This window comes from Oncorhynchus masou, chromosome 18 (assembly GCF_036934945.1).
Source record: "Oncorhynchus masou masou isolate Uvic2021 chromosome 18, UVic_Omas_1.1, whole genome shotgun sequence".
NCBI lineage: Eukaryota > Metazoa > Chordata > Actinopteri > Salmoniformes > Salmonidae > Oncorhynchus > Oncorhynchus masou.
The window spans coordinates 52,038,402-52,110,490 of record NC_088229.1 but is presented as its reverse complement, the minus strand read 5'-3'; the positions used below and the strand labels follow the sequence as shown (position 1 = coordinate 52,110,490).

Genomic DNA, 72,089 nt, shown 5'->3' with positions numbered 1-72,089 from the left:
CTCTAGGAGACAGAACATGTCTCCTTCCTGAGCGGTATGACAGCTGCGTGGTCACATGGTGTTTATACTTGTTCACCTGTACAAACAATAGTAAGCGTGGTACCTTCAGGTATTTGGAAATTGTTCCCAAGGATGAACCAGACTTGTGGAAGTCTCCACTTTTTTCTGAAGTCTTGGCTGATTTCTTCTGATTTTCCCATGATGTCAAGCAAAGAGGCACCGAGTTTGAAGGTAGGCCTTGAAATACATCCAAAGGTACACCTCCAATTGACTCAAATTATGTCAATTAGCCTATCAGAAGCTTCTAAAGCCATGACATCATTTTCTGGAATTTTCCAAGCTGTTTAAAGGTACAGTCAACTTAGTGCATGTAAACTTCTGACCCACTGCAATTGTAATACAGTGAATTATAAGTGAAATAATCTGTCTAACAATTGTTAGAAAAATAACTTGTGTCATGCACAAAGTAGATGTCCTAACCGACTTGCCAAAACTATTGTTTGTTAACAAGAAATTTGTGGAGTGGTTGAAAAACGAGTTTTGATGACTCCAACCTAAGTGTATGTAGACTTCCGACTTCAACTGTACATGTATTGCCCAACTGCAATGTAGATGACATGGCATTCAATAATTGGTTAGGGTTAGAGTTAGGGGGGGGCTAACCTGCGGTTGGCGATGCGGCTGCTGTTGCGCCCCATGCCCAGGCATTTCTCCAAGTGCGGGGCAAAGCGTGACGCAGCGATGCTCCGGCTGCAGTTGGGACAGACACACTCCTTGTTCTTCCACTGGTTGTACACCTGCCCGAACACATCCACTCCTGGCTGGTCCACAATTTCTACTCATGCAAAAAAAAATAAAGAGAAAAAAAAATTGTAGTTCAAAGCACTTTACATAGTAAAAGGTGTATATTATATATTGCAATCGTTGTATGGTGGTGTAGTTAGCAAATTAAAACTTGTGGAATGATATCGTCTGTATCTTAACCATTGTTAAACAATAATTTAAAAACATAGGTGAGTAGAAAGTAGAAATACATACCAAAGTCCCGCATGGTTTCTTGGTCCGTGTCTTCCAGGAAAAAGTAGCCCTGCTTGACGGCCCGGTGGACCTCAAAGCACAGGCCCAGACAAGCATCCTCCACCAGGTCAGAAAGGATGTCCTGAGCTACACCCTGCCAACCACCCCAGCATTATTATATAGAACCAGGATATAGCCTTTCATTGGAATGATACTGTTAGAAGAGTTGGCTACAGAACTGATTCACACTAGGGCCAAACAGTCAAGCTGAATTGCGCCGGCCTGGTTACGCATCAGCCATAGCTGCAGTCCAAATGACACACAGTCCAAATGTTTAAGCCTTTGTCTAAGACTAAAATGAAAAAAAGTGTGGGTGAAAAACAATACCCTTATGTATAGTCCACACAGGACTAAACCAAACCTACTACTATATTTACCTCCAGCTTGCTGTTGTCCAGGCTGGACATCGAAATCTCATCCATTTTCATTTGCCAGAATTAGAAGAGCCCACACTTCTGTGTTCATGCTGTAAAGCAGCATGCATTGGCCAAGACGGGGCTAGACCAGACAGGTGAGAAGACACATATCATAACACATAATTTAATCTTCATACATAGCATTTACAATGTAAAATATATTTCAATGAGTCATGGTAAGGAGTGTGGGGAGCAGGAGCAACAACAAGCAATGAAACATTGTAACAACGGGTGACAACTAAATGCACAATGAATTATATTAAAAAAGTGGAATCTAGGCTATTCACGTTTATAACCTGTCATTTATGACAAAAAAATAATTGGATTATTCGTTGTTTGTCGTACAAATCAGATAACGACATGTTACGTGTCATGCTTTGCTTTATATATCGTTCACAGAACAGCATTGAATAAATGTTTTCCTTATATTCTTTTTTAAAAATCACACAGAAGTCCTCGGCCCCTACTATGAGGCATAACATTGTCCAGTATACACAATTGAAAATAACGCAGATAGACACCATTGTATTCGTGTCGATTTCAGATGAGCAGAAAGAGACGGGGGACATTTTGTGATCACTTACAGAAAATAACAAAAAATACTGTAAATAAATGTATCATCAACCTAACATATGGTGCAATCGGAAGTAATTGTAAGACATTGAATGTTACTTCAAGAAACAGATTACTGCGAAGCACGCTATGGGTTGCTTAGTGCACTGCTGCTTTTCGTTTTAAAAACTCGATACATTGTGTCACAAGAAAAATATCACTTCACGGTGTAGCTCCCTTTAGCTTTGACGATCACAACAGTTAGATACATGCCAGTCCATAAATGTTTTTTATTTATTTACCTATATCGGAAGGCATCCATCTTTACATCAGACGACTCAGGCAGTAGCAATCGATCGCTACACAAGAGAACGCAAACCACGAGCAGCATTGCTGTCTTCAGTGAACCCAGCCGGCTATTGTCAGTGGATTTATGCATGTCCACGTACAGTCCAAGTGACCTATATTCTCCCACTCCAGTCTTTAACACTCTCTCTTTCTCTCTGGGATTTACATATAACACGATTTGTGATTTGATGGTAAATGTCTGCTTTAAAAACTTGGCAGAATTGGCGTTAGTTGTTGAAATATCAATATATCAATATGCTGTGTTGCTGATTGCAACACAGCATTCCTCATTAGAGGTCCCCTCACATACAATTAAAAGATGTCATGAAGGAAATAACACTTCCCTTCTCTACCGAGTATCTCAATATTGGTATCATTCCGGCCCTTGTTTTAGCATGCAGGTGTTGAGAATTATAATATCTATACCTTTATTTAACCAGGCAAGTCAGTTAAGAACAAATTCTTATTTTCAATGACGGCCTGGGTTAACTGCCTGTTCAGGGGCAGGACGACAGATTTGTACCTTGTCAGCTCTGGGGTTTGAACTCGCAACCTTCCGGTTACTAGTCCAACGCTCTAACCACTAGGCTACCCTGCCGCCCCAATATAGATGTATATCGATATTATATTTTAGATAAATGTACATGATTGACACATTGTTGTATGTGGATTTCAAATGATAAATGTCTGGTCAGTTTGATGGAAATTGTGGAAATGACAGTAGTGATGGGCTACAGCTTTGAAGGTTTCTCCTGCTTTGAATGGAGTTAGGTTTTTTTACAGGCTGCTCATGCAATTGTGGCACTAGGTGTATGCCAGTGACCCAGTTATGACAAGTGCAGCTATAGACTGCCTCATCTTCAGCCTCGAATGCCAGATCCAGAATATGTGAACCTGCTTGACAACCCAATTGCTCTTGTGTTGTTATAAAACAAAAAACTTGGGCTACCTCCAGCCTTCTGTTGGCACCACGTAATTGTCTAGGTCCTGGTATCACTAATAACATTTGAGATTTTAGTCATTCTTATCCAGAGCAATTAGAGTTAAATGCCTTGTTCAAGGTCACATCCACAGATTTTCCACCTAGGCTCAGGGGGCTTTGGAAAAAAAGATATTGAACAAGATAGACTTTATGACCAAAATGTTTCACCTGAGTGTAGTCAGTCAGTGTTATCAGCCAGAGGACATCACTGCACAAAAGGAGGAACAGAATAAATACTGTAAATAAATGTGTGTGTGTGTGTGTGTGTGTGTGTAAATGCATACCAAATTCCATTTTATAAGCCATGGCCCATCGAAAAGCCAACGGCAATGTAAAAGCTGTAAAAATTGACTTAAAAGTTGACCTGTTCTGAAGAAATCTTGTGTTCATTAATTTATGAAATATGCTGTTTCATAAAATATATTTTCAAAGTTTCAAAGATGGATTTTAAGATGCTGTTCATGATCATGCCTCGAGACTGACTGAAAAATAAAAAGTAAATGACTACATAAGAAAAACATACCATTACCTTGTTCATAACAAATTCAAATAGAAATGGAATTGTCTCAAAGTCAGGAAATTCAGATAATGACCGATATTAACCTGTGTTATTTGAGACATTCATAACCAGCTACAAAAGCCGTGTAACACAATGGTTGATACAGTATTGGAGTTAACATTGCAAAGTATAACATGCCCATATTATGCCAGCTACAACATTGGAAATATACTTGTTTTGTCCTAATATAGTGAGCTTTGAGGGATTTGTAGTTACATTTTATCACAATAAAAAGGGATGGTAAACATGTGCTACTAGTAGACCACTAACCCATTGTCATTAAAATTGAAATGTATAAAATGCCCATTATATGCCAGCTACAACGTTGGAAAAAAAATAGTTTACTGTATTTTATAGTGATTTTTTTGGGGGGGGGGGTTAAAATTTAATTTGAACACAGTAAAAATGGATGGTAAACATTTTTTCACGTGTGCCACCAGTATATCATTCATCATTTCAAAGTATAAAAAAAACATATTTTGCCAGCTACAAGATTGGAAGAACTAGTTTACTGTATATTATAGTAAACTATTTAATGATTAGAATTCAATTTTAACACAGCAGAAATGGATGGTAATGTTTTTTTCACATCTGCCAATAGTAGATCACTAATACATTCTTAATACAATTGCAAAGCATAACATGTCTGTATTTGCCAGCTACACCATTTGAATAATACTTGTTCTGTCCTATTACAATTTATATTTGAGTGATAACACAGTTAACACAATTAAATGGATGGTAAACATTTTGTCATGTGTACCACTAGTAGATCACTAATCTATTGTCATTAACATTGCAAAGCATAACAGACCATATTATGCCAGCTAGAAGAGTTGAAAAACACTAGTTTACTGTATATTACAGTGACCATTGATGGATTAGAATTGAATTGTAACACACTAGAAATGGATACTAAACATTTTGAGTTTGGATCCCGTGATGGAGGTTGGCATCAGTTGCTCGGACCGTTCCTATTTGTCCAGTGATCCTGCCGACCAAGGGTGGGGTCTGAGGAGCTGTTTGGCATAGCTGTCTATCAAGCTAGCAGGGATTTCTTGAGGGCTTGAACGCAGCCGGCAACGCGGTTAGACATTGTGGCTGGGACCACGGATTGTCCCGGGCTTGTGGCTGTCTAGATACTTGTTGTTTTCAATTTTCCCTGCGACCTGCCCTGTCTGGAACTGCTAGGAGTAACAGCTCAACCTACGCTGAAGGATCTTTTAAACAAACAACAATATTCCTACAAGCAGTTGTTAAAACAACAAGAAAATAGATTCAAGTGTTTTGTCCAAATACTGGTGGAGTCAACTAATAAAAGAATGGACGACCTGACCAGAAGTCCAGGACCTAAAGAACAGTTTGCAGGGTCAGTTCTCCCAGGGTCAGTTCGATGAGTTTAAACTGGAGACAGGCAAGATGCAGCAATCTGTAAGTCATTGAGAGAGGACATAAGTTCTGTATGTGAATCCATGATAACAACGAGAGGTAAATCAGATCGAGGGACAATCAAGGCGGAACAACATGGTTGTCGACGAAATTGCAGAATCTCCACATGAGACCGGAACAGAGTCTGAGGACAAAGTGAGAGAAATTATCTTGGAGAAACTGAAGATGGGCCACAGGAAGATTGAGGTGGAGTTCGCCCACGGGACTGGAAAACCCACCACTGGCCCAGGTGACAGGCCCAGGCCAATATTGGTCAAGTTCCTGAGGTTCAAGGTCAAGGTAGCTGTTCTGGAAAGAGCCAAGAATGAGAGGAACGTACAGTATATCTTCCCCAACAAGGACCATCCTGAAGCTGTGTGACAGAATAGGAAAGAACTTATTCCAGCCATGAAAGATGCCAGAGTGCGTGGAGACATTGCTTACATCCGCAATGACAGGCTCATTGTCTACCCTCCCAAAAGCTGGGAATTGTTGAGACAGCCAAGCCTATGGGTTGTAACTTCAACTCCGCAACACCCACATACTTACACACACCAACTGATTAATGTATATATTTTTTCTCTGGTTTTGTTTGCTCTTTTCCATATTATGACTTATATAAGCTACCCAGGAAAGGGCTGAAAATTTCCCATATTAATATATCACATCAAGTTTTATTGGTCACATACACGTGGTTAGCAGATGTTATTGCGAGTGTAGCGAAATGCTTATGCTTCTAGATCCGACAGTGCCGCAGTATCTAACAGGTTATATCAAAAAATTCCACAACAAACCGAATATCTAACAAATTCCACAACAAAACCTAATACACACAATCTAGTAAAGGAATGGGATGAGGATATATAAGTATAACATATACGGATGAGCAGTGACAGAGAGGCTAAGATGCAATAGTTAGTAAAGGATACAGTAAATAAATATACATATGAGATAAGTAATGCGAGATATGTAAACATTCTAAAAGTGGCACTATTAAAGTGACTAGTCTTCCATTTATTAAAGTGGCTAATGATCTCAAGTCTTTTGGTCGTCAGCCTGTGTGCTAGTGGCGGCTGTTTAACTATCTGACGGCCTTGAGATTGAAAAACATCTCTCTGTCCCAGCTTTGATGCACCTGTACTGACCTCGCCATCTGGATGGAAGTGTGGTGAAATTAAAAAAAATATATATAGAATTTACCACAGGTAGACTCCAATCAAGTTGTAGAAACATCTCAAGGTTGATCAATGGGAACTGAATACTTATGTAAATAAGGTATTGTTTTTTATTTTAATGTGCAAAAAAATTCTAAAAACCTGCTTTCACTTTGTCATTGTGGTATTGATGAGGATTACTTATTTAATCCATTTTAGAACAAGGCTGTAACAAAATGTGGGAAAAGTCAGTGGGTCAGAATACTTTCCAAATGCACTGTACATGGCAATTATTTATTTATTTTACCAGACAAGCCAGTTAAGAACAAATTCTTATTTTCAATGACAGCCTGGGTTGCCTTGTTCAGGGGCAGAATGACAGACCTTGTCAGCCCGGGGATTTGAACTTGCTAACTTTCGGTTACTAGCCCAATGTACTAACCACTATGCTACCCTGCCGCCCCAATCATGCTGGCCAAATTGCACACTTCTCGACTATAGGCAACCGATAACTGACAAAATAAAGGAAACACTTGAATAAATGAGGGACACAAGTAACATGTTATGGTGGGGTGCATTTTCCATGGTTTAGTCTACTAGTACCATCTATGCCAAGGCGACTGCGTGACAGAATGCCAAGAGTGTGCAAAGCTGTCAAGGCAAATGGTGGCTACTTTGAAGAATCTCAAATATAAAATATATTTTGTTTAACCCCCCCCCCCCCCAATGTGTCATTTCATAGTTTTTGATGTCGTCACTACTATTCTACAATGTAGAAAATAATACAAATAAATGCATTCCCTTGAATTTGTAAGTGTGTCCAAATTTGACTGGTACTGTATATATTACATATATAATATATACTGTATGGATTTCCTTTATTTGTACAATTCTCTTCCTGCCTCTTGGGCCACTAACAGGCCTGGGCCCAGGGGCTTCAGCCCAGGTAAGCCCTTACAATAACCCAGGGGCGGCAGTGTAGCCTAGTGGTTAGAGAATTGGACTAGTAACCGAAAGGTTGCATGTTCAAATCCCCAAGCTGACAAGGTACAAAATCTGTCGTTCTGCCCCTGAACAGGCAGTTAACCCACTGTTCCTAGGCCGTCATTGAAAATAAGAATTTGTTCTTGTAAAATAAAGGTAAAAAAAAAAAAGTGAATAAACAAAAAGGTACTTCAAAAGATAATCTAAAATAATAAAAATAAATGGCTCACCTGGCGCAGGTAAAACCTTTGAATTTGTGAACGGATGTCAGACTTCCGTTTGATCTGGATCAAACAGAAGGACCCTTGCTGGGCTATAACTTCATGACCCCCCCACCCCCACATGAGAACCCAATTCAGATCCCTCCAACTTGAGGAGGGCATATGCGGTCAGCTGTAAGGCTGGCTCAGGGAAGAGGACGCCCCTGCCTTGCATAGTCCCGTGGGACATCTTAATTGGGCATGGGACACAAGCTAAGGCTTGATCACCCTTTAGCTGGCCACCTTTGATGAGGGTGTTTAGTGATTAAAGGCCAAAACACCCACTGATTCGAAGGCACACTACTGAGGATGTGTCCCAAAATGGACATCTTAACCCAGTCTAATAAATAAACCTCCCATGCGATGTGAGTGCATACCATCTATTGGCACAATGGACCGTTTAACATCTTGGCCCGTGTTTTATGAATCTGATAGAACAGCAATATGATTCTCAAACTTTACATGAAACGTCATCTGCAGCACTACATTACATCATGAGTACGAGAGTTCTGTTTTGATGGAAACTGATGAATAAATCAATGAATAAATGGTCATTTCATATTTAACTATCAATAACAGTGAATATTGTTGGGTCCTGTTGATACAAGATACTGAATGTTATGTCACTGTTACAATGTCCAAGCAATAAAACTGTCGAGGCAGATTGATAGTCCCCTAATCAAAATCATAAAACATTTCAACTCATTAACATTTTATCCTGAACAGTCAACAAATGGCAACACAACACAGTTCAATTATGATTTTATTGGCTTAAGAATCTTGTGATATATATATTGAATATCAAAAACTAGAATATTGACATGAAGACCTCACGAAGAAAGGGAGATTGAGGTAGTCCCATTAGTCTTCGATCACTGAATTCCAATGGTATCTCCAACAAGCACAGTGACATTAGACTATAGGCAGTGTGCATCATTCTGAATCAGAGTCCTCTTAAAAAAAAAAAATGGAGCGTTGGACTAGTAACCGAAAGGTTGCAAGATTGAATCCCTGAGCTGACAAGGTCATTCTGCATTGAAGGCAGTTAACCCACTGTTCCTAGGCCATCATTGAAAATAAGAATTTTTTTCTTAACTGACTTGCCTTGTTAAATAAAAAGGCACAAAAAAAAAAAAAAAAAAAGGCCAAGGATCAAAATAAACACCTGAGTTTATTGGGACAAGTGTCAATGACATTAATTCAGTCATTAGGTTATGGACAGTATCATTCCGTATCGGAGTCCTCTTCAGAACTGGAGCTGATACTGGAGCACCCTGACCAATTCTCCTTTTCCATCATATGTTCGGCATCCTGAAAAGGTACACAAGATCACTTATCATGGCGAATTGACCCAAAATAAAGGCTTAATTATTTTAGTTTTTAAAGGTGTCTATTCTAACCTCATCAGAGTCATCTTCATCACTGGATGTGTCGATGTCGTCATCCTCCGAGTCCTAGAGAGAAACATGCGGATACTGGCTGAAATCCTCATTGGACATCAGTGAGGGATTTAACCCTTACATTGAAATGATGCCTAACCCTATAGGCCCTGGTCAAAAGTAGTGCACTTTAAAGGGAACAGGATGCCATTTGGGACACAACCCATGTCAGGTTAGGATTCCACCCCATAGGAGCACTTGTTGCAGTACTGTTGGTATGTATTAGAAATATTAAATAAACAATACCCAATGAATGCTCCAGGAGTTTTATTGTGCAATGCTTTGACCCGAAGGTCTTCGTCAGGCTGATGTTGTACAAAGAAACAACTAGAGCATTTGTCAGCGTGCAGGTATCCAATCTTTATAACCTGTTTACTTTTTGAACCCAGCACCTGCAAGTCATTTGATGTGCATACACTGTTTGAAACTATAGAGACACAGTGCATTCAGAAAGTATTCAGACCCCTTGACTTTTTCCAAATTGTGTTACTTACAGCCTTACTCTAAAATGTATTAAATAGTTTTTTCCCCCTCAAATCTACACACGATAACCCATAATGACAAAGCAAAAACAGGTTCATTTTTGTTGCAAATGTATAATAATATTTTTTTAACTGAAATATCACATTTACATAAGTATTCAGACCTTTCTCCATACTTTGTTAAAGCACCTTCGGGGATTACAGCCTTGAGTCTTCTTGGGTACAAGACGTTTCCAGCTACAATAGTCATTTACAACATTAACAATGTCTACACTGCGCTTCTGATCAATTTGATGTTATTTTAAGAGACACATTTTTGTTTTGCTTTTCTTTCTAAATGACCACAAACTTTTGAACAGTAGTGTAAATAAGTAAATAAGGTATTATTTTTGCAAACATTTCTAAAAACCTGTTTTCGCTTTGACATTATGGGGTATTGTGAGTAGATTGATGACTAAAGAAAATATTTAATACATTTTAGAATAAGGCTGTAACGTAATAAAATATAGATAAAGTCAAGGGGTCTAAATACTTTCCGAAGGCACTGTATGTATGTGCCAGTAACCGAAAAGGTTGCTGGATCGAATCCCCAAGCTGACAACCTATCCTTCTGCCACTGAGCAAGGCAGTTAACCCAATGTTCCCTGGGCGTGGATGACGTGGATGTCGATTAAGGCACCCCCCCCCCTTTCCGATTCAGAGGGGTTGGGTTAAATGCGGAAGACACATTTCAGTTGAATGAATTCAGTTGTACAACTGACTAGGTACCCCCCACCTTTTTGCATTTGTTACTCCAAAACTTATTTAGGCTTGTCATAACAAAAGGAGTTGAATAGCATGCAAGACATTTCAGCTTTTCATTTTTTATGAATTTTGAAAACGTGATTCCACTTTGACATTAAGGGGTATAGGGTATAGCCAGTGACAAAAAAATACATTTAATGTGTTTTAAATTTGGGCTGTAACACAACAAAATGTGGAAAAAGTCAAGGGGGGTGAATACTTTCTGAAGGCACTGTATCAGAACATGTCGTCTTTTGCTGTGGTGTTGTGGAGGTGACAAGGTGTGGTGTGTTAACTTACCGATGTTCTGCCCTTCTTTGCCATCCATCTCTGCTCTCTGTTGTCGAGGATTTTCAATTTCTGAAGAATAGATACAACATCAACCCTAAAGAGAACTCACGCCAATCGAGACAGACAGCCAGAGACACACACAATCTGTGGTGCCGGGAAATCGCGGAATCCAGACAGTAAAACAGAATTCAAGAATAATCTAAAATGTATTGAACTAGGGAATCAACTAAATGTATTGAAAATTAATCTTAGTCAAGTTTATTATAAGACATGAACAGAATGTATCCGTGATTCGTATTTCCTGCAACTTTCTGAAGAGGCAAAGAGAACTCCACGTCTGTGTATGACCGGTGCGCTCGTCTACCACTTTGTGTAGACGTTAGTGATGAAGCTAATGAAAAAACTCAATTAAAATATTAACTACAAAGTAGCCTATGCTTACCTGACAGAATGATACAATGATTATTTGCATCAATCAAGAGGGTATTTGTTTCGCAAACTCTACCATCACGTGTGCTACAAAAACACAGCTTAACAACAGCCTCTTGCTAGGTCCGCACTGGAATTAAAGGTTCACTAACTACACCCAAAAATCTAAATTCCTTCTAGGCATAAAAAATGGTAACCTGATGTGGTTTAAGAATTGTTGTGGACTTAACAACATCCAATCTCATTTTTTAAATTAAAAAGTGTGCTTTTGAGAGGGAAAACCAGAACAACTGGGGTAAATGGAAACCTTCAAAAACTAAATGGAGAAAAGGGAATTTGGGGAAAAATAAACAATAGAGAAAAAAAAAATCTAACGTTTTATAGGGCCTTATCTATATACACACACCTCAATTTCCTCTCAGTTTTATCTCTACTTACATTTGGGTTTTGATCCAAGTACTTTGCCTGTTCCTTCATGGACAAGGTCTGAAAAATGTTAAAAATAGTAAGACCACCAGTTAACAGTAGAAACTTTACAGATATGACCACTGTTGTGAGTTGTGGTCTATTTAAATCTAAAAGAAACAGAGGGTTTGTCCCAAATGGCATCCTATTCCTAAGTGCACTACTTCTGACCAGAGCTCTATGGGCCCTGGTCAGAAGTAGTACACTGTATAGGGATTAGGGTGCCAAGTGGGAAACAACCAGAGTGACTGGACTTTACATTAAACCAGCTGCGCAGCTCTACTTGGTACTCCCTAGCCCTCTCCTGGGCTATTCTCTGGTAGTGTTCCTTTTCCTTCTGGGCCAGCTTCTTCCACAGTGGGCTGACCTTGGTCATGCACATCCTGGAGCTGAGGTGGCTCGACTTGGCTCTCAGCTCCGCCATCTTCTCGCTGTAAAATACTGTGTGACCCCGCCTGTTCGGGGGGGGGTCAGTGAAGTGGAGAAAGGTTTTCAAAAGCTAGAAGTTGGGGTCACACTCAATGCTGTCACTGGGGAATTGCAGGGAAAATGACTGAATATTTTTCAAAAGGCACATAATTTCCTCGTATTCTGATACATCTGCACAGCACAACAATATTACATTTACATTTAAGTCATTTAGCAGACGCTCTTATCCAGAGCGACTTACAAATTGGTATATAGAAGTAAGTCTTTCAGAAGTATTTTCACAAACTCAGATTACTTATAAAGAGAACAGTTGTGCCACAACCAGCGATACTCACTCAGGTGGTTTCTTAGGCTCGCCTTGAAACTTATTTTTCGTCCCTTTTTGTGCAGCCAACGTTGAGGTCTGCATGCTTTTCCTGTTCTCCAATAGAATGCGCTCCTTATCTGTCACAGTCTGAATGGACAAAAACATACATCATGTTTCTGACAGCATTGTGACTAAAGGCCACGATACAAATGGTCATTTTGGGGGCCAATATTGCTGCGCAATGTTAAGGAATCCTTAAACCAGAGCGTAGAAATGGGCAATGTGCTCAATCTCCCATTAAAATGTTTTGGAAAACATAGCAGATGTTTGAGCTCAAGTGAAATGTTGGCCATTCACATCCCTACGTTAATACACACAGTGCATTTCAGAATCTAAACACGATACCCCGTAATGACAAAACATTATCCTTGTTTTTGTGCAAATGTATAATATTTTTTTAAATAAAAACGGAAATATCACATTTACATAAGTATTCAGACCCTTAACTCAGTACTTTGCTGAAGCACCTTTGGCAGCAATTACAGCCGCAAGTCTTCTTGGGTATTACGCTACAAGCCTGGCACGCCTCTATTTGGGGAGTTTCTCCCATTCTTCTCTGCAGATCCTCTCAAGCGCTGTCAGGTTGGATGGGAAGAGTCGGTGCACAGCTATCTTGTCCCGAAATCACTCCTGTGTTGTCTTGGCTGTGTGCTTAGGGTTATTGTCCTGTTGGAAGGTTAACCTTCCCAGACTGAGGTCCTGAGCACTCTGGAGCAGGTACTTTTCTCTGTTCATCTTTCGCTTGATCCTGGTCCCTGCTGCAGAAAAATATCCCCATAGTATGACGCTGCCACCACCACCATGCTTCATCATAGGGATGGTGCCAGGTTTCCTCCATACGTATCTCTTTGGCCTGAATGCCAAGTGTCCAATCTTGGTTTCATCAGACCAGAGAATCTTGTTTCTCATGGTTTGAGAGTCCTTTAGGTGCCTTTTGGTAAACTCTAAGCAGGCTGTCATGTGGCTTTTTCTGAAGAGTGGCTTCCGTCTGGCCACTTTACCATAAAGGCCTGTGGCGGAGTGCTGCAGAGACGGTTGTCCTTCCGGAAGGTCCTCCCATCTCCACAGAGGAATTCTGGAGGTCGGTCAGAGTGACCATCTGGTTCTTGGTCACCTCCCTGACCAAGGCCCTTCTCCCACAATTGATCAGTTTGACCAGGCGGCCAGCTCTAGGAAGAGTCTTGGTGGTTCCAAACTTCTTCCATTTAAGAATGATGGAGGCCACTGTGTTCTTGGGGACCTTCAATGCTGCAGAAATGTTTTGGTACCCTTCCACAGATCGGTACCTCGAGACAATCCTGTCTCGGTGCTCTATGGACAATTCCTTCAGCCCCAATGCTTGGTTTTTGCTCTGACATGCACTGTCAACTGTGGGACCTTACATACAATCGTGGCCAAAAGTTTTGAGAATGACACAAAAAATAATTTTCAAAGTCTGCTGCCTCAGTTTGATGATGGCAATTTGCATATACTCCAGAACGTTATGAAGAGTGATCAGATTAATTGCAATTAATTGCAAAGTCCCTCTTTGCCATGCAAATTAACTGAATCCCCCAAAAACATTTCCACTGCATTTCAACCCTGCCAAAAAAAAGGACCAGCTGACATGTCAGTGATTCTCTCATTAACACAGGTGTGAGTGTTGACGAGGACAAGGCTGGAGATCACTCTGTCATGCTGATTGAGTTCAAATTACAGACTGGAAGCTTCAAAAGGAGGGTGGTGCTTGGACTCATTGTTCTTCCTCTGTCAAATATGGTTACCTGCAAGGAAAAACGTGCTGTCATCATTGCTTTGCACAACAAGGGCTTCACAGGCAAGCATATTGCTGCCAGTAAGATTGCACGTTAATCAACCATTTATCGGATCATCAAGAACTTCAAGGAGAGCGGTTCAATTGTTGTGAAGGCTTCAGGGAGCCCAAGAAAGTCCAGCAAGCACCAGGACCGTCTCCTAAAGTTGATTCAGCTGCGGGATCAGGGCACCACCAGTACAGAGCTTGCTCAGGAATGTCAGGTGTGAGTGCATCTGCACGCACAGTGAGGTGAAGACTTTTGGAGGATGGCCTGGTGTCAAGAAGGGCAGCAAAGAAGCCACTTCTCTCCAGGAAAAACATCAGGGACAGAGTGATATTCTGCAAAGGGTACAGGGATTGGACTGCTTGAGGACTGGGGTAAAGTCATTTTCTCTGATGAATCCCCTTTCCGATTGTTTGGGGCATCCGGAAAAAGGCTTGTTCGGAGAAGACAAGGTGAGTGCCATCATCAGTCCTGTGTCATGCCAACAGTAAAGCATCCTGAGACCATTCATCTGTGGGGTTGCTTCTCAGCCAATGGAGTGGGTTCACTCACAATTTTGCATAAGAACACAGCCATGAATAAAGGATTGTACCAACACATCCTCCAAAAGTAACTTCTCCCAACCATCCAGGAACAGTTTGGTGACAAACAATGCCTTTTCCAGCATGATGGAGCACCTTGCCATAAGGAAAAAGTGATAACTAAGTGCCCCGGGGAACAAAACATAGATATTTTGGGTCCATGGCCAGGAAACTCCCCAGACCTTAATCCCATTGAGAACTTGTGGTCAATCCTCAAGAGGCGGATAGACAAACAAAAACCCACAAATTCTGACAAACTCCGACAAATTCCAAGCATTGATTATGCAAGAATGGGCTGCCATCAGTCAGGATGTGGCCCAGAAGTTAATTGACAGCATGACTGGGTAGATTGCAGAGGTCTTGAAAAAGAAGTATCAAAACTGCAAATATTGACTCTTTGCATCAACTTCATGTAATTGTCAATTGTAATTAAACTTCAGTATTCCATAGTAACATCTGACAAAAATATCTAAAGACACTGAAGCAGCAAACTTTGTGGAAATTAATATTTGTGTCATTCTCAAAACATTTTGCCACGACTATACATGATTCCATGTGTTTTTTTCATAGTTAATGTCGTCACTATTATTCTACAATGTATTAAATAGTAAAAAGAAGAGAAAACCCTTGAATGAGTAGGTGCTCTAAAACTTTTGACTGGTAGTGTATATATATTATTCCATGTCCATATGGCTCATTATTGTGCCAGTATCTCATACCCCACTCTGTTACCAGCAAAATTTCTCAGAAATATTGCCTCAAAATTGCTAGTGTATCAGTTTAAGTGTTCACCTAACATGCTAATCAGTCATTACAAACGTAGACAGTTTTTGAAATTAAGAGAAAACTTACACACAAAAATTGGTTCATGTTGACCTCGTATTCTTTCTTTAACTGAAAAACACAGAAAAACACAGAAAGTTGAATTGGAGGTCAGACATTTCATGTTTGTCTTCACAATAAGAGATTAAAAGAGCAGCTTCTCAACAGACTTGCCCCCAAACATGAAAATACATACGAAATACCAAAAAGGGTTTAACGGAGCATTCATTTTCTCCAATTAACCTTGTCACAGCGTCTCTGGTAGGCTTCCTTTTTACTCTTTGTCATTTTTTTCCAGCGCTGGGAGCAAATCACCAAATACTGGGTGTTAGAGAATCCCTCTCCCTGTATGGTGGCTTTCTGTTCCTTACAGAAAAGGTTGTAACCCTTCCTAAACCACAAACACATGGTTAATTCAACCTTAAAAAGGCAGGCATGACCACAAACTCAACCACTGTAAATATGACATGGCCATTTACAGTGCATTCAGAAAGTATTCAGACCCCTTGACCTTGTCCTGATTTTGTTACATTACAGCCTTATTCTAAAATGTATTAAACCCCCCCCCCCCCCCCACACACACACACTCTACAAACAATAGCTCAAACTGTTTGACATTTTGGCAACTTAAATAATACAAATCTGAAATATCACATACACTACCGTTCAAAAGTTTGGGGTCATTTAGAAATCTCCTTGATTTTGATAGAAAAGCAATTTGGTCCATTAGAACAATATCAAATTGATCAGAAATACATTGTAACATTGTTAATGTTGTAAATGACTATTGTAGCTGGAAACGGCTGATTTTGAATGGAATATCTACATAGGCGTACAGGCACCCATTATTAGCCACCATCACTCCTGTGTTCCAATGGCACGTTGTGTTAGCTAATCCAAGTTTCAGATTTTAAAGGCTAATTGATCATTAGAAAACCTTTTTGCAATTATGTAAGCACAGCTGAAAACTGTTGGTCTAATTAAAAGAAACAATAAAACTGGGCTTCTTTAGACGAGTTGAGTATCTGAAGCACTACAGGCTCAAAATGGCCAGAAACAAAGAATATTCTTCTGAAACTCGTCAGTCTATTCTTGTTCTGAGAAATCAAATCAAATGTATTTATATAGCCCTTCTTACATCAGCTGATATCTCAAAGTGCTGTACAGAAACCCAGCCTAAAACCCCAAACAGCAAGCAATGCAGGTGTAGAAGCAATGAAGGCTATTCCATGCAAGAAATTGCCAAGAAAGATCTCGTACAATGCTGTGTACTACTCCCTTCATAGAACAGTGCAAACTTGCTCTAACCAGAATAGTAAGAGTGGGAGGCCCCAGTGCACAACTGAGCAAGAGGACAAGTACATTAGAGTGTCTAGTTTGAGAAATAGACGCCTCGCAAGTCTTCAACTGGCAACTTCATTAAATTGTACCCGCAAAACACCACTCTCAACGTTAACAGTGATGAGGCGACTCCGGGATGCTGGCCTTCTGGGCAGAGTTGCAAAGAAAAAGCCATAAGGCCAGCATCCCGGAGTCGCCTCTTCACTGTTGAGACTGATGTTCTCTCTGTTTATCTTTCCCTCAATCCTGACTAGTCTCCCAGTCCCTACCGCTGAAAAACATCCCCACAATGCTGCCACCACCATGCTTCACCGTAGGGATGGTGCCAGGTATCCTCCAGATGTGACATTTGGCATTCAGGCCAAAGAGTTCAATCTTGGTTTCATCAGACAAAAGAATCTTGTTTCTCATGGTCGGAGTCCTTAAGGTGTTGTTTGGCAAATTCCAAGCAGGCTGTCATGTGTCTTCCGTCTGGCCACTCTGCCATAAAGGCCTGAGAGCGGAGTGCTGCAGAGATGGTTGTCCTTCTGAAAGGTTCTCCCATCTCCATAGATGTACTCTAGAGCTCTCTAAGAGTGACCATCGGGTTCTTGGTCACCTCCCTGAGCAAGGCCCTTCTCTCCCGATTTCTCAGTTCTCCCCCGATTATTCAGCCAGCTCAAGGAAGAGTCTTGGTGGTTCCAAACTTCATCCACTTAAGAATGATGAGGCCACTGTGTTCTTGGGGACCGTCAATGCTGCAAAAATGTTATGGTTACCGTACCAAGATCTGAGCATCGAAACAATCCTGTCTCGGAGCTCTACGGACAATTCCTTCAACCTCCATGGCTTGGTTTTTGCTCTGACATACACTGTCAATGGTGGGACCTTATATAGACAGGCATGTGCCTTCCCAAATCATGTCTAATCAATTGAATTTACCACAGGTGGACTCCAATCAAGTTGTAGAAACATCTCAAGGAGGATCAATGGAAACAGGATGCACCTGAGCATAATGTAGTGTCTAATATCAAAATGGTCTAAATACTTATGTAAATAAAGGTATTTGTTCATTATTTATAAATTTGCCCGTTTTCACTTTGTCATTATGGGGTATTATGTAGATTAATAAGGGGGGAAAATGAAGACATTTTATAAGGCAGTAACGTAACAAAATGTGGAAAAAGTCAAGGGGTCTGAATACTTTCTGAATGCACTGCGTATTGAAAACATATCTATATTTGAAAAATGAATTGGCACTCATGCAAAAACTCTGTAAAAAGCATGAGTGGACTCAATGTTGGAGAGCTGCTGACTTACGGAACAGTATACGTGTGTGAAAATAAAAAATACAATTATTATGAGCATATTTACAGTATGGGTTAACACCAATGTTCTAGCCTGAAGAAGGCACTATGTGCCGAAACGTCGTTCACACACTAAATTATTGGGAGCATATTTAGAGAATGTGCGACTATCTTTCTGTTTACTCATGCAACAGTTACTAACTTTGGCAAAGGTAGCCCTTTATAGTAAAGGGAGGCCCAGTGACTTACAATGGGGGTTTGTCAGGTTTTCCGTCTGCCAAGTCCTTCAACAGTCTCTCACTCTTGCGTAGAAGTGGCTTATGCTTGGCCTTCCGACTCCTGTTATTCTCTGGGTGCTCCTCCTGCAACATGAGAGTTGTACATGGCTGAGTGATTCATGTGATGCAAAATCAACAACCCAAACCATAAATGTGTCCTGGAACTTTGCATTGTGGAACATTGTGATAGTGAACATATTGTTAGCTTCTAATTCTCAGAGTAAAAACCTCAACAGACACTATGAAAGCTTAACCAAGTTTACTCTTCCCAGAGGATCAATACAGCAGCATGAGACAAAACATGGTTTCCACCAACAAAAGTGTATATACAGTGCCTTGCGAAAGTATTCGGCCCCCTTGAACTTTGCGACCTTTTGCCACATTTCAGGCTTCAAACATAATGATATAAAACTGTATTTTTTTGTGAAGAATCAACAAGTGGGACACAATCATGAAGTAGAACGACATTTATTGGATATTTCAAACTTTTTTAACAAATCAAAAACTGAAAAATTGGGCGTGCAAAATTATTCAGCCCCTTTACTTTCAGTGCAGCAAACTCTCTCCAGAAGTTCAGTGAGGATCTCTGAATGATCAAATGTTGAACTAAATGACTAATGATGATAAATAAATACAATCCACCTGTGTGTAATCAAGTCTCCGTATAAATGCACCTGCACTGTGATAGTCTCAGAGGTCCGTTAAAAGCGCAGAGAGCATCATGAAGAACAAGGAACACACCAGGCAGGTCCGAGATACTGTTGTGAATAAGTTTAAAGCCGGATTTGGATACAAAAAGATTTCCCAAGCTTTAACCTCTTGATGCTATGGGGGCGCTATTTCATTTTTGGATGAAAAACGTTCCCGTTTTAAACAAGATATTTTGTCACAAAAAGATGCTCGACTATGCATATAATTTATAGCTTTCGAAAGAAAACACTCTGACGTGTCCAGAACTGCAAAGATATGTTCTGTGCGTGCCCTAGAACGTGAGCTTCAGGCAAAACCAAGATGAGACGGCATCCAGGAAATGAGCAGGATTTTTGAGGCTCTGTTTTCCATTGTCTCCTTATATGGCTGTGAATGCGAGAGGAGTAAGTCTGCCCTTTCTGTCGTTTCCCCAAGGTGTCTGCAGCATTGTGACGTATTTGTAGGCATATCATTGGAAGATTGACCATAAGAGACCACATTTACCAGGTGTCCGCCCGGTGTCCTGCGCCGAAATTGGTGCGCAAAAGTCAGCTGCAAGTATTTTTCCACAGAATTCAGAGGAGAATGCAGGCTTCCACGAACGATATATCAATGAAGAGATATGTGAAAAAACACCTTGAGGATTGATTCCAAACAACGTTTGCCATGTTTCGGTCGATATTATGGAGTTAATTCGGAAAAAGTTTGACGTTGTAGGTGACTGAATTTTCGGTTCGTTTCGGTAGCCAGATGCGATGTACAAAACGGAACGATTTCTCCTACACACAGACGCTTTCAGGAAAAACTGCGCATTTGGTATGTAACTGAGAGTCTCCTCATTGAAAACATCCGAAGCTCTTCAAAGGTAAATGATTTTATTTATTTGGTTATCTGTTTTTTGTGAAAATGTTGCGTGCTAAATGCTACTCAAAATGCTAAGCTAGCTTAGCATACTCTTACACAAATTAGTCAATTTCTATGGTTCAAAAGCATATTTTGAAAATCTGAGATGACAGTGTTGTTAAGAAAAGGCTAAGCTTGAGAGCAGACGCATTATTTTCATTTTATTTGCGATTTTCAGAAATCGTTAACGTTGCGTTATGCTAATGAGCCTGAGGCTTTAGTCACGATCCCGGATCCGGGATGGGGAGTTTCAAGAGGTTAAACATCCTAAGGAGCACTGTGCAAGCGATAATATTGAAATGGAAGGAGTATCAGACCACTGCAAATCTACAAAGACCTGGCCGTCCCTCTAAACTTTCAGCTCATACAAGGAGAAGACTTATCAGAGTTGCAGCCAAGAGGCCCATGATCACTCTGGATGAACTGCAGAGATCTACAGCTGAGGTGGGAGACTCTGTCCATAGGACAACAATCAGTCGTATATTACACAAATCTGGCCTTTATGGAAGAGTGGCAAGAAGAAAGCCATTTCCTAAAGATATCCATAAAAAGTGTTGTTTAAAGTTTGTCACAAGCCACCTGGGAGACACACCAAACATGTGGAAGAAGGTGCTCTGGTCAGATGAAACCAAAATTGAACTTTTTGGCAACAATGCAAAACGTTATGTTTGGCGTAAAAGCAACAGCTCATCACCCTGAACACACCATCCCCACTGTCAAACATGGTGGTGGCAGCATCATGGTTTGGGCCTGCTTTTCTTCAGCAGGGACAGGGAAGGTGGTTAAAATTGATGGGAAGATGGATGGAGCCAAATACAGGACCATTCTGGAAGAAAACCTGATGGAGTCTGCAAAAGACCTGAGACTGGGACGGAGATTTGTCTTCCAACAAGACAATGATCCAAAACATAAAGCAAAATCTACAATGGAATGGTTCAAAAATAAACATATCCCGGTGTTAGAATGGCCAAGTCAAAGTCCAGACCTGAATCCAATCGAGAATCTGTGGAAAGAACTGAAAACTGCTGTTCACAAACGCTCTCCATCCAACCTCACTGAGCTCGAGCTGTTTTTCAAGGAGGAATGGGAAAAAAATTCAGTCTCTCGATGTGCAAAACTGATAGAGACATACCCCAAGCGACTTACAGCTGTAATTGCAGCAAAAGGTGGCGCAACAAAGTATTAACTTAAGGGGGCTGAATAATTTTGCACTCCCAATTTTTCAGTTTTTGATTTGTTAAAAAAGTTTGAAATATACAATAAATGTCGTTCCACTTCATGATTGTGTCCCACTTGTTGTTGATTCTTCACAAAAAAATACAGTTTTATATCTTTATGTTTGAAGCCTGAAATGTGGCAAAAGGTCACAAAGTTCAAGGGGGCCGAATACTATCGCAAGGCACTGTATATACTCCAATTTAAATGCACTCCTCCTTCTCTCCAATCCTTACATCTTTATGGTTCGACAGGAAGACGAAGTGACGGGGTAATAAACAGCTCCTCTTCCCTTATGACCTGACCTCAACCCCCTTGATGCCTAATCCATAGCTCTCCACCCGTATCACCTATAGCACTCCCGTGACTGCCTCCCCTCTACCCAGCACATTCCAAAGCCATCTGGGCTCCTACAGATAACCATTAACTTCTGATGTAAAAACCAGTCTCCATCACTCCTCACATACTATAGTATTACTCCTGATGTATCGTGTCTCTGGTATAACAATGTTCCAAGTTTGACCCAGAGTCAAACAAAATACTGAACAAAAATATAAACGCAACATGTAAAGTGTTGGTCCCGTGTATCATGAGCAGAATTAAAAAGACCCCAGAAATGTTCTGTATGTACAAAAAGCTTATTTTCTCTCAAATTGTGCACAAATTTGTTTACATCCCAGTTAGTGAGCATTTCTCCTTTGCCAAGTAAATCTGCATCAAGAAGAGGATTAAATAGCATGATCTTTACACAGGTGCACCTTGTGCTGGGAACAATGAAAAGCCATTTGTGCAGTTGTCACACAACGCCACAGATGTCTCAAGTTTTGAGGGAGCATGCAATTGGCATGCCGATTGCAGGAATTTTCACTAGAGCTGTTGCCAGAGAATTTAATGTTAATTTCTTTACTATAAGGCACCACAAACTTTGTTTTAGAGATTTTGGCAATATGTCCAACCAGCCTCAGAACCGCAGACCACATGTAACCAGGCCAGCCCAGGATCTCCACTTCTGGCTTCTTCACCTGCGGGATCATGTATGACCAGCCACCCAGACAGCTAATGAAACTGAGGAGTATTTCTGTCTGTAATAAAGTCCTTTTGTGGGGAGAAACTCATTCTGATTGGGTAGGCCTGGCTCCCAAATTGGTGGGCCTATGCCCTCCCAGGCCCACCTATGGCTGTGCCCCTGCCCAGTCGTGAAATCTATAGATTAGGGCTTAATGAATTGATTTCAATAGACTGATTTCCTTATATGAACTGTAACTCAGTAAAAATATTGTATTCTAGGCCATAAACACATCAGCAAAACACCCACCTCATACTGTGTCTGCTGCTCCAGAGAGCAATTGATCCACTTGAGTTTCTCCTCGTCAGGTAGCTTGGACCAGCGCATCTTCTGCACAATACTCTGCCTGATACTGTCTCTTTTGGCCTGTGGAGAGAGACATGATATGAGACATATCACCTGCAGTTCATGTGTTTCTTATGCAATGTTTCATCAGCAAGACTAACCTGTATAAATAACAGTTAAATTAAATTAATTGTGTATTGGAACAGTCACTGGGAGGTCAGGATAATCAGTCATTCCTCTATATAAAGAATATGCCAAAACATATTATAAGTTGTTTAGTAGAAGCAGATTGCTGAACTCTGAAGACACATCGGCCTTTGCTGATTAACATCTCCGACCCCTCCACTAGCTAGCCTTGTAAAATATAAAAAAATAAAATAAAAAAAAGCCTTGAACAGATTACATTAGATTGGTTGACAGCTATGACACTCACACCTGGGTTGGCTAGAAGGAATTCCCTCCTCTCATGGCGGTACCAGAGCCCGTGGGGTGTGAGGGGCCCTTTTATGTTCTTTAAACAGTCTCTTGGTACCTTCTTCCACCCAGAGTACTCTTTCCTGGAGGAGCATTGGTTCAGTTGAGACTTTAGAAAGTCAAAACAACAAACAAACATGCATCTATGACATCAAGAGAGCAACAGACAGCTCAATACATTTTTACCTCAACTTCCTCATGCGTTTCTCATACATTTCCTTCTCTTTCTGGAACTTCACAATATATTTTGCCTATAAACCAGAAATAGGAAGTAATCAACCAGTCAGTCAAGTTTATAGGTCAAAGGTTTCTTAGTCTACCTCAAACCAAAGAATTTGAGGATAAATAAATTGCACTATAGCAACTTGAAAATGGGAGATTATTGCCATTATGACTATAAAAAGCAGTTCACACACTGACACACCTTCTTGTGCTCTGGGAGCTCATTATACTTCTCATTCATTAACTTAAAGAGTTCAGGAGGTGTCATTTCAGGCTGCTGCTTCGCAAACTTTTTAAAGTTCTCTTTAGCGAAGATGCTGTTTGACGGGGCAGGTCTCCTTGGGAAGTCAGGGTGTATCTGCAAAAGAACAGAGAAGTTTCTCAAATATGTTAAACATCCTCTTGAAGTCCTACTCCAGTCTACTTTTCAGCTAATTTTACCACCCAATTCACTTTACAAAAGGCACATCTCTGACATGGCACAAGTGTAGGGGGTGGGCCTTTCCTCTTTTCTCTCAATTGCTCCTCTATTGTTCTTCAAGCATGGGGGAGGTCGATGAAAGCCAGATGGCACCATCAGACCAACTCCTTGAATGGCCTACTCCATGAAATTTGCACTTGTGTCTAAAAAAACAACACTTTTTTTCACCCTTGTACATTACTGTATTTATACATAAGATATTGTTTTTCCAACAGGAACAGTTCAAATCCTAGTGATGAACAATAACTTTAAAAAAATACCAGTTTGCCACTTGACTATAGAAAAGAAAGAGAGCCGCACACTCTAGGAGCTCAGATGCAATAATTGAATAACCTAATAACCAACGTTTCGACAGACAAGCTGTCTTCATCAGGGTATAATGACAAACACTGCGGGTCACTAGTTTATACAGTGTCTAATCATGGCCGGGTGTGGCCTGATATCATTGGTTAATTCTCAGATATAAGAACATACAAAAACATGAGTGGATAGCATACACAGACACAATTTGAATACATAGGCCTACAAACATTTGCAATGAATAGAAAAATCACAATAATGGCTTCAGATCAAAGTCTACGTTGAGACCGAAGGGAGCAAGAGTCTTTAAATTAAAGATCCAGGCAGCCTCTCGTTATAACAATAAATTGTCGAGGTCACCCCCTCTCCTAGGGAGGGTGATATGTTCAATGCCTACAGCAGGTGGAATTTTCTAGGTCTACTCCAGGGTCTCCAACAGGACGATCACGAGCGACCAGTAGCTCACAGCCCACCTATGAGTAGCTCGCCAAACAGTTCTGAAAGCACATGCAATTTTTCACGTTCCACTGCAAACTGTCATAAATAAACCTCACAAGTACAGACACCGCAAGTTCCCAGCTACTATTTAATCAACCGAACATTAACAAGGTAAAAATCTGTCGCTCTGCCCCTGAACAAGGCACATAACCCACTGTTCCTAGGCTGTCATTGAAAATGAGATTTTGTTCATAACCGACTTGCCTAGTTAAATTAAGGCTTAAAAAAAATAATCCCACCCCTGGTTAGCCACTAAAGGCTTAAAAAGCCAAACACAACATCTGCCAATTAATTTCTAGCACTATTGCCCGTCTGTGTATTGGGCGGGTTTGTCTATCACTCTCAGTGTAGCCAGTTGATGTGATAACCGTCATCGGTAGACAGACATACTTTCCCCAAAACCGTCTAAATTAAATGTTAACTGCAAAGTAGGCTTACCTGGCAGAAGTATATCATTTCTCTGTTACTTGCAAATTTTGCATTGAAATGAGCAGCAGCACAGGACCATTGCTAGTCCAGCACATTAGATGCACATTCCTCACTCACTAGATGCACAATTAAAGAAAATCTAAATTTGTTTGTTTTCTTCTAGACCCCCCTTAATTGTTTATTAACCATTATTTTACCAGGTACAGTACCAGTCAAACATTTGGACACACCTACTCATTCAAGGGTTTTTCTTTATTTTTTTAAACTATTTTCTACATTGTAGAAAAATAGTGAAGACATCAAAACTATGTAATAACACATATGGAATCATGTAGTAACCAAAAAAAGTGTTGGTGACAGCTTTGCACATGCTTCTCTCAACCAGAATCATTAGGTAGTCACCTGGAATGCATTTCAATTAACAGGTGTACCTTGTTAAATGTTAATTTGTGGAATTTCTTTCCTTCTTAATGCGTTTGAGCCAATCAGTTGTGTTGTGACAAGGTATACAGAAGCTAGCCCTAAAAGACCAAGCCCATATTACAGCAAGAACACCTCAAATAAGCAAAGAAAAACGACAGTCCATTACTTCAAGGCATGAAGGTCCGTCAATGTGGAGCATTCCAAAAACTTTTAAAATGTTCTTCAAGTGCAGTTGCAAAAAACATCAACTTCTATAATGAAACTGTCTCATGAGGACCGCCACAGGAAAGGAAGACCCAGAGTTACCTCTGCTGCAGAGTTTAAGTTCATTAGAGTTACCAGCCTTAGAAAATGCAGCCCAAATAAATGCTTCAGAGTTCAACAGTCATCTCAACATCAACTGTTCAGAGGAGACTGTGTGAGTCAGGCCTTCATGGTCGAATTGCTACAAAGAAACCACTACTAAAGGACACCAATAATAAGAAGAGACTTGCTTAGGCCAAGAAACACGAGCAATGGACATTAGACCGGTGGAAATCTGTCCTCTGGTCTGATGAGTCCAAATTTGAGATTTTTGGTTCGAACCGCCATCTCGGTGTGGGTGAACGGATGATCTCAGCATGTGTGGTTCCCACTGAGAAGCATGGAGGAGGTATGATGGTGCTTTCCTGGTGATACTGTCGTGATTTTTTAGAATTCAAGGCACACTTAACCAGCATGGCTACCACAGCATTCTGCAGCGATGCACCATCCTATCTGGTTTGGGCTTAGTGGGACTATCATTTGTTTTCAACAGGACAATGACCCAACACCCCTCCAGACTGTGTAAGGGCTATTTGACAAAGGGGAGGAATGGAGTGCTGCATCAGATGACCTGGTCTCCACAATCACCCGACCTCAACCCATTTGAGATGGTTTGGGATGATTTGAAGGAAAATCAGCCAAAAGTGCTCAGCATATGTGGTTACTCCTTCAAGACTGTTGGAAAAGCATTCCAGGTGAAGCTGGTTGAGAGAATGCCAAGCTTGTCCAAAGCTGTCATCAAGGCAAAGAGTGGCTACTTTGAAGAATCTAAAATATAAATACATTTTTATTTGTTTAACACTTTTTTGCTTACTACATGATTCCATATGAGTTATTTCAAAGTTTTGATGTCTTCACGTATTGTACAATGCAGAAAATAGTAAAAATAAAGAAAATCCGTTGAATGAGTAGGTGTGTCCAAACTTTTGACTGGTACTGTATATTACCAGAAAACATAGTGCACTACTTTCTCTTGGAACACTAAGGACGGGGAAGAGTTGCAGGGGGGAAGAGAACAATGTCCCTATTTGAAAGCTAGAGAATAATTAGTAGCTTGCTATGTTAAAAAAAATTTTAAGTAGCTCTCATGTTAGGAAAGGTTGGAGATCCCTGTTCTACTCTATTACTTTAAGCGGCATTCTATAGGTTGAAAAGGGACATTTACAGGAGTTAGACAGAGTTCACTTACCTTCCAGTTCTGGCACTGGAAAGGGTTTTCAAAGGCAACCTCAGCTTCAGTGACCAGCTCTGCTAGAGAACGAACCTTGCGCATCTTAGAGAGAAACACAGAGATAGTATGTTTTGATAGTATCCCGTGTGGCTCAGTTGGTAGAGCATGGTGCTTGCAACATTGGGATGGTGGGTTCGATTTCCACGAGGGACCAGTACAAAAATGTCAGCTCTGGATAGGTGTCTGCTAAATGACTAAAATGCAAATGATAGACATTACTTTGTACATCTCTGTACTAAGTTCATGTGAACCAATGTATGAATATTTTGACTGGCATTTCATATCCCATGAGAACCAAGAACAAACGTACAAGAGTAGTCTAACTAATTTACTTAACGTATAGCAAGGTAGCCAACTCTTATGAAACGCTGTCTGTCTCAGGAGAAATTGCCTATCCTGGTCCCAGATATGTTAGTGCTGTATAGCCAACTCAGCTATAGAGTGCAAACAGATCTGGGACCAGGCTAGGGTTTCTAGGCCAGAAGTCACCCACCTTTTTTGATAGTTCCTTCCACTTCTGATGACACATCTGTGGAGAGTAGGGACCAAAAGCCACCTTGTCCCAGTCCAGTGTCCTCTCCCCTTTAGTGTAAATACTCATGTCAGCTTTGGGAATGTTTCCTTTGATACCATGCAGGAGCGTTATCAAGTCCTCCCTACCCCAGGCTGTAACCAAAGGACAGACATAGACAGATGACCAACCAGTCAGTCAGACAGCAAACCAGTCAGACAGATGTCTAAGAAATCAAACATACGACCAACCAGAGAGACATATGTATCGACAACAGTGATAGACAGCCATATAGACAGACTGACAACCACAACTAGACAATGAGCAGTCAGACAGAACCAACTAGTCAGACAAACAGTCCACAGAAGAGACAGACAAGGGGCAATGACAGAGTGACAGGCAAAACCTTACTGCATTTCCAGCTAATTTACAGTGAACAAAGATAAACATGCCTAATTGAGCTACATACAAAATGGTTGCTTGAACTCTTATCCAAAATGCACAGCTCAATGATCCCTGGCCACCTGGTCAAGTCACTTCACACCCCGGGGACAGTTAGTTAAGTCTTGAAAAAAAACCTTCATACATTACTTACCTTGTTCTTTATCACGTGTCTCCATTTCTTCTTCCTCTGTAAAGTCCATCACAAACTAGTGGCGATGTTTGCACGACTAATAGCCCTTTGAATGCTGAAAAACAACTAGCGGCTATGTGTTGAGTAACGTTTGCTAGCTCAGTTGCTAAAGAACCACATGGCTATTTACAATTAATTCGTTTGGTGATTGTAAGCACGTGAAACGTTCCCCTTTCATGGTCCTGGTGCAAGCAATAATGTTTAGCTAAATTAAATACTCAAATGCATAAACAAATTATATACATGGCGAGCTAAAGTTGAGAATTTTCATTGGGATAGGCTATACGGAAACGCCTGGTGCCGAAATTGATGACGTAGGTTGCGCAGTTGAAACTGGGAGACGATTGTAATTCGGTTCACAGTCGATTCGTCCTGATGAGCCCTCCCCAGCTAGGTCTATTATGCTAACAGCAGCAGCATGGCGCTAGTTAACGCTTATAAAAGTGGGAACAATTGAGAAATAACCATCTGGAATATGGATGTCACCTTGACATGCCAATGTAGCCGCTGGCTAAAGTGACGACTAACCGGTGTGAATCCAGTGCGATGGTTTTGTATCTCTGAAAACAGGTTGCATACGGAGTTGCCGTCTTGTCAGATAGGTTAACGTTAGTTAATTAACAAAAACTGCAAAAAATGTGGCATAGTAATAAGTAAGCGAGAAGTAGCTAGATAGTGTTGCTAATCTGGCAAAAATGACAGCTAATTATCACATGTATTGTTTTTGTAGTCCGATAAAAACGGAATGACTGAAGTTCACAGTCTGAACACTCCCAAGTCCCAACTTCGGCAGACAAGTTTAAAATTATTGCTGAAGTTTCTAGAGGCTCATTATGACAACTGACGAAACTCAGCTGAGAACCGAATCCGTTCGTCCCAATGATTTATATAATTAAAATCAATATTTATAAAGCCCCTCTTACACCAGCTGATGTCACAAAGTGCTGTACAGAAACGCAGTCTAAAACCCCAAACAGCAAGCAATGCAGGTGTAGAAGCACTAGATGTATATATAAAAATAGGCTATATTGTACAAATGTATCAATACAAAAATGTGATGTTTTCTTAATTTAAAGGTTAGGGTTATGCATAAGGTTAGCAGAGTGGTTAAAGTTAGGTTTGAAATAAGATTTTAAGAAGATAGAGCTCCCGAGTGTCGTAGCGGTCTATCACAACCGGGCGTTATCAGGGGTCCCATAGGGCAGCACACAATTTGCCCAGCGTCTTCTGGGTTGGGGAAGGGTTTAGCCGGGGTAGGCCGTCATTGTAAAATGAGAAATTGTTCTTAACTGAATTGCCTAGTTAAAATAAAAAAATATCAATTTTTGAAATAGTTGGGGTTTATGACTTTGTGGCTTTCGTAACTAGTGACGACCATTTGAAGTCACAGGTTGGCCATATTGGCACTCCCCAGTAGAAGCAGTTCTTCATAGAAATTAATTGAATTCTACAGTATTTCAAGGACAAATTTACATGTTTAAGTATTTTGTTGTAAAAGTATGCATTTAGGTGTCTGTAAGAGAATAAATGTGACAAAAACACATTTATTGTGAAGGGCGATTGTCAAGATGGGAGGCACGGAGGCTTCAACACAGCGCCCTCTATTAGTCATCTAGTGTATATATAAATAATGAAATAGTCCCTGCACGCTGGTCAGGCGCATAATCACACTCTCTCCTCCGATTGGTCGTTTCCCACGAAAAGTCTCTGACTTCCAACTTCAGTGCGTTCCACAGTTCCGGCTTTCCGACATGACCACTAATGTCATTATTCTAATTAGTTAATTTTTTCGTGTTTCCAGTTGTCTGAAACACCATAATAAAAACGGTTCGTCGCCAGAATCCACACTCAACTCTCGGTGCGTGACATCCGTCATCAATTTCAGGTACCAGGCGTGTCCATAAAACCTGGAATACAGCTTTTGTCAAATGTAGATTTTTTTCTTAAGCATTTTAGTTAACCCTTTCCCTAACCGAATTATCCTAACCTGCTATGTTAATTATCCTAATCTGCTGCGAAAATGTTTCTAACGTGCTACAAAAAGTCAGTTCTGACTAAAGCAGGGATGGGTGACACTTTTTTTGTTGCACTGAAACATGCAAACAAATCCTGCTAGGGGGAAATGCAGGTTTTAACTAATTAAACAACAAAGAATATGATTTACATGATCAGTCTCTGCGTGTAAAATAAGTGGTTAATGTGAACCTAACTCACAGTTAAAAAATGTAAAGAAAGCAATCCAATGTTGTTGCCTAGACTTTACTGCAAACGAGAAAGAACAATAACCTAATATTGCAGTAAGCCATGACAGCCTTTATAATAGAAAGCTTGTGACCACACACACACACACACCTAAATATTGCACTTAGAAATAACATTCACTGAGTTAAAAAATAAGAATCCCCCCTCACTCACAAGTGTTACTGTCAGGTTCAACACAACAAAAGCAATATCTTTGGGCTACACTGAACATTATTACATTGTACACTTTCTGCCAGTGGACATCTGTGCCACCTTTGTTGGCATAATTGATCTCTTTCAGGCAGAGATTACACCTGGCATACTCCTTTTTATCCACTCTATTGTAAAAGTGAGAAAGAGGGAAAGTGTGTGGTGTTCCTTTCACCTCTATAGTGACATCCATCTTAAACCAGGCCCAGCTACATTTGTTTAACAAGCAACGCCTCGTTGTCACCTAATTCTCTCATTCTGAAAATGAACCACATACTGTAGAGGGAAAACATTCGTTCACAGATAACTAGTTATAGTTAACTAACGAACTAACATTTCACACAGATTGTCAGGGTCCAGTAATCAAAATGAACAAACTGTAGAGGGAAAACATTAGTTATAACTAGTTATAGAGGAACGGATTGTCAAGTAATCAACAAACGCGGTATAACTTGAGGAACGGCAAGGAGTCGTATAACGTTACCAGTTAATACTATAGCGAATTGTTTAGGTTACTAAAGTTAGCTCACAAAGGGAAAGTTGATTTTATATTCACACATTCAAAAGCCATTTAAAATGGTAAAAATCAATAACTATTTAATTGATTGTCACAGAAACATAAAAATTGATATGGTTTATTCTGTAAGTGTTGTCAAAGTATGCTAGACCTTTGTTTTGAATTAAAAAATAAAAAATCCAGTTGATGGAAATACACACAATCTTTAAAATGCAATTTAAAGTTGTATAAATCAATAACTAATTCACCGTTTGTCACAAAATCAAACTAGGTATGATTTATTCTATAAATGTCTAGCATGCTTTTACAACCTGTTTTGAAGAAAAAAAATGAGTTTATCATAATTCCACGCTCATTCAACTCAAACAAACTCCTTCCCCATCCTCCCTGAAACCACAAATGGATTAGGCTCCGTCTTCACCACACTTTCCACCTCACTTAACTCACCCTCATTCACTTTCATTTCACCCCCAGAACTCGGTCTGGTGTAGGGATCACTGTTTGCACTTGACACCAATCTTCTACGATACACCTCCTCCCTCTTTTCTGCCATCTTCAACAGATTCTACCTCTGACTCCCTCTTTCTGTTCAACCTCCAATTTTCCCTCCATTCCTCCTCCGAAATCCAATTAAACGAATCCTTGTGAAAATATTAAAATTTTCCGCTGTGAAATCTCTTTCTTGCTTCATTAAGGGACGCCATATCTAACATACCCCTGCCAATGTAAATGGCCTTCTCTCATATGTCCGTGTTTAAACAATTTAAAAGTATGAGCGGGTCAGTGCAAAGTAACCAATCAGGTGGACGAAAGGGTGCGTTTACCGACGGCAACCGATTAGTGACGAATACAAAAAAAGTGAAATCACTATATATATATATATTTTTAAAGCATTTAATTGATGTTGAGAAGAGATCACAACAACAAAGAAACACTGTCAGACCTATCAATAAAAAGTTTCATTAAACACACCCTATGCATCCCTCCATCCTCTCTTCAAATATACTTTTAATTTATGATTTTAGCCTTGATGTATGTACATATAGATAGTAGTAATGGTGTCTTTCTGTAGGCACTAACCACCACATTTCGTTTGCCAAAGTCTATGCGAAAATGAATGGTTATTTTAAAGGGTTTTTGGATAAACGCTGAAAATAAGGTCTGTGGTAAACACAGGTTTAGGAGATCTTAACGTTTTGTTCCATGAGATAATCTTCATCTGCTAACGTATTGTTTTGTGAATGTTGAAGCATTTATGTAATCAAAACCACCACATACAGCACATAAAGGCTTCATAATTCATAAATGTCATGCTAACTGACTGATACTATCTCATAGAACAAAACTTATTTGATCTCCTCAGACTTTTTTTCAACATTTATCCCAAAACCCCATTCTTTCCCCATTAATTTCCCCATTGGAATGGCTTAACAAACCAGAGGTTATTCATTTCCGTTTTTAGGACTACAAGCTTGCTAGCTCTATTGTTCAAATCTATTTTATACAATATTTAAATCCATAACATTCCACAATCCCCAGGGGCTTAACATTAAAATAAAAGCATTTTAAGAATTTATCCCATCTCCATGGTATTTCATATCAATACGTAAAACAATACCTAAAAGTTATTCGAAAGGCAAGTTTGAGTGATTTTGCTTCTTCAGTCATATGGTAGGTTTGTCATTCATGGATAAAACTCCTTTAAAAATGTGAACGATATTGACACTGATATGGCCTCAGTCTACAGCTGTCTGCTTTTCAGCTCAACTGTTAAAAAATTACCATAATGGTGGGCAGACGTGCAAAACATTATTCTTATATGGAATAAAGCCTTCTTCTACAATTCTTTGCAAGATAATAGTTCTAAGTCAAAACCTTATTAAAGGCTTTACAAAGGTGGAAAGTCAATAGGGTAATTAACACACTATCATAGGCCAAAGTATTATCATGGTGGCAAGAGCTGTTTGCTGCATAAATACACACATATATGGCTGCAGGAATGTTTGACTGGAAATAAATAGGCAAATATACAGAAGATATATTCAACTCTTTAAAAAATAATTTTCCTTAACTGACAATTTCTTATATTTGAAATCTAATGGTCATAACCTACTATTTGGGCTTCATGATGGTTTAAAAACACTCCAAAATATATATATGTCAGTTCATATGGTAGTAGACAAAAACAAGAATCCTAATAAAATACTTTGTCATGTCAGATAAATAAAATAAAGGGCTTTTGGATAAAAATGGCAGGTCCAGATGTTTACAATGGCATCTGAGTTTCATTGTAGACATCCTGTCCAGGTTCCTCCTCAAATGTCACCTTAGCGTCGTCGGCGTCCAACTGAAACAACAGAACAAGGAAATACATAACAGTAAGGAACAATCTCATTCGACGTCAACCTCAACAAACGTTGTGCTCATTGGTTGCTTTATGTATGAGACCAAACCAAACAAAGGCCTTCCATTGACTGATTTCAAGTGAAGATTCAACCCACAATGATGAACAGCATGGTATAGATGAGGGAGGGATTGAGGTTGTCTGTAGGCATGCTTCATTGTACTGTATTGTACAAATAATAATAACAATATGCCACTTAGTAGATCATTTTATTCAAAGCAACTTGCAGTACAGTGGGTGCATTCCTTTTTTCGCATGTGTATCTGATCCCCTTTGGGAATTGAACCCACAGCTTTACCATTACCAGCACCAAGCTTTAATAATAGGACCACACACACAACACCCTGATATCTACTTACACATTTCATCTCCAGCTCGGTGAAGAAGCGTCCGGTCATGGCCATGCGGAGGGGGATAGTGAGGATGAGAACGAAGGGCAGGGCCAGGGAGGCCGGGCTGGACTTGACGATCCACAGCACTGCCAGACACACCACCTGGATGGCTGTGTATAGGTGCATCCTGCCCGTTGACACCTTGTGCAAGTGTGAATAGGGAGAAAAGGAATTCTGATTCTTATTTATTTACTAATACCATCTCCTTTTTGAGGGAGTCCTAGCCAATACACAAGAATACAGAGGCATACAGCGTGATGTCGTAATCTGGTAATCTGACCTACAAAAACAAGCACATAATAACCAAAATATCTTTCCCATGGCGTCTTGATGTAGTCTTTAACTTAGTCCAGTTGGTTGTAATCTGGTTATATTACATCTTCTCAACCAAAAAAAGTTTATAACTAGAAAATGGTGTCATAAGGACGTGACATCATATGCCACATTTTGCCCAAATCCCTGACACAGTGGGCATACTGTGTCAGGGATCTGCTGTCTGTTAATATACCCTGGTGGCGTAGGGCTCGTTTGGGTGGTATTTCTTGGGGACGAGCAGGAGCAGAATGCGATCCCACAACTGGATCCCGTTGAGCGAGGTGATTCCCATGTAGAGGAAGATCCCGAACAGAGCCGTCATCGGAATCATCTTCAGGATGGGCTCCATGAGAATGGACAGACCTGGATACAAACAGGTTTTAATTAGCTTCGTCAATACAGGTGTAGGATGAAGATTCCCCTAGACACTGATGGGGTCAGTTTTGCATTTCCCCCACTAATGGTTAAGGTTAGGATTGGGGGGGTGAAAATGATCCTAGATCTGTTTTTACCTAGGGAAAACAATACTACAGTATAAAATGGGCCACTATCTATCAATAATACTGCAAAAAGGACACAGTGAACAGTTGCTGTATTGTGCGTGGCAGTGGAGACTGGTTGGAGGAGTTATAGGGAGGAATGGCTCATTGTAATGTCTGGAAAGGAATCGATGGAATGGTACTAAACACATCAAACCCATGGAAACAATGTGTTTAACTCTGTTCCATTTATACCATTCCAGCCATTACAATGAGCCCGTCCTCCTATAACTCCCCCCACCAGCCTCCCCTGGTTTATGGCAATATCCAATGTGTATGTTTCTCAAGGTTTTTGTATTTAGTCAGTGGTGTACATATTTAAGTAAAGCTACTTCAAAGCACTACTTAAGCAGTTTTTTTCTTGGTATCTTTACTATTTATATTTTTGACACATTTTACTTTTACTCCACTATATTACTAAAGAAAATAATGTCCTTTTTACTTAAAATATTTTTCCTGACACCCAAAAATACTCGTTACATTTTGAATGCTTACCAGGACAGGAAAATAGTCCCATTCACGCACTTATCAAGAGAACATCCCTGGTTATGCTTACTTCCTCTGATCTGGTAGACTCACTAAACAGTGTTGGAGTGTGCCCCTGGCTATCCTTTGTTGGAGTGTGCCCCTGGCTTGGTTGGGTTGTGTATCGGAGGATGCATGACTTTCAACCTTCGTCTCTCCCGAGCCCGTATGGGAGTTGTAGCAATGAGACAAGATAGTAGCTACTAACAATTGGATACCACGAAATTGGGGAGATAAAGGGGGTAAAATTCAACAACAAAAAAACACACAAAAAAAAGTAGGACAATTGGGTACTTTTTCCATCACTGGAATTAGTAAACATCGGGTCATGTACTCTGCATATGGCAGGTGATAATCAGACAACTATATCTTTGTACTTGTTCCCCTGAAAATATGGTTGTTTATTTCCATTTGGAAAGGTTGTTTCTGTGGTGATTTTGACTTTGAAAGGAAACTGAACATAGTGTACAAAATTATTAGCATGGCTCCTATGGTCATTGTTATGCCTTACAACCAGGGCTCTTAAGTGGTACCATTTTGGTCGCATATACTCATATATATTTTGCTGTGCGACCTGAAATGTAATTTTGGGAGCACCAGTGCGGCCAATTTTTTAAAACAAGTTAATAATTGTTGTAATGATTAGGCTTTACTGTACCGTTGTTCCAGAGTGCTCTAGAACAGGTATGTGGACACCTGTTCGTCAAACATCTCATTCCAAAATCATGGGCATTAACCTGTTGCGACTCTAGGGGCAGTATTTTCATTTTTGGGGAAAAAACGTTCCCGTTTCAAACGGGATATTTTGTCAGGACAAGGTGCTAGAATATGCATATAATTGACAGCTTTGGATAGAAAACATTCTAACTTTTCCAAAACTGTAAAGATATTGTCTGTGAGTATAACAGAACTGATGTTGCAGGCGAAAGCCTGAGAAAGATCCAATCCGGAAGTGCCCCAGGTTTTGAAAGCACTGCGTTCCAATGAGTCCCTATTGAGCTGTGAATGTGCCATCAACGAGTTTACGCTTTCTACGTATTCCCCAAGGTGTTGGTCCCCCCTTTGCTGCTAAAACAGCCTCCACTCTTCTGGGAAGGTTTTCCACTAGATGTTGGAATATTGCTGTGGGGACTTATTTCCATTCAGCCACAAGAGCATCAGTGAGGTTGGGCACATGTTGGGTGATTAGGCCTGGCTTGTAGTTGGCATTCCAATTTATCCCAAAGCTGTTTGATGGGATCCATACGTTCTCGACAAACCATTTCTGTATGGACCTCGCTTTGTGCCCCTACATTTCTTTAAAGGAATCTGTGACAAACAGATGCACATCTTTATTGCCAGTCATGTGAAATCCATAGATTAGGGCCTAATGAAATGATTTCAATTGACTGATTTCCTTATATGAACTGTATCTCAGTAAAATCGTTGGAATTGTTGCACGTTGCGTTTATCTTTTTGTTGAGTGTAGATCTGTCATTCTCATTGAAAGGAAGTCTAAGAAGCGGTAGATCTCTTCCATGAGCTCTATTTCTATGCTTCCCATTCTTAAGTTTTGATTTTGTGTATTTTACTTTTGGGTTTTGTAAACCAGCTTCAAACATTTAAAAATATAATATTTTTGTTTGTGGAAAATATTATAATTCACAGGGGTACGCGCAATGACGTCGGAGGTAACACCAAATAAAAATGTGATTCATATTTTGAAAAAATGTTTGTCTCTGTGAATGGTTTGTCCTCTGACAAATCAACTGTAGATTTCGGTGTTCCTCAAGGTTCCGTTTTAGGACCACTATTGTTGTCACTATATATTTTACCTCTTGGGGATGTCATTCGAAAACATAATGTTAACTTTCACTGCTATGCGGATGACACACAGCTGTAGATTTCAATGAAACATGGTGAAGCACCAAAATTGATCTCGCTGGAAGCATGTGTTTCAGACAAAAGGAAGTGGATGGCTGCAAACGTTCTACTTTTAAACTCGGACAAAACAGAGATGCTTGTTCTAGGTCCCAAGAAACAAAGAGATTTCCTGTTGAATCTGACAATTAATCTTGATGGTTGTACAGTTGTCTCAAATAAAACTGTGAAAGACCTCGGTGTTACTCTGGACCATGATCTTTCTTTTGACGAACATATCAAGACTGTTTCAAGGACAGCTTTTTTTTCCATTTACGTAACATTGCAAAAATCAGAAATATTCTATCCAAAAATGATGCCGAAAAATTAATCCATGCTTTTGTTTCTTCTAGGTTAGACTACTGCAATGCTCTACTTTCCGGCGACCCAGACAAAGCACTAAATACACTTCAGTTACTGCTAAATACAGCTGCTAGAATCCTGATTAGAACCAAAAAAATTGATCATATTACTCCTGCTAGCCTCCCTACACAGGCTTCCTGTTGAGGCAAGGGCTGATTTCAATGTTTTACTGCTAACCTACAAAGCATTACATGGGCTTGCTCCTACCTATCTTTCCGATTTGGTCCTGCCGTACATACCTACACTTACGCTATGGTCACTAGACGCAGGCCTCCTAATTGTCTCTAGAATTTCTAAGCGAACAGCTGGAGGCAGGGCTTTCTCCTATAGAGCTCCATTTTTATGGAATGGTCTGCCTACCCATGTGAAAGACGCAGACTCGGTTTCAACCTTTAAGTCTTTATTGAATACTCATCTCTTCAGTAGGTCCTATGACTGAGTATAGTCTGGCCCAGGAGTGTGAAGGTGAATGGAAAGGCACTGGACCAATGACCCGCCCTTGCTGTCTCTGCCTGGTCGGTTCCACTCTCTCCACTGGGATTCTCTGCCTCTAACCCTATTACAGGGGCTGAGTCACTGGCTTACTGGTGCTCTTTCATGCCGTCCCTTGAAGGGGTGCGTCACTTGAGTGGGTTGAGTCAGTGACGTGGTCTTCCTGTCTGGGTAGGCTCCCCCCCCTTGGGTTGTGCCGTGTTGGAGATCTTTGTGGGCTGTACTCGGCCTTGTCTCAGGATGGTAAGTTGGTGGTTGAAGATATCCCTCTAGTGGTGTGGGGGCTGTGCTTTGGCAAAGTAGGTGAGGTTATATCCTGCCTGTTTGGCCCTGTCCGGGGGTATCAACTGACCCCTCCTGTCTCAGCCTCCAGTATTTATGTGTCGGGGGGCTAGGGTCAGTCTGTTATAGCTGGAGTATTTCTCCTGTCTTATCCAGTGTCCTGTGTGAATTTAAGTATCTTCTCTCTAATTCTTTCTTTCTCTCTCTCGGAGGACCTGAGCCCTAGGACCATGACTCAGGACTAACTGGCATGATGACTCCTCGTTGTCCCCAGTCCACCTGGCCGTGATGCTGTTCCAGTTTCAACTGTTCTGCCTGCGGCTATGGAACCCTGACCTGTTAACTGTGATTACTATTATTTGACCATGCTGATCATTTATGAAAATTTGAACATCTTGGCCATGTTCTGTTATAATCTCCACCTGGCATAGCCAGAAGAGGACTGGCCACCCCTCATAGCCTGGTTACTCTCCAGGTGTCTTCTTAAGTTTTGGCCTTTCTAGGGAGTTTTCCCTAGCCACCATACCTCTACACCTGCATTGCTTGCCGTTTTGGGTTTTAGGCTGGGTTTCTGTACAGCACTTTGATATATCAGCTGATGTAAGAAGGGCTATATAAATAAATTTGATTTGATTTTCAAACAGTACATTTATATTTTACAACAGGGTTATACATTTGGGTGAGTCTTTTTCCCGCCTCTAGTTTCACTAGAAAAAATCAAATCAAACCATCTAGTGTTCAGCGAAATAACAACACAATGTCAAATACAGCGAGTCTAGTCAAACAATTAACATCCAATCACATTAACCATTACTCTTTTGCGGGAAACCGTCACTCTTACGCAGACATTTAGAAACGAAACATGACAATTTGAAAAATAAGCCATGGGCGTTTTTTGAGTGAGAATAAAGACAACTTTTGAGTAGTAAGACGTATAAAATCAACAGATACCATTGATAAGAAGGGGCTAAAGTGTCTTATATGTTGAGCTACCGTGTGACTAGGACAGGCAAGCCCCATACTATTGTGGAGGAATTCATTCTTCCTGCTGCTGCGGCTTTGGCTGGGACAATGCTGGGGGAAAAGGCCAAAAGAACTCTACAGACAATGCCTCTACAGACAATCTGGGTGATGTTTTTCTTGCCTGAATGATCTGAATCTAGGATTACAGGAACTCTCCACAACTATATTCATCGTGCAGGACAAAATTGAGGCTATGATTAAGAAGTTGGAGCTCTTTTCTGTCTGCATTAACAAGGACAACACACAGGCATTCCTCATTGTATGATTTTTTTGTGTGCAAAATACAAATAGTCTGGGTAGCCATTTGATTAGGTGTTCAGGAGTCTTATGGCTTGGGGGCAGAAGCTGTTTAGAAACCTCTTGGACCTAGACTTGGTGCTCTGGTACCGTTTGCCATGCGGTAGCAGAGAGAACAGTCTATGACTAGGGTGGCTGGAGTCTTATAGTCTTCTTCTGACACCGCCTGGTATAGAGGTTGCTCTCGATGGTGCAGCTGTAGAACCTTTTGAGGATCTGAGGACCCATGTAAAATCTTTTCAGTCTCCTGAGGGAGAATAGGTTTTGTCGTGCCCTCTTAATGACTGTCTTGGTGTGCTTGGACCATGTCTGCTTGTTAGTGATGTGGACACCAAGGAACTTGAAGCTTTCAACCTGCTCCACTGCAGCCCGGTAGCTGAGAATGGAGGCGTGCTCGGTCCAGTTTTTCCTGTAGTCCACAATCATCTCCTTTGTCTTGATCACGTTGAGGGAGAGGTTGTTGTCCTGGCACCACATGGCCAGGTCTCTGACCTCCTCCCTAAAGGCTGACTCGTCGTTGAGTCGGTGTTTAGTCCCAGGGTCCTTAGCTTATTTATGAGCTTTGAGGGCACTGGGGTGTTGAACGCTGAGCTGTAGTCAATGAATAGCATTCTCACATAGGTGTTCCATTTGTCCAGGTGTGAAAGGGCATTGTGGAGTGCAATAGAGATTAATCTAGGGTTTCTGGGATAATGGTGTTGGTGTGACTAGCCTTTCAAAGCACTTCATTGCTACAGACGTGAGTGCTACGGGTCGGTAGTCATTTAGGCAGGTTACCTTAGTGTTCTTGGGCACAGAGACTATGGTGGTCTGCGTAAAACATGTTGGTAGGGCTGCGCTCAGAGTTTCTTGCCTTTGCAAATCGCGCTGCTAAGACACTGATGCCCTTTGCAACCACGTACCTATGTTAAAGTGGATTCTCGGCCCTCACTAGCATGAAAACTAAATAAAAGCACAAACTGTGTGTGGAAAACAATTTAAAACTGAGACTCCCCAATACAACCCAACTTTGCAGAGTTATGTGCATCCTTTCAAACACACCCTTCTTATTAACCCGTGGTAAGTTATTCACAATTTTTGATGAAAAAATATGTTTTTCTATGCTAAATAAAAAGCACAATTATTGATTGTTATTATATTATTATTTGTGCTCTGGTCCGATAAGAGCTCTTTGTCACTTGTTACATTGTTAGGACAGTCACCATTTCGTTACAATATGATTTGGCACATTTTTTATATTTTCCATATATTTTAATCCCAAAATATATTTCTTAGAAATACATTTAAATGCATTTTTTTGTATTTACCAAATATATCGATAAATACGTTAACAATATATTCTAAAATACACTATTTAATGTATTTCAGAATGTATTTTGAACTACATTCAATACGTTTTCCGATGCATTTCACATACAGTGCCTTGTCTTTTTCCACATTTTGTTACATTATAGCTTTATTCTGAAATGTATATACACTGCTCAAAAGAATAAAGGGAACACTTAAACAACACAATGTAACTCCAAGTCAATCACACTTCTGTGAAATGAAACTGTCCACTTAGGAAGCAACACTGATTGACAATAAATTTCACATGCTGTTGTGCAAATGGAATAGACAACAGGTGGAAATTATAGGCAATTAGCAAGACACCCCCAATAAAGGAGTGGTTCTGCAGGTGATAACCACAGACCACTTCTCAGTCCCTATGCTTCCTGGCTTATGTTTTGGTCACTTTTGAATGCTGGCGGTGCTTTCACTCTAGTGGTAGCATGAGACGGAGTCTACAACCCACGCAAGTGGCTCAGGTAGTGCAGCTCATCCAGGATGGCACATCAATGCGAGCTGTGGCAAGAAGGTTTGCTGTGTCTGTCAGCGTAGTGTCCAGAGCATGGAGGCGCTACCAGTAGACAGGGCAGTACATCCGGAGACGTGGAGGAGGGCAACAACCCAGCAGCAGGACCGCTACCTCTGCCTTTGTGCAAGGAGGAGCAGGAGGAGCACTGCCAGAGCCCTGCAAAATGACCTCCAGCAGGCCACAAATGTGCATGTGTCTGCTCAAACAGTCAGAAACAGACTCCATGAGGCTGGTGTGAGGGCCCGACATCCACAGGTGGGGGTTGTGCTTACAGCCCAACACTGTGCAGGACGTTTGGCATTTGCCAGAGAACACCAAGATTGGCAAATTCGCCACTGGTGCCCTGTGCTCTTCACAGATGAAAGCAGGTTCACACTGCGCACACGTGACAGACGTGGCAGAGTCTGGAGACGCCGGGGAGAACGTTCTGCTGCCTGCAACATCCTCCAGCATGACCGGTTTGGCGGTGGATCAGTCATGGTGTAGGGTGGCATTTCTTTGGGGGGCCGCACAGCCCTGCTCGCCAGAGGTAGCCTGACTGCCATTAGGTACCGAGATGAGATCCTCAGACCCCTTGCGAGACCATATGCTGGTGCAGTTGGCCCTGGGTTCCTCCTAATGCAAGACAATGCTAGACCTCATGTGGCTGGAGTGTGTCAGCAGTTCCTGCAAGAGGAAGGCATTGATGCTATGGACTGGACCGCCCGTTCCCCAGACCTGAATCCAATTGAGCACATCTGGGACATCATGTCTCGCTCCATCCACCAACGCCACGTTGCACCACAGACTGTCCAGGAGTTGGCGGATGCTTTAGCCCAGGTCTGGGAGGAAATCCCTCAGGAGACCATCCGCCACCTCATCAGGAGCATGCCCAGGCGTTGTAGGGAGGTCATACAGGCACGTGGAGGCCACACACACTACTGAGCCTTATTTTGACTTGTTTTAAGGACATTACATCAAAGTTGGATCAGCCTGTAGTGTGGTTTTCCACTTTAATTTTGAGTGTGACTCCAAATCCAGACCTCCATGGGTTGATAAATTTGATTTCCATTGATAATTTTTGTGTGATTTTGTTGTCAGCACATTCAACTATGTAAAGAAAAAAGTATTTAATAAGAATATTTCATTCATTCAGATCTAGGGTGTTATTTTAGTGTTCCCTTTATTTTTTTGAGCAGTGTATATAAAAAAAACTCAGCAATCTACACAAAATACACCATAATGACAAAGCAAAAACAGGTTATAGAAATTTTAGCATATTTATTAAACATTAATAACATAAATAGTTATATTTATATAATTTATATAAATATTCAGCACCTTTGCTATGAGACTGAAAATTGAGCTCAGGTTCATCCTGTTTCCATTGATCATCCTTGAGATGTTTCTACAACTTAGAGTCCACCTGGTGTAAATTCAATTGATTGGACATGGTTTGGAAAGGCACACACCTGTCTATATAAGGTCCCACAGTTGACAGTCATGTCACAGCAAAAAGGAAGCAATGCGAATCGTGGGAGAAGGGCCTTGGTTAGGGAGGTGACCAAGAACCTGATGGTCAATCTGACAGAGCTCCAGTGTTCGTCTATGGAGATGGGAGAACCTTCCAGAAGAACAACCATCTCTGCAGCACTCCATCAATCAGGCTTTTATGGTAGAGTGACCAGACAGAAGCGACTCCTCAGTAAAAGGCACATGACAGCCCACTTGGAGTTTGTCAAAGGCACCTAAAGACTCTCAGACCATGAGAAACAAGATCGGAGCAAAGTACAGAGAGATCCTTGATGAAATCCTGCTCCAGAGCGCTCAGGACCTCAGACTGGGGTGAAGGTTCACCTTCTAACAGGACAATGACCCTAAGCACACAGCCAAGACATTGCAGGAGTGGCTTCGGGACAAGTCTCTGAATGTCCTTGAGTGGTCCAGCCAGAGCCAGGACTTGAACCCAATCAAACATCTCTGGAGTGACCTGAAAATAGCTTTGCAGCAACACTCCCCATCCAACCTGACAGATCTTGAAAGGATCTGCAGAGAAGAATAGGACAAACTCCCCAAATACAGGTGTGCCAAGCTTGTAGCGTCATACCCAAAAACTCGAGGCTGTAATCGCTGCGAAAGGTGCTTTTTACTGAGTAAAGGGTCTGAATAGTTGTGTAAATGTCATATTTCCATTTTTTTATTTTATAAATTAGCAAAAATGTCAAAAAACTGTTTGTCCTTTGTCATTATTGGTTACTGTGTGTAGATAATGAGACAAATAAAACATAATTTAATCAATTTTAGAATAAGGCTGTAACGTCACAAAATGTGGAAAAAGTAATGAGGTCTGAATACTTTCCAAAGGCACTGTATATTCTAATATACATTTTGCATACATTTTGCATACATCTATGTAACCTTCCCAAGCTCTCTCACGTCACCCCCGCTCCTCCGCTTCTCTCCACATTTCATATAATCTCTGCAGTATTTGTTGGAATGTATTTAAAATGTATTAAATAAGGCTTCTCAAGTGCCGCAGCGGTCTAAGGCACTGCATCGCAATGTTGCGGCGTCACTACAGCCTGGGGTTTGATCCCAGGCTCACAACCGGCCGTGACCGGGAGTCCCATAAGGCAGCGCACAATTTGTGCAGCTTGCTTCCATGTTAAGCGAGCGTGTGTTAAGAAGCGCAGCTTGGCGGCTCATGTTTCGGAGGACGCATGACTCGACCTTCTCCTCTCACGAGCCCGTTAGGGAGTTGCAGCGATGAGACAAGATCGTAATTGGACCGCAATTGGATATCACGAAATTGGGAAGAAAAAGGTTAATACATTTTTTTAAATAATAAAAAATGAATTATTTGGCCAATTTTAAATATTTCATATGTATCTGAAAATATATTTTTCCCATATGGTACGAATAAGAATTGACCGATCAGGCAGTGGTATAAAGTACTTAAGTCAAAATACTTTAAAGCACTACCACAAGGAGTCTCTGTACTTTACCTGACTATTTATATTATTGACAACTTTGACTTTTTTTCACTACATTTCTAAAGAAAATAATGTACTTTTTACTCCATACATTTTCCCTGACACCCAAAAGTGCTCGTTACATTTTGGATGCTTAGTAGGACAGGAAAATTGTTCAATTCATGTTCTTATCAAGAGAACATCCCTGGTCATCTGTACTGCCTCTGATTTGACGGACTCACTAAACACACATGCTTAGTTTGTAAGTGAAGTCTGAGTGTTGGAGTGTGCCCCCGGCTATCCATAAAAAAATAAAATGGTGACGTCTGGTTTGCTTAATATAAGGAATTAAAATTATTTATACTTTTACTTTCGATACTAAAGTATATTTTTGCAATTACATTCACTTTTGATGCTTAAATATATTTAAAACCATATATTTTTAAACTTTTACTCAAGTAGTATTTTACTGGGTGACTTACACTTTTACTTGAGTCATTTTCTATTAAGGTACAGCATCTTTACTTTTACTCAAGTATGACAATTGGGTACTTTTTCCACCGCTGTGATCAAGTAGTGAGGTCACTCACCGACGAGCAGAGCCACCAGAATCCCACTGACCCTCTGCTCCACAACCTTCTCGATCTCCGGTTTGGGCCCCTTGCTCATGACGGTGAGGGCGTTGGCGTGGGTAACCGAACGCACGGTAGTGGCACTCAGCCATGGTACGCCAAAAATGGCACCAAACCCACCCATGCCCACCAGGATGAGAAGGTCCAGATGGAAGCCGGATCCCTTGACCATCTTCCTCTCCGGCTTACTTACAATCAGACTGACAAGGAAGAAAATAAAGGTTAGGTTATGGGGGTAAAGGTTAAGGGTAAGGTTGTGTATCTATGGCCTTGTCTAGAAACAACCCTTAGAAACAAATGTGTAGGAGATGGGAATAGGGGTTTTGGACAGGGCCATCATAATGTAACCCTGTCCAGAAAAAAAACCTAGCCCCTACAACCTACAGTAGCCTTTCTGAGGGCAAGGTGGAGATACAAGCATATTACTCTCTGAGTATGTTTTCCACAAGAAATTATTATTCCATATCTCAGTTACTTTTTTAACTGAAATTTCTATCCAATGACTTATTTCACAATCACACAATTTTACTTGTAAATGTCCTGATTTACAAGTGAAAAAGCCTGATTTTAAACGGTAAACGTTGTAAATCGCCTGATTACTGATTGACAGCTGTCACTCACGTGGTGATCTGGGACTCTAGGAAGATGAGGATGAAGGCGAGACAAGCGGGCACACAGCAAGCGAACATGACCCACACGGGGAAAGCCTTGTGTTCGCCAAACGGGTTGATGAGCCAACCTCTGGCAGCAGGGTTTGACACCGTCAGACCCTTGGGTACGACCAGTTTCTAACCAGGGAAAGACACCAGTTAGGGTGGCCAACTTTTCATTCATTTGTTCTATTCCTACATCAGGTAAGTTACGCTTATTATGCTCAACTCACTCTACAAGTTTATTCTATCACAAAGTGAATTTATACTTTAGTTGAAAGTAGGGTTGAAAATGCTTTATAAAAAAATGGTTTATAATTTTGTGTATGTTGACAATTTCCAGAAAACCTGCAGTCATAGAAATAAGGACTTAGCCTGAGTGCCAGTCTGTTTGTGCCACCATACCAACATGTTTGGTCCGACAATGACAGAGCAATGGAGTTGGAAAGAGCACAAACATATCTGAGACCAGGCTAGCAAGGACTAACCTGGGTGTACGCATCCTCTATGTTGATGTCCACAACACACATTAAGAAAATAGCAATGGGCACCCCAAAGTCCCCAATCAAGCGTCGGATCTGAAAGGCAGACAAACACATAACAACAAAGCTTGACAAGTGTATCTGACTGGTTCCAAGACTAGTGCAGAGTCCCCTGTCTTATAATTTAAAGTGCTTATAGCACTTCAATAATTTAATTGAGTTGAACTTTATTGATCCCCAATCCGGGAGGGGGGGGGTATGTAAAAAAGTTGTTAAAACTAAAGATAGAAGTCCTGTTGAAAGGAAATCATGCTACAATTGAAATGAGTCTGTTGACATTATCCTCAATGTGTGCATTGTTGTATTCACATAGCTGAGGCCACTTTAAATGTAAATTAAATTGTCAAATAAAAATGTATTAATTAATATCATTACCTTTCCAGGTAGGAAGGTCCCGTTCTTGAACTGGCGCAGGAAGAAGGCGATGAAGAAGCATCCAAACATGAGGCACATGGAGAGCAGGGCCGTGTTGGGGTAGGCCCGGTCCAGGATGTTGACTGTGGTGGTGGTGTTTCCCGTGCTGTTGTCATACAGGTGGTTGTGGATCACCACTGGGTGCCATGGGTCCTCCACCGTGTTGTTGAGGTGGTCGTAGTTCAGGATCAATGGGTGGGCCTTGAAAATCTACAGACAGCGATTGGATGAACGTTGACTGTGCTTTTTGAAAAAGCTGTATTTCCATTACTGATTTTTAGCAAAAACAATGATTTATTTCTCTGGTCCTTTGAGTCAGGTACCAGCAATGGACATTGAAACAAAGTTAAGAGAGAGCAAGAGGATTGGAGACAGTGGAGTAATGTAACAGTAATGACTGTAATAATGTAATGTAACAGTATTGACAGTGGAGAAATGTAATGCAATGACAGTGGATTAACATAATGTAACAGTAATGACAGTGTAATAATGTAATGTAACAGTGTTGATAGTAGAGAAATGTAATGTAATGACAGGGGATTAACGTAATGTAACAGTAATGACAGTGGAGAAATGTAATGGACAAATAATGACAGTAGACTGACTTAATGTAACATTAATGACAGTTGAGTAGTGTCATGTAACAGGATGGATAGAGGTGGAATGGTGATGTATACCCTGCCCAGCTTGGCGAAGGTCTCGTAGATGAAGATGAGGGAGATAAGGATGGAGAAGATCTCCTGGGTGAAGCGGGAGATGAAGCGGACCAAGAAACTGCCCTCGAACGCCACGATGAGCACCACGATGACCACCAGCCACACGCCCACCCACACACGCCCCACAATGTACTCAATGTCCTGAGACTTACAGAACTGAATGGAATGGAAAAACTCCAGGTTATTGCCAGTTGTCAGTGATATTTAGTGGTATTCTACATATACTGTAGACAAAGCGATATGTGAAAATGATGTGAAATTTTTCATAAAAACATGAAACTTGGTACACTTGTACAGTTTGGAGCCCTGAACATTTTGATATGGATCCATTGCAAAAACAACTCATGACGGCTGTGGTGGCCATTTTCCATTCCTACATAACCAAATAACGTATTTTACCTCATATCTCCAAAACCAAACATAATAACATAAAATGTTCTATGTCTACTCATATGTTTACAATGATGCCATGCACAACTTCAAAAATCACTCCAGGTGGCCATTTTGCTATTCCACCACAACCACCTGGCTCCATATTTATTTTTTATTTTTTGAATTCTCCCCAACTTCGTTGTATCCAATTGTTAGTAGTTACTATCTTGTCTCATCACTACAACTCCCATACGGGCTCAGGAGAGATGAAGGTCGAAAGCCATGCGTCCTCCGAAACACACCCCAACCAAGTTAACACAGCGCACATCCTGGTGACCTGGTTAGCGTGCACTGTGCCCGGCCCGCCACAGGAGTCGCTGGTGTGCGATGAGACAAGGATATCCCTACCGGCCAAACCCTCTCTAACCTGGATGACGCTAGGCCAATTGTGCGTCGCCCCACGGACCTCCCAGTCGTGGCCGGCTGTGACAGAGCCTGGGCGCGAACTCAGAGTCTCTGGTGGCACAGCTAGCACTGCGATGCAGTGCCCTAGACCACTGCGCCACCCAGGAGGCCCTGGCTCCATATTTGAAAATAATCAGGGCCCCAAACTGTACAAGTGTACCAAGTATCATACTTTTATTAAAAAGTGAATATATCACCTAAAATTTGGCACATATTGCCTGGACTAATAGGATATGCCGTATACACATCTTTATCATTCTCATATGACCATTTACTATTCATCATACATTTAATTAAATATGATGAAACAGATATGACACCACAAACATAACAGAAAGAAAAAAAACACACGAACAAAAACACTTGAATAAGATGCATCGTTGCATGCACAATGGAATATCAGTTTTATGTCGATCAGATATAGAGAGCCATAGCTCTTTAGTCATTTTGCAGGTGTTGCGTTAAAAGAAGAGTCACTCACGGCAAAGAAGGCCTCCTCAAACACCAGAAGTGGGCCTGAGAAGCCGATGACCAGGACGGGCTGGGCTGCGATGCAGCAGAAAATGACTCCCTGGACACAGGTGGAGATCAGGAGCTCAGACACACCCATCATGTTGTCCACCTTATCAGCTGAAGTAGGGAAGTGGGAAAGGAGAGGTTATGGCGTTACAGACATGGGTTTGAAAAGTATTTGTTTTCTTTCAAATATTTTAGTTGCATTTGATTGAGCTTGCCTAGACCAATGGAATAGTCCCCAAAGTACAAATCACACCCATCTGGCAAACCTGACAGGCTCACTCTGACACATAGACAACACGAACACACATGTATATACAGACACACACACACACACACACACACAAACATTCGAACACGTAATCAAGCACTCACGACACAAACACACACAGACAGTATTTACCTAGCAATCCTCCGAAGGTGACGGCAGGGGACAGGGCAGCGAAGTAGATGAAGATGATAGCGGCGAGAACTTGAGCGTTGAGGGCATCAGTGAAGTCACTCACATAGTGCTGGTAGCGTCTCTTCGCATCTCGTATCATCCCGCCGAACGGCCGACCAGTACGAACCAGAGGATCCTCAGGAGCAGGCCCAGATGGTTTGGAAGCTAGGAAAATATTAAGTATAGCTAAGCTGGGAAGGTTTGGAATATACAGTACCAGTCAAAAGTCTGGACACACCTACTCATTCAAGGGTTTCTCTACATTTGTACTATTTTCTACACTGTAGAATAATAGTGAGACATCAAAACTATGAAATAACAAATATGGAATCAAATATATTTTAGATTTTAGATTCTTCAAAGTAGCCACCCTTTTCCTTGATAACAGCATTGCACACTCTTGGCATTCTCTCAACCAGCTTCATGAGGAATGCTTTTCCAACAGTCTTGAAGGAGTTCCCACATATGCTGAGCACTTGTTGGCTGCTTTTCCTTCACTTTGCGGTCCAACTCATCCCAAACCCCTCAATTGGCTTTAGGTCGGGTGATTGTGAAGGCCAGGTCATCTGATGCAGCACTCCATCACTCTCCTTGGTCAATTAGCCCTGACACATTCTGGATGTGTGCTTTGGGACATTGTCCTGTTGAAAAACAAATGATAGTCCCACTAAGCGCAAACCAGATGGGATTGCGTATATTTGCAGAATGCTATGGTAACCATGCTGGTTAAGTGTGCCTTGAATACTACATAAAATCACAGACAGTGACACCCGCAAAGCACCCCCACACCTGCTCTTTCATGCTTCACAGTGGGAACCACACATGCGGTCTCACAAAGACATGGCAGTTGGAACCAAAAATCTCAAATTTGGACTCATCAGACCAAAGGACACATTTCCACCACTCTAATGTCCATTGCTCGTGTTTCTTGAACCAAGCAAGTCTATTCACCTTATTGGTGTCCTTTAGTAGTGATTTCTTTTCAGCAATTTGACCATGAAGGCCTGATTTATGCAGTCTCTCATGAAAAGTTGATGATGAGTTGTTTCTGTTACTTGAACTCTAATGAACTTGTACTCTGCAGCAGAGGTAACTCTGGGTGTTCCTTTCCTGTGGTGGTCGTGAGAGCCAGTTTCATCATAGCGCTTGATGGTTTTTTCGACTGCACTTAAGGAAACTTTCAAAGTTCTTGAAATTTTCCGTATTGACTGACCTTTGTGTCTTAAAGAAATGATGGACTGTCATTTCTCTTTACTTATTTGAGCTGTTCTTGCCATAATATGAACTTGGTCTTTTACCAAATAGGGCAATCTTCTGTATACCACCCCTACCTTGTCACAACACAACTGATTGGCTCAAACGCATTAAGAAGGAAAGAATTTCCACAAATTAACAAGGCACACCTATTAATTGAAATGCATTCCAGGTGACTACCTCATGAAGCTGGTTGAGAGAATGCCAAGAGTGTGGAATGCTGTCATCAAGGCAAAGGGTGGCTACTTTGAAATCTAAAATATATTTTGATTTGTTCAGCACATTTTTGGTTACCACATGATTCCATATATGTGTTATTTCATAGTTTTGATGTCTTCACTATTATTCTACAATATAGAAAATAGTTAAAAATAAAGAAAAAGCCTTGAATGAGTTGGTGTGTCCAAACTTTTGACTGGTACTGTACTTGTAATAAAAAATATTTAAATTAGGGAGGAACACTGATATGAAAAAAATTATGTAAAAGGTTACAGTTGAAGTTGGAAGTTTACATACACCTTAGCCAAATACATTTAAACTCAGTTTTTCACAATTCCTGACATTTAATCCTTTCCCTGTCTTAGGTCAGTTAGGATCACCACTTTATTTTAAGAATGTGAAATGTCAGAACAATAGTTAAGAGAATGATTTTTTTCCGCTTTTATTTATTTTATTTATCACATTCGCAGTGGGTCAGAAGTTTACATACACTCAATTAGTATTGGTAGCATTGCCTTTGAATTGTTTAACTTGGGTCAAACGTTTCTGGGAGCCTTCCACAAGCTTCCCACAATAAGTTGGGTGAATTTTGGCCCATTCCTCCTGACCGAGCTGGTGTAACTGAGTCAGGTTCGTAGGCCTCCTTGCTCGCACACGTTTTTTCAGTTCTGCCCACACATTTTCTATAGGATTGTGGTCAGGGTGTTGTGATGGCCACTCCAATACCTTGACTTTGTTTTCCTTAATCCATTTTGCCACAACTTTGGAAGTATGCTTGGGGTCATTGTACATTTGGAAGACCCATTTGCGACCAAGCTTTAACTTCCTGACTGATGTCTTGAGACGTTGCTTCAATATATCCACAGAATTGTCCTCCCTCATTGTCACGGCTGTGTGGAGAGACGGACCAAGGCGCAGCGTGCACTGAGTTCCACATCTTTTTTTTTGTGAACTTACAAAACAAAAAGGAAACAAACAACGAACCGTAACATAAGAGGTGCAACATGCACTAACTCAAAATAAGATCCCACAAAACACAGTGGGGAAATGGCTGCCTAAATATTATCCCCAATCAGAGACAACGATAAACAGCTGCCTCTGATTGGGAACCATACCAGGCCAACATAGATATATACACACTAGATCACCCACCCTAGTCACACCGCGACCTAACCAAAAGAGAATAAAAGGCTCTCTATGGTCAGGGAGTGACACTCATGTTGCCATTTATTTTGTGAAGTGCACCAATCCCTCCTGCAGCAAAGCACCCCCGTGCTTTGCTGCATGATGCTGCCACCCCCGTGCTTCACAGTTGGGATGGTGTTCTTCGGCTTGCAAGCCTCCCCCTTTTTCCTCCAAACATAATGATGGTCATTATGTCCAAACAGTTCTATTTTTGTTTCATCAGACCAGAAGACATTTCTCCAAAAAGTACGATCTTTGTCCCCCATGTGCAGTCGCAAACCGTAGTCTGTGTTTTTTATGGCGGTTTTGGAGCAGTGGCTTCTTCCTTGCTGAGCGGCCTTTAGGGTTATGTTGATATAGGACTTGTTTTACTGTGGATATAGATACATTTGTACCTGTTTCCACCAGCATCTTCACAAGGTCCTTTGCTGTTGTTCTGGGATTGATTTGCACTTTTCGCAACAAAGTATGTTCATCTCTAGGAGACAGAACATGTCTCCTTCCTGAGCGGTATGATGGCTGCATGGTTTCATGGTCTCATTCTTTTGATTTTCCCATGATGTCAAGCAAAGAGGCACTGAGTTTGAAGGTCGGCCTTGTAATACATCCACAGGAACACCTCCAATTGACTCAAATGATGTCAATTAGCTAATTAGAAGCTTCTAAAGCCATGACATAATTTTCTGGAATTTTCCAAGCTGTTTAAAGGCACAGTCAACTTAGTGTATGTAAACGTCTGACCCACTGGAATTGTGATACAGTGAATTATAAGTGAAATAATCTGTCTGTAAACAATTGTTGTAAAAATGACTTGTGTCATGCACAAAGTAGATTTCCTAACCGACTTGCTAAAACTATAGTTTGTTAACAAGAAATTTGTGGAGTGGTTGAAAAACTAGTTTTAATGACTCCAACCTAAGTGTATGTAAACTTCCGACTTCAATTGTATGTTTTTTTAACAGAGGGAGACCTCCATTAACCAACTACAAAACAGGTGCTATGGATGCAAGTGGGTTTTTGCAACACTTATGTATGTGCATGCTCATGTATTGATGCTACTTTAATTTATTCTAATCTATTGTGTTATTGTAGAATATGTTAATGAGACTCCACCCACATTTGCGGGGCTTCAAGTCCAGACGCAACACGGGGTCGGAGGGACGGAGCCTTTCCTGCAACAGTTTCTTCTGGAAGCCGATGATGGACTGGAGCATCGCCCCGTCCTGGATCTCCGTGGGAGGGATCACGATGCTGCAGTCCATGAAGTCAGCCACGGCGTCCATCAGCTCCCTTTCGCCCTGCGCTTGGAACGCCGCCTGGTTAAACACCTGGGATAGAGGGAAAAGAAGAGAGGGGAAAGAAATGGGGATGTGAGGAAGTATGGGGATGATGTCTAGTGTCTTTTTTTATTGTTGTGAAGTTTTATATTTGGGCCGGTTTCCCTGACACAGATTAAGCCCAGTCCTGGAATAATTAACATGCTCAATGGAGAAATTGTTTTGCATTTCTGATAAATGGAGAGTGTATCATGGTTGTAGTCCTAGAAACAACCATCTTTTACATGCATGTACTGATGCTGGTTTAACAATGTGTCATGAATCCCGTTTTTGATGATTACCATTTCCTGTTAACCTGCTCTCATTGCCTGTACAGTTTCGCTCATCTCCACTTCCTGCTCTTTCATTGGACCTTTTAATTTGCTAACTCACTTTGTCGGCCATGAGTGCTGCCATTGCGCGGCCGATTTCGTGGTAGTCCATGTCACTCTTGGTGGGGCCCACCAGGATAAAGACGAAGCGGACTGGCACTGGGGCCTCCAGGGCCGAATCCAGAACCAGAGCCTCCTTCAGACGCACAAATGCCACCGTGGGCCTCTCCAGGAAGTCCAGAGCTCCTGGTACACATACACATACAAACAAACATACATAAGGTGCCATAATTGTGGAGGACTGGCTCATAGTAATGGCTGGAACAGAATCAATGGAATGGTATCGAACTCATCAAACATACAGTATGGTTTCCATGTGTTTTATACCATTCCATTCCAGCCATTATTATGAGCCATCCTCCCCAATTAAGGTGCCACCAACCTCCTGTGAGGTATGAGAATACATACACATAGACAGGCATGAAGATGTGTGCACACACACAGACACACACACACACACACACACACACAGTGTACTGATTCAAATTCAGATTTACACTTACCAACAAGCACCATAGAGGCCTCTACAGTGTCAGTTGCATCTCTCTGAGGAAAGAAAAGTAATGTGTGTAGTATTTAGTCAAATCAATTATCTAAAATGGTTGTTGACATTGACATTGAATTTCTGTGTTTTTAAATGTTGGTAATGTTGATCTATTACTGTTTAGGGTGACTGCTGACTGAATGACACATTACACGTACCCTCTCTTTGACAGAAAAGGTCTGCATCTCCGCCCCCCTGACCAAGGGTTGGCCCTCTACTGCAGTTTGGCTGGGGAGAGAATCACACCTTATATTCATGTACTGTATGTATAGCTCATAGAAAGGCTTATGCCTAGGTAATTTAACAGGTCCCCATTCTATGTAAGTTGTAGAGTTACGACCAGACATACACTCAACTGGTTTAACTGGCCCCTGGTCTGCCCCTAACAGTGGTGGTCGGTGGCATTTTCTTTATGAGTACGTGTCACGCCTTCTCCCGCTATCCCTCTCTGGCGCTCAAGGGCGCCAGGCACCTGTCACCATCATTACGCACATCAGCGCTCATTGGACCCACATGGACTCCTTCACATTTTGATTGCCTTCCCTATATCTGTTTGTTTCATCCCAGTGTCAGCATTATTGTCGTTTCCGTTTCCCCTGTCCAGATGCTGTCCATTTTCTGTTCCTGTCCGTGGTTCTTAAATGTTCACTCCCTGTACCTGCTTCTCGTCTCCAACGTTGATCCTTACAGAATGCTGACACCCCTATATGAAGCCTCAGGGAGGTTTTTGTTTTTTGTTTTGCTGGTGACATCGGGTCTGGGTGCCGCCGCCAATGGAACCAGGGGTGACTCAGCTGGCTTTTCGGGCTTCCACGCCGTAGCTAGCTTGAGAGGTTTCCTTGCCCCGGCTGGGTCGGCAGGCTCCCACCCCACATCATGCCTCAGCCGGCTCATCAGGCTCCCACGCCTCAGTCGGATCGTCGGGCTCCCCTGCCTCAGCGGGATTGTCAGGCTTTCACACCTCAGCGGGATCGTCAGGCTTCCACTCTTCAGCCGGATTGTCAGGCTCCCAGAGCCTCAGCCATCTCGTTGGGCCCCCATGCCTCAGCAGGATTGTCAGGCTTTCACGCCTCAGCCGGGTCACAAGGCTCCCATGCCTCTGCTGGCTCGTCGGGCGTCTACGCCCCCAGCCAGCTTGTCCAGCGCCCATGCCTCGGCCGGCCCATCAGGCTCACACAGGTGGGACGCCGGGTGGCGTCCCTAGATGATGGGGTGCTGTCATGCCTGCTCCCACTCTCCCTCTCTGGCACTCGAGGGTGCCAGGCAGCCTTTCATTACGCACACCTGTCACCATCATTATGCGCATCAGCACTCATTGGACTCACATGGACTCCTTCACGTTTTGATTGCCTTCTCTATATCTGTCTGTTTCATCCTCATGTCAGCATTATTGTCATTTCTGTTTCCCCTGTCGACGCTGTCTGTATTCTGTTCCTGTCCATGGTTCACTCCCTGTACCTGCTTCTCGTCTCCAGCGCCGATCCTTACAGTATGGCCTTATTTCTTCTCCTTCATATTGGATGACTGTCATTCATATCCTGTGCACTTAACTAAATGTATCATCAATAGGTTTAGGCTACTACATGATACTCAAATTTGCCCTATAACCATCGCGAGGTTGCTACAACCTAGCCTTCAAATGAAAGTTTATAATGTGGGTACATAGGTCGAGAGACAAATTGGAGTAATCAAGGTGACAGACAGTGACACATTCAATACCACCTTGCACATTCTTGCCTGCATCTAGCTGATCTGGGGTGTAAATCATTAGTCCAAACTGTTGCAAAAAACTAAAATGAGTTTCTATTGAACAAATTCATGTATGTTCCTCCCCATTTCGTTCCATTTGCTTCCGTTTAAGGAATGTTTTGCAACAGAATTGGCGGGCCCCGGTGGAAATAAATGAATAAAACCTCAAGTTTACCTTAACTTGGAAGAGTTGCAGTGTTGGAAAGCCTTAGTCTGCTAGCTAACATACAGTGCCTTGCGAAAGTATTCGGCCCCCTTGAACTTTGCGACCTTTTGCCACATTTCAGGCTTCAAACATAAAGATATAAAACTGTATTTTTTTGTGAAGAATCAACAACAAGTGGGACACAATCATGAAGTGGAACGACATTTATTGGATATTTCAAACTGTTTTAACAAATCAAAAACTGAAAAATTGGGCGTGCAAAATTATTCAGCCCCTTTACTTTCAGTGCAGCAAACTCTCTCCAGAAGTTCAGTGAGGATCTCTGAATGATCCAATGTTGACCTAAATGACTAATGATGATAAATACAATCCACCTGTGTGTAATCAAGTCTCCGTATAAATGCACCTGCACTGTGATAGTCTCAGAGGTCCGTTAAAAGCGCAGAGATCATCATGAAGAACAAGGAACACACCAGGCAGGTCCGAGATACTGTTGTGAAGAAGTTTAAAGCCGGATTTGGATACAAAAAGATTTCCCAAGCTTTAAACATCCCAAGGAGCACTGTGCAAGCAATAATATAAAGGCTAGACTTTTACATAGACAGCAAACACAAGTCTTCAGGCCTTAGGCAAGCTGACTAATCATACAAGCGTAGCTTAGTGAACACTTAGTGAACTTTACCTGCGGTTTTGGAGCAGGGAATGGAGCACTCCATCCCGATCGCTGGGCCTGATCTCTTTCTTGCTGATCAACTCGTCCACGATCTTCTCAGCGATGTCGGAGAGACTGCGCTCCACCCGGTCTAGCATCACCACACCTGAACAATCCACAGGAAACATCACAGGGTGAGAAGTTGAACAGGGCCAGGGTTAAAATAAGAATGAAGGATGTAAGAGGGGTGAAAGAGAGAGAGTAACTGCGAAGGAAGGGAAACGGAAAGGGGATACCGAGTCAGTTGCACAACTGAATGCATTAAACTGAAATGTGTCTTCCGCATTTAACCCAAACCCTCTGAATCAGGACATCGATGTAGACTGGTTGTATGGGAAGGAATATGCAGGTGCAGTACCCCTATAGGTAATTTCCTCTTATATTGCAACACAACCTAGAAATACAGGTTCGGACGGGTTCTATAGTTAGAGGGCAGTTGACGGAGCTCACTCGAGCTTGATAATTTCTCTCAAGATCTTATCTTGATGATATTCCCTCATCTTCAAACCACTTTTCAATAAATGCTTCCTTTCCCTTTACAAGGTAGCTACTGCAACAAAGACATAGTTACAACATAGCTTTTGCCAATCCAGTCATGCCAGATCACTGATTACCTTACTAAAAGAAGAAGGAACTACCCACTGGGCACAAACTAATGGAATCAACATTGCTTCAATGTAATCATTAATATGTTGGATGTCACCATCTCAACCAAACAACAAGTTAAAGAATAGGGCTAAATGAAATCAAACTTGATTTAAAGTGCATTACAAGATTGATAAGATTTTGTCCTATTCTTTGATTTAGATTTTTGGTTGAGATGGAGATATGAATCGAACATACAGTATCAAATTATTCATTTTGAGACTAACTGGATATTGAATTGTGCTTGGTTGTCAACGAAACCAAATATCAAGATTTGAAGGAGATGTATCTTCTGTTTGCATAGATCCATCTGTAGTTTGTCTACAAATGAATAATTATTATGTTGGATTCACATGTTCATCTCAACAAAAAATTAAAGTTAAAGAATAGGATAAAGCCAGTGGCTCAGATGAAACTCTCCTGCGTTGTCAACCAAACACAATTCAACAATGCAGTGGCAAGAAAAAGTATGGGAACCCTTTGGGATTACCTCAATTTCAGCATAAATTGGTCATCAAATGTGCACTTATCTTCATCTAGGTCACAACAGTAGGCAAACACACCGATTAAACTAACACACAAACAATTACACGTTTTCATGTCTTTATTGAACACACCGTGTAAACATTCACATTGCAAAAAGTATGTGAACCAAATTTAATAACTGGTTGACCATCCTTTGTCAGCAACAACCTCAACCAAACGTTTTCTGCAGTTGCGGATCAGATCTGCACAACTGTCAGGAGGAATTTTGGACCATTCCTCTTTACATAACTGTTTCAGTTCAGCAATATTCTTGGGATGTCTGGTGTGAACTTCTCTCTTGAGGTCATGCCACAGCATCTCAAATCGGGTTGAGGTCAGGACTCTAACTGGGCCACTCCAGAAGGCGTATTTTCTTGTGTTGAAGCCATTTTGTTGTTGATTTACTTCTATGTTTTGGGTTGTTGTCGTGTTGCATCACCCAACTTCTGTTGAGCTTCAATTCGCGGACAGATAGCCTTACATACTACAGCAAAATGTCTTGATAAAATTGGGAAATCATTTTTCCGTCGATGATTGCAAGATGTCCAGGCCCTGAGGCAGCAAAGCAGCCCCAAACCATGATGCTCCCTCCACCATACTTTACAGTTGGGATGAGGTTTTGATGTTGGTGTGCTGTCCCTTTTTTTCTCCACACCTAGTGTTGTGTGTTCCTTCCAAACAACTCAACTTTAGTTTAATCTGTCACAGAATATTTTGCCAGTAGCGTTGTGGAACATCCAGGTGCTCTTTTGTGAACTTCAAACGTGCAGCAATGGGTTTTTTTGGACAGCAGTGGCTTTTTCCGTGGGGTCCTCCCATGAACACCAATCTTGTTTAGTGTTTTACGTATCGTAGACTCGTCAACAGAGAAGTTAGCATGTTCCAGAGATTTCTGTAAGTCTTTAGCTGACACTCTAGGATTCTTCTTAACCTCACTGAGCATTCAGTGCGGTGCTCTTGCAGTCATCTTTGCAGGACGGCCACTCCTAGGGAGAGTAGTAACTGCTGAACTTTCTCCATTTACAGATATTTTGTCTTACAGTGGACTGATGAACATCAAGGCTTTTAGAGATACTTTTGTAACCCTTTCCAGCTTTATGCAAGTCAACAATTCTTAATCGTAGGTATTCTGAGATGTCTTTTGTTTGAGGCATGGTTCACGTCAGGCAATGCTTCTCGTGAATAGCAAACTCAAATTTTGTGAGTGTTTTTTATGGGGCAGGGCAACTCTAACCAACATCTCCAATCTCGTCTCATTGATTGGACTCCAGGTTAGCTGACTCCTGACTCCAATTAGCTTTTGGAGAAGTCATTAGCCTAGGGGTTCACATACTTTTTCCAACCTACACTGTGAATTTTTAAATGATGTATTCAATATAGACAAGAAAAATACAATAATTTGTGTGTTATTAGTTTAAGCACACTGTTTGTCTATTGTTGTGACTTAGATGAAGATCAGATCAAATTTTATGACCCAGAAATCCAGGTAATTCCAGAGGGTTCACATACTTTTTCTTGACACTGTATTTTTGTACTACAGTAAACAGCTTAAAGTTAAGGCTATCTTACAAAAAATGTACAACACACTCATGGCTACATTTTGAGTTTAGTTTACTGTAACTAGTATAAATCTCTTCCTACTTAATCATAGAAAGCATTAATGTTCAAGATAGCATGCAAAGTTCGCAGGTTGTGGAGATCTTCACACTTGCTGTAATAATCTGTGCAGAATCTGGTTGATCACTTGCACTATGTACTTTTCTTTCACCCCATTTGGTAGTTACAGTTTTGTCCCATTGCTGCAACTCACGTACGGACTTGGGAGAGGCGAAGGTCGAGAGCCATGCATTTTCCGAAACACGACCCCGCCAAGTTGCACTGCTTCTTGACACACTGCTCGCTTAACCCGGAACCCAGCTTCACCAATGTGTCGAAGCAAACACCGTACCGGCTGGCGACCAAAGTCAGCGTGTATGCACCTAGCCCGCCGCAAGGAGTCACTAGAGTGCAATGGGACAAGGACATCACGGCCAGCCAAATGCATTCCTAACCCAGACGATGCCGCCTCATGGGTCACCCGGTCGCGACCGGCTGCGACACAGCCTGGGATCAAACCCAGGTCTGTAGTGATGCAGTGCCTTAGACTGCTGCGCCACTCGGGAGGCGCTGTAATATGTACTTTTAATGTAATCTCAACTGCAATCCAGGTTATTTGGCTGTGCTATTTGATGAAACACAGTGATAACGCATTAAGTTGTTGTATAAATATAACATATCTGACATTGTATTGCCATTTGAACTTTGTTGTGCTTTTAAATGGTTGAAAGCGCAGATAAGACCTTTAGATGACACCTAAACTAAAAAGCAGATATTGTTTTTCCATTGGAATTTAGTTGTGCTGGTAGATGTTTGAAAGCATATTGATAACATATTGGGAATTTACAAAACTTCTGGCTGTCTTTTTGAGTCGGTTGAATAATGGTTGAAATCTCAGTGATCAACATCTCAACCAAATATTACCCAAATGTCCACTTTGAAATGACGGGCGTGCCCAGCTGGCAGGCTTTTCAGTCAATTCTATTATATTCTATTCCATTCAAATTCAAATAAATTCCATTCAGATAAGTAATACTTCTACAAGAGAAGGAGGAAGAACGCATTTGAAAACTATTGGAATTGGACCATTTCCTCCATTCAACTCTATACTCGGTCGTGTTCCCAAATGTTTTTGGCCAGTGACCCCATTTTGATATATATAAATATAAATATATATATATATATATTTTTTTACAACCTCACCATGTAAAGAAAGTGATGTAATCAATAGCTAATGTTTCATGTTTTTTGGGGGCGCTATGACAGTCTATTACAAATCAGTCTGACAGTACTTCAATCTGAAGGAAGTATGGTTTGAAGTGACTGAAATGCATCAGAAAGGTATTAGGAAGTTCAGAAGATCAGGCAATAATTGTGCATGACATTCTGTGTAGAAAAGAACACCATCATCGCTTTCAATTATGATGTTCCCCCCCCCACCGAGTCTGTGTGGCTTGTGAGCATTGTAATAGCTTATAGCTTCAACCGTTCACAAGTTAGAGCGACATTTGTAGGAAGTAAACAGAAACCGCTTTGTTTGTCATGACCTGTTCAGCGGATATCAAAGGTTACTCACATCACAATGGTTCTATGAACCTAGCAGCAATTTTTCTCGAGTTTCTCTCGTGACCCTATTTTCAAATCAAGCAACCTACATAGGGTTGCAACCCCTAGTTTGTAAACGCTGCATTAGGGCATGCAACGGAAAACCTCTTAAAACATTTCAGAACTTAAAATGACAATTAGCATTTCTCATTGGACAAGCCCAAGTAGTTCCTCCCTGTTTCAGTACATTTTCTTCAGTTTGGTGCCTAATGAACACAACCATGGGACAAAACACGAGGTTCTACCTGGACTAAGAAATGTTCATTTTCGATTTCCATTGCAAAGCGTTTCAAAACATTTCCCACTGTGTACCCTAATAAACACGGCCCTGTTCTGACCTGTGTTCATGGTGCGGCGCAGCTGGATGAGGCTCTTGAAGGTGAGGTAGGAGATGTGTGAGGGTCCCCAACCCCCGGCCTCGGGGTCGTAGCTCTCCTCATAGCCCACCCATCGGCCCCTCTCCTGCCAGCCCTGCTGGTTCTGCTGGTCATTCATCAGCTCGGTCAGCTCCACGTAGGCCTGCATGGGGAGACACAAGATACTAGCAGTGTGGAATTGTGAGGGATCGCATGGGGACTTAAATGAGTTCCCAAAGTAACACACATTTTGTCTCCCAATTTTTTTTGCTTCATTCTCCAGCATGTATCAATGTAAATATATATGGACAGATGAAGTAATACATCAGTATGCCTATGGAAGACACAGGACACTGATGCAGCCAAACTAATTTGAAATAATCCATAATTCCCGATATCGTTGTCACCCTTGTGGCAATACCGGTGCATTTGAAAAAATGTGGCTACACTAATGCAGGTGATTCAAACACCCACAGCCATTCATCATTGGGTTGGGTTGCCCCCCCCCTCTTGGGTTTTGCCGTGGCGGAGATCTTTGTGGGCTATACTCGGCCTTGTCTCAGGATGTTAAGTTGGTGGTTGAAGATATCCCTCTAGTGGTGTGGGGGCTGTGCTTTGGCAAAGTGGGAGGGGTTATATCCTTCCTGTTTGGCCCTGTCTGGGGGTGCCATCGGATTGGGCCACAGTGTCTCCTGACCCAGCCTCCGGTATTTATGCTGCAGTAGTTCATGTGTCGGGGGGCTAGGGTCAGTTTGTTATATCTGGAGTACTTCTCCTGTCCTATCCGGTGTCCTGTGTGAATTTAAGTATGCTCACTCTAATTCTCTCTTTCGGAGGACCTGAGCCCTAGGACCATGCCTCAGGACTACCTGACATGATGACTCCTTGCTGTCCCCAGTCAACCTGGCCGTGCTGCTACTCCAGTTTCAACTGTTCTGCCTGTGATTATTATTATTTGACCATGCTGGTCATTTATGAACATTTGAACATCTTGGCCATGTTCTGTTATAATCTCCACAGCCAGAAGAGGACTGGTCACCCCACATAGCCTGGTTCCTCTCTAGGTTTCTTCCTAGGTTTTGGCCTTTCTAGGGAGTTGTTCCTAGCCACCGTGCTTCTACACCTGCATTGCTTGCTGTTTTGGGTTTTAGGCTGGGTTTCTGTACAGCACTTTGAGATATCAGCTGATGTACGAAGGGCTATATAAATACATTTGATTTTGATTTGATCATTGTGCTTTCATCTTATTCAAGCAAGCAGATTTTTTAATTTTTAATTTGACCTTTATTTAACCAGGCAAGTCAGTTAAGAACACATTCTTATTTTCAATGACGGCCTGGGAACAGTGGGTTAACTTCCTGTCCAGGGGCAGAACGACAGATTTGTACCTTGTCAGCTTGGGGGTTTGAACTCACAACCTTCCGGTTACTAGTCCAACGCTCTAACCACTAGGCTACCCTGCCGCACTTGAACATGATTTAGCAGTTTCACCAAAAGGCTGATTCAGGTGTGTTCATGATTGACATTAGAAGCAATGACCTCTCTATCAACTGTTGCATTGTCAATCCTGCACACTGCACACATACAGATCTACAAGGCATGTAGTGAGGGTGGGGTGATGTCGGTCGCCAAGGCACCGACATGCTCGGCTGGTTGCCACAACGAGGGAGGCCGGGTGTAGCTGGTGTCTACAGCGTAAACATGGTGGCGATAGCCCCTGTCTGCAGTGTTTGTGTCCACTGGTTGTTTTCGGTGTCGGTGTGGAGGTGACAGATTAACTGCTGGCTGTGTTTGGAGTGTCAATAAATGGCGTGTGGCAGAGTGTGTGTGGGTACAAGAGTTTCAAAGGACAGTAGTGTGTGTTTGTTTGTGTGTATGTCTTTCCTATGTATGAATACATTATCAATGGTGACAATCAGTTTGGTGACAACGGTGGCAGCTATGACATAGTGGTGGCAGCTATGATATAATGTATGTGTGAGGGGGGAGAGTGTGTGTGCAACGGGGTTGAAGTTTGTTTTGGTTCTTGAATGAACCCTCCTACCCCTGCCAGTCACAGGTGTACCTCAATTTAATTAAAAGTGCATTTCAGGGTATCCACTAATGGTTGTAAAGGCTGGTAGGCCATGGGAGGACAGGAGCGGATACCATGGTGTAGCTGAAACGGAGACATTTAATTGTGAACATATGTTCTATGTAGGTCTGTCAAATGATTAAAACATTTAATTGAGTTAATCGCAGAAATTGCTATGATTGATTAATTATTTGCAAATTCCAAATTTGCTCAAAGTGAGCCGTAATGTAAGATTTTTTTATACAAAAAAACATTACAATAATATTGTCGTCCTGATTTGTCTAATGTAACGGTAAGCTAAACGAGGTAAATTGAGAAATCACACTTTCTTTAACCTCAATGTCAAAGCATGTGGCTTAGTATTGGCTATAGGAACGGTTATGTATGTGTAAATCCTCCCTGTTGTATGTGTGTGTGCTGTTCTGCCTCTAATTGAGGGTCTGTATGCATGTATGAACTACACTATTGATAAGCTGCACTTCAATGGCTTTTAACTCTTCCCACCGACGGCTGAATATATCACATCAACTGTATCTGAAACAGAATATCTCCATCAAATTGCTCAGCATGTTGCAGGTGTCTTAATGCTGCGGCACAAGGTCCTAGCCTTAAAACACTGAGAGACAGTTTCCAGACACTGATTCAGCCTAGTCCAAGACTAAAATAAATGTTCAATGGAGATTCTCCATTTAAAAGTGATTCTTAGTCCAAGGCCAGGCTTCTGTTTCCGGGAAACCATTTCTGAAATGTATTGTAGCAAAAAAGGGGGACATAGTTAGATTGAATGGAGAACTCTATTTTCCCAGGGGTGGACAGCACGGGCAGCACAAAACACAGGATTAACACACTTAGAAATCGTTGCTGTATGCTAACCAAGGGAGTTATATACAGTATAAAGTATATACTGTAGAAACGTGTTGGCGGGACCACTTACCCGGCAGTCTCCCCTGGGGTTGGCGTTGGTGTTAACGTTCAACGCAGCTGGAACATAAAAAGGAGGCTCTGATAAGCATTGTACATAACCGTTCCTACTTCTGTCTATACAATACATCGTTGTCCGATCATCGTTGTCTGATTGATACACTTTACACATGAATATGAACATTCTCAACAGTATCCTCTAACGACTAGATCCCTGCCTAAATGCCTAAATGCAATTTGGTTTCAGACATTCAAGTATAGAGAGAAGTTGTTTTTCAACCATAATTATAATTTCCCCAAATCCACTGCAGGCTTGCTGGCAAGATTTGGATTGTGGGCTGTAAATTTGCCACCCCTGCTATACAGTTTATTCTGTACTGTGCAACTGAATGAAATACAGTGAATCTACAGAGCATTCAGAAATACTTTTTCCACATTTTGTTACATTACAGCCTTATTCTAAAATATAAAAAAATCCCCTCATCAATATATACACAATACATCATAGACAAAGTGAAAACAGTTTTTTTTAAATTATTTGCACCTCTGTTAAATTAAATAATCTATTAACATACACTACCGTTCAAAAGTTTGGGGTCATTTAGAAATATCCTTGTTTTTGAAAGAAAAGCACATTCTTTGTCCATTAAAATAACATCAAATTGATCAGAAATACAGTGTAGACATTATTAATGTTCTAAATGACTATTGTAGCTGGAAACGGCAGATTTGTTATGGAATATCTACATAGGCGTACAGAGGCCCATTAATAGCAACCATCACTCCTGTGATCCAATGGCACGTTGTGTTAGCTAATCCAAGTTTATAATTTTAAAAGGCTAATTGATCATTAGAAAACCCTTTTGCAATTATGTTAGCACAGCTGAAAACTGTTGTTCTGATTAAAGAAGCAATAAAACTTCTTTAGACTAGTTGAGTATCTGGAGCATCAGCATCTGCGGTTGTGTGGCCGGTTGGAGGTAATGCCACATTCTCTAAAATGACTTTGGAGGCGGCTTATGGTAGAGAAATTAACATTCAATTCTCTGGCCACAGCTCTGATAGACATTCCTGCAGTCAGTAGTACAATTGTGTGTTCCCTCAAAACTTGAAACATCTGTGGCATAGTGTTGTGTGACAAAACTATGCATTTAGAGTGTCCTTTTACTGTCCCCAGCACAAGGTGCACCTGTGTAATGATCATGCTGTTTAATCAGCTTCTTGATATGCCACACCTGTCAGGTGGGTGGATTACCTTGGCAAAGGAGAAATGCTCACTAACAGGTATGTAAAAAGAATTGTTCACAACATTTGAGAGAAATAAGCTCTTTGTATGTATGGAACATTTCTGGGATCATTAATTTCAGCTCATGAAACATGGGACCAACACTTTACACATTGCTTCTATATTTTTGTTCAGTGTATTTAACAGATTTGCACAAAAATGTGAATTAATGTTAGGATTCTGCCCTTATTGATTGAATGAGTGGGTACACAGTGGAGTCAGAAATTATTTACACCCTTGATAAAGATGAGCAAAAATAACTGTGTAAAATAAAATAAAAATCAGGTACTGAGCTATATTGTATGCTCTAAACACTTTGGAAATTATTTTCTGTAGTACTTTCTCAGATAAAAATATTTTGTTTACCAAGTAATATCATTTGTTCTCAAAAAGGTAAGGGTAAAAATGATTGACACCCCTTTTTCAATACCTTTCAATACCTCACCTTGTGAGGAAAATGGCTCTTCCTCTAAAATGTTTTATGAGTAACATGGTGACCATACAGAATCTTTCCAGATCCTTGATATCCTTCGTCTGCGCTTATGGACTGCCCTCTTCAATTCAAACCACAGGTTTTCAAGTCCGGAGACCGAGATGGCTATTGCAAAATGTTGATTTGGTGGCCAATTAAACATTTCTTTATGGATTTTGATGTCTTGCTGGAAGAACCACTTGTGGTCAAGTTTCAGCCTCCTGGCAGAAGTAAACAGGTTTTGAGCAGAAATGTCCTGGTACTGGGTAAAGTTCATGTTACCACTGGTGTGCGTGGTCAAGGAGCTCTTTATTCCTGCTCATGAACGTATGAGTGCATGTATTCCTGTGGTCCTGTCTTCCTTGTTACATAAAGTCTGTTGTGGCCTGTCACAGCATTCACAAATCTCTGACGGGAGCTGAGGTTAGAAGTTGTCTGTGATAACAGCATGAATTATTTCCAAAACAGAGGTTGTAAAGGGTAGTAGAGAGTCAGATTAGGCAGACTAGACAGGTGTGTGTGTGTCAAGGTTATTATAATAAACTAAAACTGAAACTAAAATTAAAACTAATCATGAAAAAACGATTTAGTAAATAATTAATAATCCCGATTGAAAAAAACTAAATTACACTGAAACTATTATCTTTGACTCCAAAACTAACTAAAATAAAATAAAAACCATATGAATTATGTTTTTGGGGTGTTGTGGGGGGCAATATTCACTGGTTGAATCAACGTTTCTACGTCATTTCAATGAAATTATGTTGAACCAATGTGGAATGGACATTGAATTGACATCTATGCCCATTATTTTTCATTTTCTAATGGGGTTTTAAAGCTTCTGAATCTGGCGGGTCACATAATTTAAAGGTAGACTCAGTGAGATGGCGTTGCCGTGAGCAGCACCGCAGATATTGGGCTCGTTTGAGTGGTAAGGCTAAGGCAAACGACTGTAGACGAAAGTGGAGGAGTGAAGACGTGCATTTGAGACAGCTGAAAGTTGCACACTGATGTGGATTTCCAACAGCAAGGCTCAGATCAACATGGCAGGGTTGCCATTGTTTATAAAATGTTTTCTTTATAATGTCAAAATTAACATGTATCTTACCCCCATATCATACACTCAAAAGTCATAATACAATATTTTGCGTGTACATTGTACAATCTGTTAGTGAGATAGAGCCTCAAATATCAGATGAATTTGTCTATATCCACTGTACCCATAAATAGTGGCATATTGGTTCCCATTTCAGTCATATCTTTGGTCTAGTTCGCATGGGTCAAATCAAATCAATTGTTATTTGTCACATGCACCGAATACAACAAATGTAGACCTTACAGTGAAATGCTTACTTACAAGCCCTTAACCAACAATGCTGTTTTATGAAAATACGTTTAAAAAAAGTAAATAACAATAGCGGGGCTATTTGCAGTTGCCATACCAGGTAGTGATGCAACCAGTCAGGATGTTCTCGATGGTGCAGCTGTAAAACCTTTTGAGGATCTGAGGACCCATGCCAAATCTTTTCAGTCTCCTGAGGGGGAATAGGTTTTGTCGTGCCCTCTTCACAACTGTCTTGGCATGCTTGGACCATGTTAGTTTGTTGGTGATGTGGACACCAAGGAACTTGAAGCTCTCAACCTGCTCCACTGCAGCCCAGTCACTGAGAATGGGGGCGCGCTCGGTCCTCCTTTTCCTGTAGTCCACAATCATCTCCTTTGTCTTGATCACGTTATGGAAGAGGTTGTTGTCCTTGCACCACATGGCCAGGTCTCTGACCTCCTCCCTAAAGGCTGTCTCATCATTGTCGGTGATCAGGCCTACCACTGTTGTGTCATAAGCAAACTTAATGATGGTGTTAGGGTCATGCCTGGCCGTGCAGACATGAGTGAACAGGGAGTACAGAAGGGGTCTGAGCATGTACCCCTGAGGGGCCCCTGTGTGGAGGATCACAGTGGCGGGTGTGTTGTTACCTATCCTTACCACCTGGGGGCGGCCCGTCATGAAGGCCAGGATCCAGTTGCAGAGGGAGGTGTTTAGTCCCGGGAGCTTTATCTTAGTGATGAGCTTTGTGGGCACTATGGTGTTGAACGCTGAGCTGTAGTCAATGAATAGCATTCTCACATAGGTGTTTCTTTTGTCCAGGTGTGAAAGGGTAGTGTGGAGTGCAATAGAAATTGCATCATCTGTGGATCTGTTGGGGTGGAATTTCAAATTGGAGTGGGTCTAGGGTTTCTGAGATAATGGAGTTGATGTGAGCCATGACCCACCTTTCAAATAATTTCAGGGCTACAGATGTGAGTGCTACGGGTCAATAGTCATTTTATGCATGTTACCTTAGTGTTCTTGGGCACAGGGACTATGGTGGTCTGCTTGAAACATGTTGGTATGACAGACTCAGACAGGGAGAAGTTGAAAATGTCAGTGAAGATACTTACCAGTTGGTCAGCGCACCCTCGGAGTACACATCCTGGTAATCCGTCTGGCCCTGCGGCCTTGTGAATGTTGAGCTGTTTAAAGGTTTTACTCACATTGGCTGCTGAGAGCGTGATCACACAGTTGTCTGTGACAGCTGATGCTCTCATTGCATGTTTCAATGTTACTTACCTCAAAGCTAGCATAAAAGTTATTTTACTTGTCTGGTAGTCTCGGGTCACTGGGCAGCTCTTAGCTGTGCCTCCCTTTGTAGTCTGTAATAGTTTGCAAGCCCTGCAACATCCGACGAGTATCGAAGCCGGTGTAGGACAATGTGACCGTAGTCCTGTATTGACGCTTTGCCTGTTTGATGGGTCGTCGGAAGGCATAGCGGGATTTCTTATAAGCTTCCGGGTTAGAGTCACGCTCCTTGAAAGAGGCAGCTCTACCTTTTAGTTCAGTGGGGATGTTGCAATGAGTGAGCTTCTGGTTGGAGTATGTACGTACAGTCACTGTGGGGACAACGTCCTCGATGCACTTATTGATGAAGCCAATGCATGATGTGGTGACCTCCTCAATGCCATCGGAAGAATCCCGGAACATAATCCAGTCTGTGCAAGCAAAACAGTCCTGTAGTTTAGCATCTGCTTCATTTGATCACTTTTTTTACAGACCGAGTCACTGGTACTTCCTGCTTTAATTTTTGCTTGTAAACGGGAATCAGGAGGATAGAATTATGGTCAGATTTGTCAAGTGGAGGGCGAGGGAGGGCGAGGGAGAGCTTTGTACGCGTCTCTGTGTGTGGAGTAAAGGTGGTCCTGAATTGTTTTCCCTCTGGTTGCACATTTAACATGCTGATAGAAATGAGGTAAAACTATTTAAGTTTCCCTGCATTAAAGTCCCCCACCACTAGGAGCGCCGCCTCTGGATGAGTGTTTTCCTGTATACAGCTCATTGAGTGCGGTTTTAGTGCCAGCATCGGTCTGTGGTGGTATGTAGACAGCTATGAAAAATAAAGATGAAAACTCTCTAGGTAGATAGTGTGGTCTACAGCTTATCATGAGATACTCTACCTCAGGCAAACAAAACCTCGAGACTACCTTATATATCGTGCACCAGCTGTTGTTTACATATATGCATAGGCCCCCGCCCCGTGTCTTACCAGAGGCTGCTGTTCTATCCTGCGAATAGGGAGTATAACCTGTCAGCTATATGTTCTTAATGTCGTCGTTCAGCCACAACTCGTGAAACATAAGATATTACAGTTTTTAATGTACCGTTGGTAGGATTTACATGCTTTCAGTTTGTCCCATTTATTTTCCAGCAATTGAACGTTAGCTATCAAGACTGAAGGCAAAGGCAGATTAGCCACTGGTCACCTGATCCTAACAAGGCACCCTGATCTTTTTCCTCCAAATCTCAGTTTCCTTCTCCACCGAATGATGGGGATCTGGACCTGGTCGGTTGTCTGTAGTATATCCCTCCCGTCCGACTCATTGAAGAAAAACTCTTTGTCTAATCTGAGGTGAGTAATCGCAGTTCTGATGTCCAGAAGCTCTTTTCGGTCATAAGAGACGGTAGCAGCAACATTACGTACAAAACAAGTTATGTACTACGCAAAAAAAAGAGCCAATAATACAGAAGCCCCCCACCCCCCTTATGATTGGTTGACAATAGAGCCTCCCAATATGCAAGTGACAACTGCAGAATGAAGTTGGTGAAGAGCAACTACAGAAACTTGCGGTTGACTGCAGTCAAAACTTCATGACCATTGATCACATGGTTTTTGAATTTTTTTTGCTCTAGAACAACACACTTTGAATAACTTGACAACATTTATCTGCTTGAACGAGCGCAATGACATGAGCATGACGTAAAACTTTGCTCTCATACAGTCATATGGAGTATCTACGAATGTACATGGGTGTGCTTCACACTGCTACAATGTGATAGATACGGAACCAAAACACTCCTGTTTTTTGCAGAAATTGACTCAGCACCACTACTGTTTACTTCGTGCATCTACGTCATCTCGCTGAGTTTACCTTTAAACCTAACATAACCTATGACCTGACCCATCATCTTATGCATTACTGCCCCACAGTGGCAAGAACTGACATCCCCAAAAACACATCAAAGTTTTTATAAAACTTCAAATAAATAAAAACTATTAAAGTGGATCTGAAAAGTAACTGAAAATAAACCAAATGTCAAATAACATTCTTAAAACTAATAGAAATTAAAATGAATATTAAAACACTAAACTATAATAACCTTGGTGTGTGTGTGTGTGGGTGTGGGGGTGGGTGTGGGTGTGGGTGGGTGGGTGTCTGTGTAGATGTATACAAATTGATCCAGCATGAGTTTTGTATGGATAACCAATGGAAATATACACAGTGCAAATGAGGTGGAAAACGGCTAGCATCTCAGATCTCAACTTCCAAACACAGTACAAATACAATGATTGCCACTGAAATTGATATTTGCACAACTATCAAACTTATTTTGGACAGTTTTTATAACTAACAAAGTGATAATTAAATTTATATAATGTAAATAGTAAATGCATTGTTTCTATCCCTCCGTTACACCCTGAGAGCTTTCCTGTGGGTTCATTCATGTAACTCTGTGAAATTGTATGTGGCGGTAAAAATGTTGCAGGATGGCAATGATACATAAGATAACAACCAGAGTTATAATACAAAAATGAACCGTTAATTATCCATATTATGAACCGAATATTTTCGATTGAGTTAAAACATTTGCATTGTTGATCATTTCCGGCCAACATGCAGCATAATAATTTTTCATCTTGCACAACATTATCACAATAACTTAAAATACTATTTATAAGAGTAACGTTGATGGAAAAGCTTAAACGTACCTGCACCACAAACCAGCCAACCCGACCACTTTGACAAGCGACTGGCCCCCTCAATGCAAAAAAAGTGTGACTTTATAAACACCACCTCTTTATAATGTCTGTGACTGTGGCCTTAGAATGGGACACACACACACACACGCACACACACACACACACACACGCGCACACACACGCGCACACACACACACGCGCGCACACACACACACACACACACACACACACACACACACACACACACACACACACACACACACACACACACACACACACACACACACACACACACACACACACACACACACACACACACTCCACTCAGACTCTGAGCCAGTGTGTTCCCAATGTCACCCATAATATTGATAGTAAATACTGTCACTTGATAACCTCGGACCAGTCTGACTGTCTCACTATCCCGTCCGTCATCTTATCATCATATTTATTGGCTATGTTTGGAATAAACAAAGGATAGGATTACACATATTTATTGGCTATGTTTGGA

General features: G+C 41.4%; 3 protein-coding genes across 3 annotated transcripts in view; all 3 read right to left on the bottom strand.

Moving 5' to 3' along the window:
- Positions 1-2,467, bottom strand: part of LOC135504785 (ataxin-7-like protein 3) — a 10,980-nt gene extending 8,513 nt beyond the window's left edge. The window contains exons 1-4 of the mRNA XM_064923644.1: positions 2,348-2,467; positions 1,455-1,575; positions 1,039-1,171; positions 664-835 (exon numbers count right to left, since the gene is read on the bottom strand). Coding sequence (XP_064779716.1) covers positions 664-835; positions 1,039-1,171; positions 1,455-1,505 — 356 coding nt within the window. The 5' untranslated portion in view covers positions 1,506-1,575; positions 2,348-2,467. The remainder of the gene's footprint in view (positions 1-663; positions 836-1,038; positions 1,172-1,454; positions 1,576-2,347) is intronic.
- A 6,038-nt stretch (positions 2,468-8,505) lies between these two features.
- Positions 8,506-28,669, bottom strand: LOC135504784 (nucleolar transcription factor 1-like). Its single transcript, XM_064923643.1, has 16 exons — positions 28,179-28,669; positions 27,566-27,738; positions 27,031-27,114; positions 23,610-23,765; positions 23,372-23,436; positions 23,145-23,268; positions 22,676-22,792; positions 18,524-18,636; positions 15,891-16,038; positions 15,678-15,719; positions 12,414-12,532; positions 11,909-12,104; positions 11,623-11,670; positions 10,765-10,824; positions 9,161-9,214; positions 8,506-9,071 (listed from the first exon to the last, which is right to left on the bottom strand). Exons 1-16 carry the CDS (start codon positions 28,225-28,227, stop codon positions 8,985-8,987), a joined length of 1,635 nt encoding a protein of 544 aa, XP_064779715.1. The 5' UTR covers positions 28,228-28,669; the 3' UTR covers positions 8,506-8,984.
- A 2,579-nt stretch (positions 28,670-31,248) lies between these two features.
- slc4a1b (solute carrier family 4 member 1b (Diego blood group)) lies at positions 31,249-71,628 on the bottom strand. Its single transcript, XM_064923642.1, has 18 exons — positions 71,591-71,628; positions 64,547-64,593; positions 61,521-61,701; positions 56,782-56,917; positions 54,343-54,412; positions 54,144-54,186; positions 53,642-53,826; positions 53,050-53,260; positions 49,236-49,439; positions 48,798-48,946; positions 47,441-47,635; positions 46,725-46,973; positions 46,296-46,385; positions 45,779-45,945; positions 45,116-45,357; positions 34,490-34,659; positions 33,949-34,122; positions 31,249-33,532 (listed from the first exon to the last, which is right to left on the bottom strand). Exons 3-18 carry the CDS (start codon positions 61,675-61,677, stop codon positions 33,452-33,454), a joined length of 2,523 nt encoding a protein of 840 aa, XP_064779714.1. The 5' UTR covers positions 61,678-61,701; positions 64,547-64,593; positions 71,591-71,628; the 3' UTR covers positions 31,249-33,451.
- Between the last annotated feature and the right edge of the window lie 461 nt (positions 71,629-72,089).

Bases quoted from the DNA above. Each gene is read 5' to 3' on its own strand.
- LOC135504784 (XM_064923643.1), bottom strand. From the start codon at position 28,227: ATGGACTTTACAGAGGAAGAAGAAATGGAGACACGTGATAAAGAACAA. The intron at 23,437-23,609 runs GTGTGTCAGTGT...TCTGGTTTATAG, and splicing joins AGCTCCCAGAGCACAAGAAG to GCAAAATATATTGTGAAGTT. The intron at 16,039-18,523 runs GTAAGTCACTGG...TTTGTGGTTTAG, and splicing joins AAACCTGACAAACCCCCATT to GAAGGGTTACAACCTTTTCT.
- slc4a1b (XM_064923642.1), bottom strand. From the start codon at position 61,677: ATGAATGACCAGCAGAACCAGCAGGGCTGGCAGGAGAGGGGCCGATGG. The intron at 56,918-61,520 runs GTCAGAACAGGG...TGGATTGTTCAG, and splicing joins GCGCCGCACCATGAACACAG to GTGTGGTGATGCTAGACCGG. The intron at 47,636-48,797 runs GTGAGTGACTCT...CATTCCATTCAG, and splicing joins TTGAGGAGGCCTTCTTTGCC to TTCTGTAAGTCTCAGGACAT.